Source organism: Pteropus medius, unplaced genomic scaffold (assembly GCF_902729225.1).
Source record: "Pteropus medius unplaced genomic scaffold, Ma_sr-lr_union100, whole genome shotgun sequence".
NCBI classification, from domain to species: domain Eukaryota; kingdom Metazoa; phylum Chordata; class Mammalia; order Chiroptera; family Pteropodidae; genus Pteropus; species Pteropus medius.
The window spans coordinates 4,409,264-4,477,741 of record NW_024353909.1 but is presented as its reverse complement, the minus strand read 5'-3'; the positions used below and the strand labels follow the sequence as shown (position 1 = coordinate 4,477,741).

Below are 68,478 nucleotides of genomic sequence, written 5' to 3'. Positions count from 1 at the left end.
GGAATGAGTTCCCTTTGTCCTTTTAATGTGCTGTGCCACCCACCCTACTGGAGAAGCTTCTCTGAACCAATAGCTGCGGTGGACTCCTCTGGAGAGGGTCTACGGGCATGTACAGAGTCTGTACATAAGAGCTGAGGTTTCCTTTCCTGACGTGAGGAACTGTTGGTTTGATTGTCTTCTGGGAAACTTAGCTCCAAAGTCCTTCCTGGTGTAATAGACAGTAGAAACCTGGGTTTGCCACTGAGTTAGAAAAAACTGTATGATTCTGGTTTCAGCCTTTTTCAGTTTAGCTCTCTTGTTTTTGTTAACTTTTCAATTCAGAACAAAACATACCCCCAAACCCAAAACAAAACCAAACAATCTTTATCCTGTGATCCTTGGTTTTGTTTATACAGTGCCTTGGAGGATGTCCCAATAGATTTTTAGAGACTCTGGGCTATTATTAAAACTAAACTTGAAATGCACTGCCCTAATGTTTCTCAATAAGGGGGAAAAAGAAAAGGGTCTGGATCTGTAACAAAGAAAACCCTTTGGTTCTTGGTCACAGGAGAACGCAGTGACCAATCCATAGAAGAGGCATGCACTTGGCAGTTCTGCCCAGTGGTTAAGGCAATAGCATCTGCTCTGGTTTGTCTGGGCTCAGACCTCTACTCTGTGGTTTACGGCTTTTGTGACCTCAGGTACGTTTCATCACCTCTCTGGCCCTCATTTTCCTCACCAGAAAGTGAAGATAGTCATAGTTCCTACCTCTCACCTCACTGTGAGGATTCGGTCAATTAATGGCAAGTTCCTTGGCATATTGAAGCACCCCATAAGTGTGGGGGACCCTAGTGGGGATAGGGCCAGTTGGTCTCTGCATTCAGTGACCTTCCTGACCTTCACTGACCCTAAACCTCATGCAGATAGCTGCAAGGTGTGCTTAGACAAGTGCTAGCAAGTTCCTGGGGTCAGGAGCTTCTAAAATGAAGCAAAATAATGAAATTAGAAAACTGATTTTTTGCAAGTGTCTAGGCTATGGAAAGCAAAGGAATGGAGCTGAAGATTCCTCATGGCTGACATGTCAGATAGTAAATTTGTGAGCAAGTCTGGTCCCTAACCAGACTTTTCTGTGGTCTGTAATTCTGAGGCTCGGAGCTCCCTCAGAAATGAGCCGGTTCGCTTTTGAATGGGGCATTGGCGAGGTGGCTTTCTCGGGTAGTTATGCCCATAGTCCTATAGTATTTGTGTTTCAGACAATGTAGGGGGCGTTTTTGCAGAGAGAACAACTTTGCATGGTGGATGAACATGAAGGAGAGCCACTGGGTAGGGTCCCCTGGGCAGTGCATGGGTCATCCCACTAAGTGTGAGTTCTGAACCGCATTGGGTTGGCTCTCCTTCAGACATTCTAATCTGGTGAAGCAGGAGCCAGGGTGGAGGCTCCGTCATTAGCTTGCTGTTTCGAATGAACTATTTTCAACATTTAAAATCAGAGTATAATTTACTTAACATGCACAGACCTTAAATGTTCCATTGGATGGTATATTCGTTTTCTAGGGTTACTGTAACAAAATACCACAAATTTGGGGGCTCAAAAGAACAGACGTAGTCTCTCCCAAGTCTGGAGCCTAGAAATCCAAAATGAAGGTGTCAGCAGGGCCATGACCTCGTGGACGTCTCTGGGGGAGGATCTTTCATTGCCTCTTCCTGGCTTCTGGTGGCCGCATGCATTTCCCGGCATTCCTTGCTCGTGGACATGTCATCCCATCACCACGTGGTGTTCTCCCTGTGTGTCTGTTTTCTCTTCTCATAAGGACACCAGTCATCTGCTATGACCTCACTCTAATTTAACTAATTACATCTGCAAAGACTCTATTTGCAAATAAGGTCACATTCTGAGATTCTGGGTGGACGTGAACTTTGGGGGGACACTATTCATCCCAATACCGACAGTTTTTGACAATCGTGTGTACCCACGTGAAAGCCGCCCGAATCAAAAGCGAGGACATTTCCATCATCCTGGAAAGTTCCCTCATGCCCTTCTACACTCAGTTCTTGTCACTGCCACCCACCTCAGACAACCACTGTTCTGATTTCTGTCACCATAGATTAATTTTTTACCTGTTCTTGCATTCAAATAAGTGGAATTATATAGCTCATGCTGTTTGTATCTGGCATCTTGCTTTTAATAATGTTTTTGAGATTCATCCATGTCATTGCATGGATTAGTGGTTTTTTTGTTGTTGTTGTTTGTCTTTTTTTGCTGGGTAATATTTCATTGTGCAATTATACCATAGTCTGTATATCCATTTTTCTATTGATGGACACTTGGATTGTTTTCAGTTTTTGGAACCGCATGTTATTCATAATGTGAATACAGCAGCAATACACATTCTTGTTCATTCTTTTTTTTGGATGTAAATATGTATTTACATTTTTTTAATTGAGGTATAATTGACATATATAATATGTTAGTTTCAAGTATAGTACATAATGATTCGATATTTGTATAGATTGCAAAATGATCACCACAGTAAGTTCAGTTAACATCCATCACCATACATCCTTACAACACTTTTTTTCTTGTGATAAGGACTTTTAAGATCTACTCTCTCAGCAACCTTCAGATATGAAATACAATATTATTAACTATAGTCACCAAGCTGTACATAGCATCCCCAGGATGTACTTATCTTATAACTGAAAGTTTGTGCCTTTTGACCCCCTTCACTCGTATGTGGATGTATATTTTGATTTTTCTAGATTAACTACTAGGAGTGGAATTGCCATGTCCCAGGTCAGATGTGTGTTTAACTTTATGAGAATTGCCAGACGGTTTTCCAGAATGATTGTGCCGATTTATGCTCCCGAGGACGGTGTGCGAGAATTCCGGCTGCTCTGTATCCTTGTGAACTTGGTTGTTTTCTTGGTGACAGTTGTTTTCTTTGATGCATAGAGAGGTTAACTGTCTGCAGAGGTTTCTGTCAGTGGAGCTGTCACGCTAAAGACCCTCCAGCTACTGACTTCTATCTCCTTCCTTTTTGCTTTGTTTTGTTTTCTTGTCATCCTGTCCTCCAACGCACCTTTCAGGAACAAAGGTCAGCTGGAGTCCTTTTGTCCACTGTCCCTTTTTCCCAAGAGTGGCACTAAGATGGACACTCTGTTCTTCCACTCTTGAGTCTCCTTGCTTATTGGAGGTCAGAGGTTGGAGGTCAGACTCCTCACAAGGACATCAGCCACTTTCTTGAAGCAGAAGCTGTTTAGAGCATTCAAGTGTCCCATGTGACTAATTGCACATTGGGTTTCTTTCTTTCTTTCTTTCTTTCTTTCACAATCAAGTAAGTCTTTTCCTCACAAATCTCTATTGACTGTGCAAAAAGCAACAGCAATAAAGGAAATCATTCAAAATTAAAAGTGAGTGTGGGTGTGTGTGTGAGTGTGCCCCTCATGTCCAGGGTAAGGTCCTGCCTTGTGCCCTGAGCTGCTGGGAGAGGCTCCGGCCACCCAAGACCCTGAGCCGGAATACGCAGGTTGGAAAACAATTATCTTACTTATTTTTATTCATCTTTCTTAAATGTATATATAGCTTATATTTATTTCAATGTTTAATATTAGAACTGTGTTGGGTCTTCATTTAGAAGTGTAGTGATTTTCTGTGACTAGAAATATGCCATAAGAACTTAACTGTTGTTTGTATCTATTAGTCTACAATAAAATTGGTTTAATTATACATCGTTTCGCTTAAAGTTGCAGTTTCTAAGAACCTATTAACCATATTAAATGAGAACTTTCTGTGCTAAGCTACTGGGCACCATATGCCCATTCATGTTCCAGGCTTTCCATATGCAGAAACTCGGTGGATCCTGACATAATCTTTTGGTGTCAGAATTTCACATGAAGCCATTTTACAGATGAGGAACCTGTGGCAAAAAGAGAATCCTCACCTCGCCTACGGCAAGGTGGAGCCAGAATTTGAACTAGACCATCTAGCTTCAGAGTCTGTATCCTATCAGCATGTTTTTTCCTTAGAGTCATTCACGTTTTAGAAACCTAACCATATTTATTTAAAAAGAAAACTTTATATTGCTACCATAAATAGGATTTCCATATCACTGGTCATAAGTAGATGATAACCATAAAAAGAAAAACTCTTATGACAACAATGCTATTCTAGCTTGTTCTTGTTGCTACTTTTCCAGACTTATTATTTTTTTTAATGGTTTGTGCTTTTGGTATCATAGCTAAGAACATTTTGCCTAACTCCAAGCCACAAAGATTTTCTCCAAGGTTTTCTTCTAGAATTTTTATAGTTTTAAGTTTTACAATTAAGTCGTAATCCATTTCAAGTTATTTATGGTGCGAGGTAAGGGTTACACTTAATTTTTTTTTAATAAGAATTTTCAATAGTTTCTTTAGCATTGGTTGAAAAGACTCCTTTCACCTGTCTTCTCTGAGTCGAGATTTTCTCAGAGAACGGGAGGGTTAATTCTCACAGTTGCTACAAGGAGAAAAGGTATAATCATTTTGTGACACTGATTTTAAACCCGTTGGCACGTGGTCAGCACTGGATAAATAGCAGTGAATTCTTGGGTTATACTAATTGCTTTCCTGCGGTTTCCCATTTATGTTGTTTCCAGTTTTCTTTCAAGTGTAAATAGCAATGCAATGGATATTTTAGGCATACAGCTTTTCCTTTCTTTTTTGAAAAATTATTTTTGGATATATTTATGGATCTTTATCCATGCTACAAATCAGTGTTAAAGGGGTTTAGATCCATGCACTCTGCCGGAAGCCAGGCATTGCTTTTGCCTTAGCCCTGCTTCCAACTAGACGGAGCTGCTCGGAAGGATTAAGAACTAGAATCATCGCCTTTCCTGGGAAACCTTTTCTGCCTTTTGACCCCCCAAGTCACCACCCCCTGGTCCCCTGGCCAGTGGTTTCTCATCTTCCTTTTAGTGACACTCGGTCTCCTATAATACTGTTTCTACTCATTTTTTTTACCTCTTTATCTCCCCGACTTGCCTGTGTGCCTGTCATTGGAATCACAACTTACTGGTTCCCAGCACAGTGCCTGCACACAGTAGGTGCTTAATAAATGTTAACTGTAAGCATGGCTAGTACTGGACTTCTCTGAGGTCAGCCTTCCGATAACAATGTTCTTTTAGTACCAGTGGCTCATGTCACTCTTGGTTCCATGATATCATGTTATTTAGACAGTTTTCTCAAAGTGTGAGTCATGTACCCCTGCCTGATGTTGGATGGTATTACATGGTACCTGGATCCTGCATTAAATAACATTAAATACCAGAGTGAGGAAATTACTTTTCGATTCTTTTTCAACCCTTCTTACTTCTCTAAAACATAGTGTCTCAGCACTATTGACATTTGGAGCCAGAAAATTCTTTGCTGTAGGGAGCTGTCCTGTGCATGGTAGAATCCCTGGCCTCTACCCACTAAATGCCAGTAGCACCTCCATCCCCAGTTGTGATAGACAAAAATATGTCTAGACATTGCCAGATGTCACCTGGGGAGCGAAATCTACCTCCCAGCTGAGAACTGCTCCAGGAGAGAGACGGTCTGGTGCTGATGTACTTTAATGCCTCTTTAACCCTTGCTAATCTTCCTTTTCGAAAAAGACAACAGGTCCCTAGCTCAGAGCCTTCAGCAGGCAAAGCTATCTCACTGGAATTTAATTACGTTATTTAGATTTCCTTGATGTTACCTTCTCATTTTGGCAAGTGAGAACTGTTTTTCTCTTAATGAAAGTGTAGTAAAGTTTTCTCTACAAATAAATTTAAGTAAAAAGGTGAGTAAATAGAGAGAAACGTATCTCAATATATGTAGATATGGCCCAAATAGTGTGCTAGACACCTGGCTCTAAATTAGGAAATGCAGAGTAAGCCAACTTTCTGTTTCGTGGTTCTGTCATCTGTAGCACTGGGCAGGTTTTCATGTTCTGTTTTACCTGAGACAATACTCCAGCTTGGGAAATGCCCTAGGCATCTGGTGTGGGTGCCAAGCCTCCCAGATGTGGTGACACTGATTACGGAGGTGTGGCACCCTGGCAGAAGCATACTGCTTGCTGAAAGCATTTGGTCTGTGGACCCAGGCGTTGGTCTTACCTGATAAAATTGTTCAGGTGGCTTTGAGTTTGGCTTTTCTTGGAGAATGGGAGGGTTAATTCTCACGGTGACTACAAGGAGAAGAAGCTATAAGGCGGTGCATGTCTGGAACCCAGCCAACCCTTTTCTGAGAAGCAGGCAATTAAAAACAAATCACACAGGCCTGGAGCATTTATCATTTCATAGAGAGGTCAGATGTGTGAGGAAAGCACAATATTCATTCATATCAGACATCTTGGCAAAACTGCTAGTCTGCTATGGCTTCTGCTTGCCTCATGGGAAAAGATGATCAGAAAGTAAGGTGAGTGGGACCAGCACACTTGATGAGTTCATGGATCCGGGCATTCACCATCAGTGGCTGCCAGTGTCAGAAAAGATAGCAGAACAGACATTACATGCTTCCTGTTGAAAGAACCCAGCTCCACCTATAGTTGGGGCATAGGATTTGACCTTGAGTCTGATCTAACTGCCAATGTGCAGAAGTAGAGAGGACAGAGGGACATGTCGAAGTACCATGAGTGTGCAACCAGCAAAGCCTAGACTGGGAACACTCTACGGGGCAAATACCCTGGGTTCTTCAACAGATGAATTGTAAGGGAAAGAATGGGATGGAGGGGAAAATGCCATCGATGAAAAGAGACTTAAAAGATATATGAAATTTTTTAAATGGACAAAGCTAAAAACTAAACTGCAGTGTCTAAGGATGCACACTTCATTGATAAAATGAGAAAGATACCCAACAGGGTGATTGCTGTAACCGTCAGGATGGTGCTTGCTTTTTTGCGGGAGCTGTGATTGGGATGGGGCTCGTGGAGGGTCTTCTGGAGTGGCTGGCCAGGTTCTTTTTCTTGATTGGGTGGTATTTTTAAGGTGTGATTGTCTTACAATAACTCATTAAACCATGTATTTGTGTTCTGTTATGTATCCATGTTTTATTTTTAAGAAATTTTTTAAAAGGCAAAGTACAAAATAATATGTATAATATGTTACTTTTTATAGGCAAAAAGAGAGGAAATATAAAAAATTTGCTTCTGTTTTAAAATATAAAATTGCAAGGATAACTAAAAAAGTAATAAAAATGTTTATCAGGTTGGGGAAATGAGACGAGGAAATGAAAGATAGGAACTGGAAACTAGACCTTTCTCAACATACCTTTTATAGTTTTTACTTTGGAATGATAAAAGTGCTTGATGTAATTAAAACACACAAAAATGAAAAATCCCTAAGAATAAGAAACCAATGGAAATACATGATCTTTTGATGTACATTCCCAGTGCGGATGTGACCTAAGAGAGAAAGAACCACGGAAAGTTTTAAACTGTACAGACTCGTCTTATTGTTTAGTTATCATATCGGTCTTACTATTTTGAAACTACATATGTAGAAGGATAAAGAAAATAATTATCTCGTGTCATTAGGAAACACAATTTTCAGCATAAGACAAAAGAGATGCAAATAACAATCTAAAGAAGTTAAAAACCTTCTCATTCTCATGATTTATCTTACAAACTAATGATTTATTTTTCTATTTCTAACAAATACGAATTTCCTAGATCTGTCCACCTGAAAAGGCCTGGGTAGTAATGAGAACCCTTCGTATTCAGGCTGTGGTTTCTAGGGACCATTTCCCACTCAAAGGGTTCCCTGGAGAAGTAGCTGATTTTGAGTCTGAGGCAAGATGAGTCTGGAACCTTCGATCAGGCCTGAAAGCAAGGAAGCTCCTGAAGACTACCGGAGTCCTGTCAATAGGGCAGGAACCTACTGGCAGGAGCTCCCACTAGCCAGATGATGCAGTAATTCGAATATCAAAAAGAATAACAAACAGCCACTTTGGAAAACAGCTTGGCAATTTCTTATTGTTAAATCACCAGCTATCGTATGAGCCACGGACTTACTCCTAGGTATTGACTAAGAGAAATAAAAACATACGTTCGCAGAAAGATCTGTATGCAAATGTATGTGGCAACTTTATTCATACTTCCAAAACCCCGATGCAATGGGATACGACTCAGCGATGAAAGGAACAGACCGCTGATACGTTTAGCAGCATAGATGGATCCCTACGCATTTGCTAAGTGAAAGAAGACAGGACAGAAATGGCAATATACTATATGATTCTGTTTATATAATATTCTGGGGGAAAAAAAATCTCTAGGAAAAGAAATTAGATAAGTGATCGCCAGAAGTGTGGGGCGTGGAAGAGGATTACTGTGAGGGGACACAAGGGAAGTTTTGGGGCTGATAGAAATGTTCTGTATCCTGAATAAGGTGTTAATGTATATATTTATTGAAACTCATCAAATTGGACACTTAAGGAGGGTGAACCTTAATGTACCTCAATTATACCTTAATAAACCTGACTTAAAAGTAACTGGATTACAATGGATCGAAATATAAAAATTTTAAAAATTAATGAATTCAAAGTGATACCAAAAATCATCATTAATTACTTTTAGAGGATGCTAAGGAACACCCTCTGAAAGCTGGTAAGTAAAGGGATAAAACTAAACTTTTATCCTGCTTTTTCTACACAGATCAGATTTTAAGATAAGAAAACAGAGGATGAAGGAAAGGTGTATGTTATAGAAGAATCACAGTAATAAATGTAGGAGGAAAGATTGAGTTAGAAAGTCACCACTTAATGAAATACTGGATCAAGGCTATAATCATCTGTGTCTGATGAAAGATAAAGTTTGGTGGAGAACTTTATAATGGATGATCAGAGAGAAAGAACGTGACATTAGCTTACTAAATTAAGACAGGTAGACATTCTGTGCCTCCTGATGTAACGCAGTCCCTCTGAGGAAAATTATAACTGAGCCCAGTGAAGCATTTCAATCTGAATATTAGAAATACAGAGATAAATATGTTAAATGACATTCCAGTGATGTTATTAGCCAAACCCAGAATGTGGGAGTCTCTAGGGCAAACAACCCAGCCTCTTCAACACACCAAAAAAAAGGAAAGTAAATTATTATATATTAAAAAGTCTTAAGAATTTAAAACTTACCACAAAGCTACAGAAATCAGGACAATATGGTGCTGGCATAAAGGTAGACATATAGATCAGTGGAATAGAATTGAATGGCCAGAAATAAATCCATATCTGTCCATGCCTCTATAGTCAACTGATTTTTAGTGAGGGCGCCAAGACCATTCAATGGGGGAAAGAATAGTCTTTTCAAAAAATGGTGCTGGGACAGCTGGACATCCACATGCAAAAGAATGAAGTTGGGCTCTTACTTCACACCATATATGAAAATTAACTCCACATGGATCAAAGACCTAAATATAAGAGCTAAAACTATGAAACTCTTAGAATAAAAAAGCGTAAATCTTTGCAACCTTGGGTTGAACAATGGTTTCTTAGATATGATACCAAAAGCACCAGTAACCAAAAAAGAAGAAAAAATAAATAAACTGGACTTCATGAAACTTAAAAACTTTTGTACAGCAAGGGATGCTATCAAAGCGAAAAGACAACCCACAAAATGGAAGAAAATATTTGCAAATCATATATCTGATAAGAGTCTAGAACCCAGCATCCATGAAGAACTCTTATAGCTCAAAAATAACAAGATAAACCAATTTAAAAAATGGGCAAAGGATTTGAATAGCTATTTCTCCAAAGAAGATATGCAAGTGGCTTATAAGCACATGAAAAGATGCACAACATCATTCATCAGCAGGAAAATGGAAATCGAAACTACAATCAGATGCCACTCACACCCACTAGGAGGAGTACGATAAAAGAGACAAGTAATAACAAGTGTTGGTGAGGTTGTGGAGAAATCAGAACATTGCTGATGAGAACATAAAATGGTGTAGATGCTTCAGAAAACAGACTGACAGTTCCTCACGAAATTAAACATAGATTTGCCATATGACCCAGCAACCTCATTCCTAGGCATATACCCAGAGAATCAAAAACTTATGTCCACACGAAGATACCGACAGCAGTATTATTGGTAATAGCTAAAAATGAAAACAACCCAAATATCCATCACCTGATGAATGGATAGAGAAAATGTGGTATATCTACACAATGAAATATTATTTGACAACATAAAGGAATGAGGTGCTGGTCCTGGCAGTTAAGATGGCAGCTGTCGTGGAGTGCAATGTGGTCATGGTGGTGACCGAGTCAGAGCTGCTGGGTGACAAAGAAGTGAAGAGGGAAGCAGAATCTTTCAAGGAACAAGAAAACGCATACTGTGCCAAGAAAGATGACAGTAGGATTTATGACTATTATACAAAAGCCATAGAGATACGTCCTAAAAATGCTAGCAAGTATGGGAATCGAGTGACCACTCTGATGATGCTCAGAGGTTCTGAGAAGCTCTTGAAGATGCACAGTGAGGTTGGATGGCAGTTTCCTCTGGGGACATCATGAGTGGGCTATCTTTAGGGCAGGCCGGTGTCAGCGTGCCCCAGTTTCCAGAGAACCCCAGAACTGGATCACAGAAATGCTCGGTCACGACAGGCGTGCAGGATGCTAATGCAGCCGTAGGATATGAGAAAATAGCAGAAATGGACTTTGCGAAGTAGGATTTTCGGAATGTGGTTTTCTGCATGGACCGTGCTCTAGAATTTGCCCCTGTCACGGCTTCGAAATTCTCAAAGAAGAATATTTACCAATGCTAGGTCATTATCCAGAAGTACAGTCTGTGGCCAGTCACATTTTACAAATGTCTTCTACCAACGTGGATGCTCTGGATGTCTGAGGTCTTTGCTTTTGTTATGAAGATTGTATAGAGAAGGCGGTTCATTTTTTTTTTTTTTTTTTGGTACAGGCTCTCACGATGGCTTCTGACCATGAGAAGACCTGTGTTGCTTGCAGAAATGCCAAAGCACTTAAAGCAAAGAAAGGAGATGGGAATAAAGCATTTAAAGAAGGAAATTACAAGCCAGCTTATGAACTGTACACAGAAGCCCTGGGGATAGACCCCACCAGTATGAAAACAGATGCTAAACTCTACTGCAATCAGGGCACAGTTAATTCCAAGCTTAGGAAACTAGATAATGCAGCAGGAGACTGCATCACCATAGTGACATGTGTAAAAGCCTTCTTGAGAAGAGCTCAGTGTTTTGGGGACAAAGAACAGCCTGAAGAAGCAGTGGAGGACTATGAAAACAAACACATTAGATGGATAAGAACATAAACAGCTCTTAAAAATGCACAGTTGGAACCGAAGAAGAGAAAGAGGGAAGATTACAACGAAATCCTGGGACTGAACATGAAAGCCTCAGAGGCCGAGATCGAGAAAGCTTATCAGAAACAGACTTTGATGCACCATCTGGGTGGGCACAGAGGAGCCAGTGAGAAGTGCAGGAGGAGGAGGAGAAAAAGTTCAAGGAAGTCGGAGAAGCTTTTACCATCCTCTCTGATCCATTGATGAGCCATTACGGCGGACAGGACCTGGATGAGGAGGGCGCAGATATGGGTGATTTTGATGCAGACAACATCTTCAAGGCATTTTTCGGTGGGCCTGGGGGCTTCAGCTTTGAAACGTCTGGCCTAGGGAGTTCTTTTTTCAGTTGGGGTAATGAAAGGAAACCCACCAGAACCCAGAAAATACAGACTTGCTCGATTTAACCTCGAACGGGGTTGCAGTTCACCGCCTCCCGTCATCATGTCTCCATGTATTGAGAGCCGCTTTGTTTTCTTAGTTGGACACTTTGTGTCTGTGAGTGGGGTGAAGGAAAGGGAGTCAGTGCTGAAGACTGGGGAGGGGAGAGGGTCGAGGGGATGGATAGGAAAGCGGCTTGTGAATTTTTGTTATAGCATTTAACTTTATTAAAAAAGAAAAAATATTAAGAGAACACAATGTTTGACCTTTAAAAAAGAAAAGAATGAAGTACCGATAGATGCTTTGTCTTGGTCTGCGTCAGCTGCCGTAACAGAGTACCATAGATTGGGTGGCTTAAACAATAGAAATTCATTTTCTTACAGTTTTGGAGGCTGGAAATCTGAGATGGGGGTGCCACTGTGGGTGGTTTGTAGTGTAGACTCTTCTTTTGGGTTGCAGATGGCTGCCTTCTCGCTGTGTGCTCACATGATCTCCTTGTGTGAGCAAGGAGAGAGGGCAAGCTCTCTGGTGTCTCATAAGGGCACTAATCCCATCATGAGGGCCCCACCCTCATGACCTCATTTAACACTGATTACCTCCCAAAGGTCCCATTTCCAAATGCCAAAACATTGGGAATTAGGGCTTTGACATAGGAATTCGGGGCGGCGGGCACAAACATTCAGTTTATAATGTGCTACAAAATGAATGAGCCCTGAAAACATTACGCTTAATGAAAGACATCAGTCATAAAAGATCACATATCATATGACCGCATTTATATGAAATGTCCAGAATAGGCAAATTTATAGAGATAGGAAGGAGACGAGTGGTTGCCAGGGGCTGGGGAGAGAAGAAATAAACAGCAACTGCTAATGAATACAGTTTATTTTTGGAGTGATGAAAATATTCTGGATTTAGATTGTGGTGATTGTTGCACAACTTTGTGAATATGCTAAAAAAAAAAAACAACCCACTAAATTGCATAATTTAAAATGGTGAATTTTATGGCTCTGAATTATATCTTAATTTTTTTAAAAAAGGAGAACAGACATAAAAGACACACCAATCAAAGGCTCTGCATGCACCCACTTTGTAGGACTCTTGATTCTGTCGACATAAGAAAGGTCCAAATCTGTAGAGAATATTTAATGAGTATTTGAGCCAAACCGATGACAATTTCTAGGAAGCAAAATGTCAGCAGATTGAGGAATTCCTCCAGAGAAGGGCAGCTCTGCCGTTTGTTTTGTACTTTTGAATAAAAGAAGGAGCTATAAGGGGGGTGACATGAAATCCGTTGGTGGGAAATTAAAGGGATGGGAGAAAGCCAAGTGCCAAAATCCCCGGGATTGGATAAAACGGCGAAATGGAGAAACACATAGTTCTTCTACGTTGGTGGCTACGGGATGGTTAATAACGTTCACGGCACACAGAAATGGTGTTGGGGAACAGGATAGCAGTGAGGGGTTCTGCCAGCCTCCTGCTGGAAATTATGCCCTGAGGGGTCCGGAACGAAAGATCACCCTGACATTTCAAAGGTTTGTTATCTTAGATGCAAAAAGACAATAGATGGGCTCATACTTAGTTAAAGATTGACCTTTGTGACTACCCGCCCCAATGAACCGGCTTTTTCGGCTTTTCATTAGGAATTTTTATGCTCAGACGATCCTCTGTGGTTACATTTGGTCTCTGAGTTTGTAAAGCCCACCATGCAGGCTTCCCTTGAGCTTGTCAGGTTTAGTATATTGGCCCCTTTTCATCCCTAATTCAAACAAAGCAACTTAAAAAAGGATATTTTACAAAAAAAAAAAAAAAAAACCTGAAAAACAAACAAACAAAAAAACCGGAAAATTGAACATGGATTCTATATTAGATGACATAAGGAATTATTGATTTGGGAATGTGCAACAACAGCAATCTAATTAAATACTTTTTAAAAAGTCCTCACCTACTGATAAAATGGCACGTCTGACATGCTCCAGGGAAAAGTTGGAGGATGGGCGAAGCAGAAAGGACAGACTCTTGATAATTTCTGAAGCTGAGTAATGGCCATGTGGGGGCCCATTACGCTCTTCTACTTTGTTTGGGTTTAACAATTATTATAATAAAAAGTTTTAAAAAAATAAGTCAAGCATGGCAGAGATACAAAGGTCTTGATTAGTACCGAATTCCATAAGTTCCTCTTGCAACAGAAGATTCTGAGCTGGGCCCTAGTGCCATGCAGCACACCTTTGTCCCCGAAGGCCCCCTGACCTGGAATCCAGCTTCATTCTGAGGAGAGAAGTCACTAAAACTGCCCCCAGAAGAGGCTTTGGGTTAGAATTCATCTGGCTCTTAAAAGAGTATTTGTAGAGATGCACTTCCGTGCTGTATCGATTAGCTTTTGCTATGCAACAGACTATCTCCAAACTTAGCGGTTTAAAGCGAACATTGCTATTTCTCACGATCTTGTGTGGTGGCCGGGATTCCGGGCTGACCTGACTGAGGCCACATGGTGTAGGATGGCCTCGCTCGAATGCCCGGGGCCTGGGCAGCACCTCCTATAGGAGGCTAGCTAGGAATTGTTTACGTGATGCCAAGAGAGGACAAGCCCTCAGGCGCAAGGGCATTCGGTCGGTTCACGGCAAGTCACATGACCATTCCCAGATTTAAGAGGTGGAGAAATAGAGACTCCTTTGCAGATTGGATTAGTACTGAATGGAAGCCAAGGGTGCTAGACAGTCTAACCCAGCCCACCTCTTGGATTGAGATTGACTTCACAGATGTGGCCAAGAGTGGGCCGGGTGCTATTCATGCGTCCCAGGTCTAGAATCCTCTTTCCACGGGTGGAACAGAGGTGGGTGAAATATTACTCAGAAATATAGATCCTGGGCTGACAAAATTAACCAGAATAAATTGCTCCCTTTTTTTTGTCTCCCTTTGTCTGTGGCCTAAACTCAGTCTTACTTTTCTTCCACCTCCCATTGAATAGAACATCTGTGACTCACTCTTTGTGGCTGCTCCTTGTCCCTCCCCATATTCTCAAAAGACAAAGTCCCTTGATTCTCAGGAGGAAGACGGAGTTGGGCGTGTGGCCTTGCGCCAGCTTTCTCCCCCGTGATCCCCTGTCTCCTCATCGGGAGGATGCGAGGGTTCCATGGAATGTCTCTGAGGCCCTTGGGATGCAGCCCTGCTTATAGGGAAGTGCTCGGAATGGTGCAGGTGGGCCAACGCTGTGTCCCCTGGGCTTCAGGTCAGGCCTGGTCACTTTGGGGAGAAGAATGCTCTGTGCGAGTGTAGTAGATGTTTTGCAAAAGTGGCCCCAGTTCTTCCCTTTGGCAATGATGTTTTGCAGTCCCTTCCGTCAAGAAGTGGAGTCTTTCCCTGCCCACCCACCCCCCATCCGCCTTGACATAGAGAAAATGGGGCAAGTGATGGTGTGATGGTTCTGTGCCTTGGCCTTAAGGGGTCGTGACTCATTTGCTCCCTTTCTTGGGATCCTGACTCTGTCATGAGAACGAAGCTAGACTAGCCTGCTGGAGGTGAGTCATCCCATCTGAGGCCAACTCAGACCAGCAGCATCCTGATGACCCACCAGCGGGAGCGAGCCTTGATTTGTGAAAAATAAGAAGTGACTGTTGTTTTTGGCGACAATAGATTGGGGTGGTTTGTTACTCAGCTGACAAAGTGGGCGCCTGGGCTGTGCGTATCCAGAGCGGAAACCCGCATCTCCTCTTCAGGCAGAGGCACAGGCTCCAGGGTTCAACTGCCGGAGTCCAGTTCAGGTTCCTGTCTCCATCCTCGCAGGTGGAATGTCTTGGTTCTCAGGCAGGTGGCTCTGGAAAGGAAGGAGCTGTGAAGGTCCCAGGGGGAGCAGGTCCTTGCTGCCCAACCTGGATAGACATGGCCACACAGTTTCAGCACAAAAATGCCTTTTTTTCTTTTTCTTTTTTTTCACAAGTTTAGATTTATTTTTTTAAATCAGAGTGACACCTCCGCCTGAAATAAAGAACCAAATTGTTCAACAGGACTCTGCTATGAATATCAGCAGGCTTCCATCTTCTCCCTTCTCCCCATTTCCTGCTCTGCAGACACAGGACTTTTAACTTTTTTTTCTTAAAGCAATGTACTTTTTTAATTCAACCAAATGGCACTCATACTGCTGCTGCTTCATTTGCGGCATTATCTGTTGACTTCCCACTATGGAAGATTTAGCTCCTTGTCACCTGCCTCCCCCCTGACATACCTGCACCCTCCCTAACTCCTTGTCCTCCCAGGATCCTTAAGTCATGAGTCTGTTAAATTAATGTTCATTTTTTGCTTGCTACGGTGACTTTGAGAATGCTATTCACACAGGAACTGTGCAGAATAATACTCCAACTTTTACTTTCTTGTGCAACTCTTCCCTGCGTGGGCTTCCTAATGATTGCTCCAAGCCCCGGGGTGGAGTGGGGGTGGGGTGGGAGAAGCATAGTCTCAAATTCTTCACCCTCCCTCATCAGAGTGGGGGTAGGCACGCCCTGGGCTCTCCAGTATGGGGCAAGGCAGGTCCCCCGCAGGCATGGAGGGGCCCTCTGGGGCATCTGTGAGCAGCCAGGGTTCCTCTCTGCTCTTTCCCACTGGCCTCTGGCTCCTGTGTCATCAGGTAGCTTCTACTTTGTGCCCTTTTTGGCTGTCACACGTTCCCACCCACCCCCACCCCCACCCCATTTCGGTGGGGCTCAAGGGATGGGTGTGACCACAGAGAAAGCCCAGGTTCAGGATGAGGTTCGATGGCATGAAAGCGACCGTGGGCCTATTTCTCACTTTCTTAGCTTCTCCATTGGGTCGGGTGGTCCGATGCGTGGTCCAGGGTGGAGCTCAGCACTGCGGCCTGTCTGGGAGATTCTGAGTGGGGAGGTTGCCAGGCGAGTTTTGCAGAGCACGGAGAGGGCGCAGAACCCGATTCTGGTGTGTGCATGTGGTTGGGAGGTCTGGGCTGAGGAACTCTTCAGTCGGTGGGAGAGAGGACAGGACAGGAGACCACTGCCTGGCCCCCTGTGGTCAGCACACAGAGCTCAGATGTTCCGAAGGGCTGCGGAGCATGCCGCCTGCAAGTCACAGACACTTCCATCCTCACCAAAACTTGCATGCAGAAGCCCGTAGTGGCTTCATTCATAATTGTCAAAAATCAGAAACGACCCAGATGCCTTTCAACTGGTAGATGGACAAAGAAACAGTGATTTGGATTTGACGATACAGTGGAATACTACTCAGCCAGGACAAGGAACAAATCACTAATACATGCAGGAGCCTGGCTGAATCCCAAATGCAGCATGCTAAGTAAAAGGAGCCTCACACAAAAGGCTACACGCTGTGATTGTGGTGGTTACATGGCATCTGGAAAAGGCAGAATTGCTGGACCGAACACAGATGAGTCGTTGCCCGGGGCTGGGGGTGGGAGGAGGGTGGCCAGAGGGAATTTTCTGGGTGGATGGAAATGTTTTATATTTTAATTACTGTAGTGGTTATACAACCCTATGAATTTGTCGAAACTCATAGAATTGTACACTAAAAAAGGTACATTTCATTGAATGTAAATTATAAACCAGAAAAAAGCTAACGACAAGTTTCAGTTAGGGTAGTGTCCGAGGTGACAGGGAATTGCCACAGGGTGGGTCAGAGGAAGAGCTGAGATCCAGGGTGACCTCACGCAGGGGGTGAATGGGGGCACCCTGTGTTCTTTGCGTTAAGTCCCTGCCTGCCTCCTGGGACCCTCAGAGGGCAAGGACCAGCACTTCTGGTGTGCTCTGGACAGATGGATGCCACAGTGGAGAAGACCCCCAAATCGTACCTACTTTCCCCTTATGCCATCAGCTTGTGGGCTTTTCCCGGACCGGAAGGGAAACAGAGAACAAGGGCATAGAACAGAACCAAGTCAGAGACTGGATCTCAGAGCTGGCTCTGTTGCTGGCCACCTCAGCCTCTCGAAGCCTTAGTTTCCTCATCTGCAAAATGGGGACCTCAGAGTCTAGAGAGGGATAGATGACATGACTATCTGAGAGCCCGTGGCTTCGTGCCCAGCTGGTGAGGGCTTCTTAGAACGTGTGGGTGTTGCCTTGCAGGAGTGGCCACCAGCAGGCTGGGTTTAAATTCATGTTGCATTTCTTACAAGCTGTGTGACCTTGGATAAGTGTCTTAACCTTTCTGGGCCATGATTTCTTCATTGATAAAATGAGACTTTTATGGCCCTATAAGATTGTTGTGAGGATTCAACGGATATAAAGGCCTTAACCCTGGGCCTAGCATGTAGTAAATACCCAAGAAGAGCTATCTCTTTATTATCAGAGGATTGCAAAATTTAGCAAATAAAAATACAGGACTCCCACTTAATTTGGAATTGCTGATAAACGAAGAATTTATTTTTTAGTATAAGAATGTCCCATGCAATATTTGAGATATACTAAAAAGTATTTATGACATAATCCTATTAAAAAGGTGTTGTTTATCTGAAATTCAGATTTAACTGGATACCTGGTATTTCATCTGGTCACCCTGTTAAGAGGGGATGCAGATTTGGGGTCATAGGGGGATGGGACTAAGCCCGAAGGTGAGTGGAGGGGTGAACGATGTGCCTTTGTAACTTCCCTGCAGCCCGAGTCATTCGGATCCTTTACCTGCAATCTTACCTCCTTCGGGATCTAGCTAACTAACCCACACGGCCCATGCATTCCTTGGTCCTGCTTTTGTTCAGGCTGCCAGCTGCTGTCACTGTAACTCACTTCTGGGCTGGTGTTGCCCTTTGGGTGTTCTGCAGTCATTTCTCATGTGTGAGCCCATATCGCCGAGGAGCCAGCCGCCAGGGCAGGGCCGTGTGCCTTCGGCCTTTCCCCGGGGGTGTCGGCCAGGCCATGGGTGCCGCGTGCACAGCAGGCTCTCCGCGCCTGTGGCTGATGGCTGAGTGGCAGCGCTGTTCTTACATAATTGGTTTCTCTCCTCCTCTCTTTCCAGAGCCAGATTTCACACTGAGCAGCTGCAGACGGAGAAATCAGAGAAAGCGCAACCCAGCCCCAGATTCCGAGGGGCCTGCTGGGGACGGTCCTCCTGCTCCAGAGGGAAGATCGTGAGGCTGCTGTCTCGGGCCAGGTCCTGGCTGCCATGGGGCTCGCAGCTGCTGCCTCCCGGATGCCCGCTGCGCTGCCGGGCAGATAAGGGTGGCGCTGCCCGGGACCACCTGCTGCCCCCTGCCAGGCCGACCTCCGTGGCCAGCCCTTCTCCTACTTTGGGCCACCTGTGCTGACCCGAAGCCATGTAGGCCCCGCTTGGGCCTCTGTGGACAGACACACCATCAGGGACGTTGCCTCTGCTCCCTGGGGGGCCCGGCGTACCATCATGCCCCAGGGATTCGCCTGGCTCCACTGTGAGTACTGGGGGGTCTTTGGGGGAGGTAGGAGCTCTGCCGTAACCATGACAACTGGTGAGAAGTTGAGATGCTTAGTGCAGGCGTCCTCAGGGACTCTGACGCCCGCCCTCCACCCTGTCTCCCGCTGACCCCAGCTCAGGCGGGCATGGCGGACGTGAGTCTTAGGTTGGGTGGGCACAGTCAGTGGGTCGTCATGGGGATGGGACAGGCACTGGGGGGTGGCACTACTTTCTCAGACCTATCAGTGCCAGGGAGTGGGTGGGGACAGAGGTGGCAGAGAGAGGATTTCCGGCCTCCCTGAGTGTGGCCAGCCAGCAGTAGGGGCTTGTGAAAATATCTGGACCCCAAAACACGTGGAGAAGTGCAGCCTGTTCCCTGTGCCCCTCCCTCTGTAAATAACAAAATTAAAAGGCAGAAAGAGAACAGTGTTATTGATAAAAAGAAAAATAAGTTGAAATGAGGACAGAAAAAAAAAATAAAGAACCTAGAAGCCTCACAAGCCTGCTGGTAGGAGGCCAGACCAAGATTCCTCAGACTCTGAGATTCAGTTTAATTGACTGAAATTCACCACGTTTCTGGTGCCTCTCACGTGCCCACTGAAGAGTCACTGCCCTGGCGACAAGGACCTGGGCTGTCTTGGGCCTTGCTCTTCAATGCCTGACATGGAGTTAAGCGCCAGGAACTCTGTGTGGGATGGATGAGGTCGGGGCTTGATCCTGAGAGGAATGCGAGGAGGCATTGGGTCCAGCCTCACCCCTGTGGAGGGATCCTGCAGAGGGTCAGGGTGTTCAGAACTAATGGAAGGACACAGACCCAGTGTTCTGGAAGCTTCCAAGTCATGACGAGCAGGAGGGACAGGAGGAGCAGCTTGGGTGAGGTGCCACTTGGAATGGTCTTGAAGGTGGGCGGTGTTCACACAGGCAGCTGTGGGGAGGTGAGGACCGTATTCCAGGTAAAGGCTCAGCGGTCGGACAGCGAGAGGCCAGGACGGAAAGCCGGTTGGGTGCAGATGGCTGAGGCCTTGGGAGCCAGGAAGAAGAGTCCCCAGTTCATGAGACAACATGGGGCCCTAGCGGGTTCGTGATCTGATGTGGGGGTGAGGCTGTGATCGGGAGTCACTCTGCTTTCAGAAGGGACCGCTACTGCAACCTTCTGGACAGGAAGTCACGAGGGCCAGCTCCGGAGGTGGATGTGAGGATGAGAAGCAGAGGGAACGAAGCCAGTGGAGGTGGATTGTAGGACGTGGCGAAGGTTGAGGGTTGGCCATGGAGTGAGAGACAGGAAGGGGATGCAGACCAGGGCATGGCAGAGAGGTGGGGGTGCTGGAGAAGCATCAGCTGCCGTGACAGATTGCCACAAGCCTGGTGGCTTAAAACAGCAGGAATTTATTCCGTCCCAGAGTTGGAGGCCAGAAGTCTGAAGTCAAGGTGTGAGTGAAGCCACCACGGTCCCTCCGAAGGCTCTGGGGGAGGATCCTTCCTGCGTCTTCCATCCTCCGGTGGCTCCTGGTGTCCTTGGCTCGTGACAGCGTCACCCCAACCTCTGCTTCCATCTTCATGTGGTTTTTCCCTCTGTGTGCCTCTGCACCCTCTTCTCTTCGATAAGGACATCGGTCATTGGAACTAGGGTGGGCCTCCGTTACATCTGCACAGACCCCGAGGTTACAGCTGAGGTTCTGGGTAAACAAGAAGATTTTTGGGGGTGCTATTCAACCCCCTACGCCAGCTGGGGTGGGGGTGGTGGACAAGGCCCATACGTTTCTGCACGAAGGCCGTCTCGGGGAACCAGTGGGGACCTCCTTCCTCACTCTGCTCTTTCTTCAGCCTCCTCTTCTGCCTCACAGGCCTCTCCTGCCTCTGGAGGATGGGGACAAGGTGGGCCTCCCGACCAGGGTCAGATTGGCACTGGCTGTGGGGTTCCTGGGGTACGAGTGGCCATGAGGCTCCAGCTGTGCTGTCCCTGCCTAGTCACCTGTTCGCTGGCTTGTTTCTTGGGGCGGAGGCAACAGAAAAGAAGCTCAGAATTGGAGATGGGCAGCAGACATGGAGGAAGGCAGGTCATCTGTGGGCGGGGTTTCGGCATAGACCACGCATCCCAGGCTGGGAGGCTCGGTGGCTCTGTAAGACCCAGTTCCCAGGCCCTGGAGCCTCTGGCCCAGGACACAGATAGGGGCAACTGGGGCAGGACCCGGGGTGGGTGGGGGTAGGCAGCCAGTGGGAAAGACCTAGTGTGGACAGAGATACTGATTTTTAAAGAAACGATGTTAATTAAGTTCAGATTTTTATGTGAAATCTTTGTGGCCCTTGGAACACCAGTTTGCAGCCATCACTCGGATCAGTGGGTCTCAAAGGATGGCCAGCTGCAGCATCACCTGGGTGCTTGTGAGAAATGCAGGTTCTCTTGCCCCACCCCAGCCCTACTGAATCAGACTGTCTGGGGTGGGGTCCTGCCAGCTCTCTAGGAGATTCAGATGCATGCTGCCATCCCCCTGCTTGCGGCGAACCCCAAAAGTGCTCAGTAAATAAGCCTGGGCTGTGAATACTGCATCGCGTATTCAGATACTAGGGGCGAAGTTGTCTAGTCAAGATGATGAGCGAATTGGACAGATGGTGCTAGGAACAGAGATTAGTGGGGACTGGTATAGGCAGGGGAGACCCTGGGGTGGAAAGGAATTTTGGTGAGACCTTGAGAGAGGTCTGCGGTGTGAGAAGATACCCAGGGCAAGGGTGAAGCCCAGCGGCTCGAATGACCTTGACCTGCAGGGGCGCCAAGCTGAGAGGGTTAATGAAGCTGAGAGGGTTAATGACGTAACAGCAAGACAGAAGTCAAGCCGATTCAGTTTGTTTATCTGTTCCTTTGTCCGAATATTGGGTCAAGCACACAAGAAGAGAGAGAGAGAAGTACAAGATGGGTTGCAACCTTTCAAAAAAAGAATTTTTTCCCCAGAGTTCTGTGAGAGGAAGGGCTGGTGGGGCACAGGGCTTGGATAGACCCGAGGATGCTCCTGGTGAGGGGTTCAGGGGAGCAAAGGCATGGCAGAGGCACCAAGAAGGATGTGGGCAAGTGAAGGTGAGCAGGCCGGGCTAGTGAGTCTGAGAACGGAGTCTTCCTGAGTCTGAGAACGGAAGTCTTCCTCAGAGCCAGGGAGGTGAGTAGGGAAGGTCCTGTCTATAATTCTTACTCAACCAGGGCTGGATCAAGGAGGTGACTCAGACTGCCTGGCTGATTTTGGGGGTGGAAAAAAAAAAAAAGAAAAAAAAAAAGATTGCTTTTTACTATAACAATACAGATATTGATTGCAGAATACAAACTATGTCCTGCAAAATAGAAAGATCAGAAAAATCTCTCACAGAGATTTGGTGCAGCCCTTTCTACCACATTCCCTGTGCACACACATAATTAACAGAATTCAAGGCATGCTGGATGCCCACAGACGGAGCGCTGAGTCATGCTTTTTTAGAACTTCCCTAAGCCTATCCTGAGTACTTTTCTTATCACATCAGCATAAAAGCATTCGTTCTTTCCCAGTGTGATTTTTATTGGCTGCATTGGTTGTTATTGAACATTTAGGCCATGCACAGATTTTCACTATGATGAAATCATGTTGCAGCGGACGTCTCTGTCCATAAATCTTTTGGTTTGTCTCTCTTTTTTTGGTTTTCATTCAGGTTTATTCCTAGAAATAAGTTTGATGAGTCAAAGGGTGTGGACATTTTAAAGGCTTAGTGGGTCAAAGGGCGTGGACATTATTAAGTCCATTAATAACAAAAATTGCCAAATTGCTTTCCAGGACGAGAGCACCTGCCTCACTACTTTGCCAGCATCGAGTGTTATTAAAATAAAATAAAACTAAAAAAACCAAAAACCCATAATTTGAGAGGTAAAACATGGCATCTGTTTTAATTAATTTCTTTACTTTTGCTAGTGAGGTTGGTTTTTTTGATACGTCTCTTGCCTATTTATATTTTGTTCTTTCTGCTCTGAGCGACTTAAGCCTCGTTCACATGTGTTGCAAAATTTCTCAGACTTTTGTAAATTTGTTCAGTTATGGGAAATCACACAGGCTATTTTTGGAGTCACAGCGACCTCCAGTGGTGAAGGCTGGTAACGTTTGGAAGGTGGCTGCTCATTTGTTAACAGGGAGGAGAAACAGTCTGAGATTCACTTAGCCTCCCACCCAGAATGAGCAAACTGGAAGGGCCTCTACAAACCCACAGGGTGCATCTAACTGCCAAGGTCAGATAGAACAGGGAAGAAAATGGCTTCAGTCACCCGAGAGTCATTTATAGACTTGGAATTAGAATCCACATCTCCTGAACCTCCAGATGGAAAATGCAGCAGCAGGCTTTGAAAAGACATTAGCCCTGGACGAAGGGCTGAGGTTGCCCTGGACGAGGGATGGTGCCTGCCTCACGGTGCGGGGAGGGGTCCCAGGCAGGAGTGGGGAGGAGATGAGACCAACCCCAGGGGGCGGCTTCTGGGGGACACTGCTGGCCAGGAGTGGCCAGGCTGGATGGCTCGTGCTTGCCTGGCCTTGCTCTCCTGGAGCCCAGACCTCAGGGAGAGCATTGCCCTGGGGCTCTGTGCCCCAACCTCCTCCCGCCTCTCCTGCAAGGACTTGTGGCCAGGAACAGGGAGGACAGCTGTTCACAGCTTTGCCCACTAGGTGGTGTGAAGCGGTGCAGGTTGCTCATGTGTTCCTGTTGGATACAGATCTCGGGATCCTCCTTGGCATGGCCTTGGGGAACCAGGGTTTGGAGGTGTGGCCCTTGACCCCGAGCGAGGAGTGCGCCATCACCGGGTTTCTGCGAGACAAGCTGCAGTACAGGAACCGCCTTCAGTACATGGTAACCATGTGGGCACCTGCTGTGTCCTTCTTCCCAAGCCCCTTGGCACGTGGGGCGTATGGTTCTGGACACGGAGGGTCCCCCCTTGGCCCTGTGTCAGCCCTGAGCCAGCATGACCCCTTTCTCTGCCTCTCCGCCGCCCCCACCCCGCCCCTGCCAATACCTGGTCTGCATGCAGTATCACTCCCCCCACCCCTCCCCCAACTAGGTCTGACCTTTGACCTCACCTCCACGTGGCATTCACCCTGGGACTCAGGAATGGACTCCAGGAAATCTTAGGGAACCTCAGATACTCCGTATTGGTCGAGGAGTTAAGGACCTAGAAATTGGAACACAGGTTCTTTTGGAAGGGTGGAGACACCCACGTGGCACATGACTCTATGTGTCTTTTTTTAAAAAACAGCTTTATTGAGATATGATTCATATACCACACAATTCAGTCATTTAACTGTACGCTCAATGGTTTTTAGTACACTTGCAGAATTCTGCAACCATCACCTAAGTTTTAGAGCAATCTTTTACTCTTCCTCACCCCCAAAGAATCTGTTTCTCTCGGGGTAGCATGTCCCTCGTACTGGTTCTTGGCTGGAACTTCTGCCTTAACAGCAACTAGGTGTTTTATTTTAGGCTTCCCTTTGTCCCAGAGGAAAGAGAGCTGTCTTATCCCAGTGCATATTCTCTGTAGACGCCACCTCTGCCAGCCACCTCTGCCATCGTAGGGCTAAGCCTGGGTCCCCTCCTTCTACAGCAGATCATCTGGGGGTTTGGGGGAGCCACCTGTCTGAGCCATTTCTGACTCTGATTTCACGGTTTGTTCTTTACCTCTCCAGAAACACTATTTCCCCATCAACTACAGGGTCAGCGTGCCTTATGAGGGGGTGCTCAGAGCGGCCAACATCACCAGGCTGGTGAGAATCCCCTCCTGGGCTAGGGGGACACCCTGCCTCCTGGGACATCCCGTGGGCCTCTCTTGAGAGCCACATTGATTTGGCAGGTCCTGTTGCCAGGGGCCTTTCCTGGCCCCTCAAGCAAGCCTGCCCTTGGCCTAGGTCCGAGGTTGCCTGCTGTTCACAGTGCTTGCCTGGGGTCAGCTCCCTCTGGGGCAAGTGGGTGTGGGAGTGGTCAGAGCAGTGGGAGGAGGCCCAGAGGCCCATGTGGCAGCTTTCAGCGATTTCTCCTGTCCCCACAGCAAAGGGCCCGGGTTAGCCAACAGGAGCTGCGGTATCTGTGGGTCTGGGTGAGTCTCAGTGCCACTGAGTTGGTGCAGGAGGTGCTGCTTGAGAGCCACCCGTCCTGGAAATACCTGGAGGATGTGCATACACTGCTGGTAGATGTCCAGCAAGGCCTCATGGTGAGTGGGGCAGAGGTGTGGATGGGCAGGGGGTGTGTGTGTGTGTGTGTGTGTGTGTGCAAGGGCTGTTGAGGGAGGTCGTGAACACCTGGAAAAGTCCGGCATAACCTGAGGGTGTGGAAGAAATGAGAGAGAGGAGGAGATGGACAGGGATGACCGGAAGGTGGGCTGGGTTGGGGGGCACGAGATGTGCCCGAGACCCTGCTCCAGACTCTGTCTCTGTCACTCTACGATCCTGGGCAAGTCATTGAACCCTGTGGCTTTATTTCTGCAGCTAAGGAAAGAGGTTCCTTTGGGAGAGAGGGAGGAGGGGTGAGTAGAGGAGCACAGGAGGTTTTAGGATGATGAAATCCTTCTGCATGATACCGTAACGGTGGATACATGACACTATGCCTATGTCAAAGCCCATAGAACTGGACAACACAAAGAGCGAACCTTAGTGTGAGCTATGGACTTCAATTAATAATAATAATAATAATAATAATAATAATAATAATAAAAAAAAGAGGTTTCTGATACTTGCCTGCTCGGGAGGGTTGGTCTGAGGCCTCAGGCTATGTCCTCCAAAAACCCTGAAGAGTAAGGTGACTGGCGAGTGTGTGCCTGTGCAGGCCATGCGTGTGCCGTGGGACCCCTCCCAATACCCGTGTTACTCTGCTCCCTGCCCTCCCCCAGCCCTCCTTAGGACCTGCCTGCCCCCACCTGCTTCCCAGCCAGAACACCTGAGAGCACCTGTGAGCTTCTGACGACATCCATCTTAGGGGCTAGCAACTGCTTTTGCAGCTGCCTCAAACTCTTGAAATTCTGGCAGAGGTCAGGAGCCCCAGTGTTTTCCTTGGTGGCTTATTTGTACCTCTGAGCAGGGCGGGTGATGGAGCAGTCTTGGGGAAGTGACAGTTTTCCATCCTCGATTTTCCTCGAGTGCGTCTCTGGCTCTGAGAACTCCCAGGGGCTGGTTTGAGGGCGGGGAAGGACGTTGTGGGGCGGGCTAAGGCTCTACCCACCTGGGCTGTTCAGATTTAACTAGCTTTTAAATCTGTTCTAACGATGTTAGTGGCCTGTGACCTGCCCTGAATATGCCCAGCATCTGTCGGGCAGTGGGCCATGGGGATGGGCCCCCTTTCTCCTCCTCTCTCTGAGCCTTTGTGTATTAGTTTTATTTTTTAGGGCTGCTATAACGAATCACCACTAACTGGTGGCTTAAAACAACAGAAATGATTCTATCACCGTTCTGGAGACCAGAAGTTCATAGTCAAGGGCCACGCTTCCTCCACGGGCCCTAGGGGAGGCTCCTTCCTGCCTCCTGCAGCTTCTCGTGGCCGCTAGTGTTCCTTGGCTTATGGCAGCATCACTCCAGCCTCTGCCTCTGTCTTCACATGGCCTTTCCCTCTGTGACTCATGTCCATCTCTTAGATGGACACTAGTCATTGCATTAGGGGCCCACCCTACATCCAGGATGATGTCATCCTGAGATTCTTAATTAGTTTTACAGAGACCCCATTTCCCAAAAGGTCACTTTCTCAGGTACCAGAAGTTAGGAGGGAGACTGGGAGGGACACACAATTTAACCCAGTACACTTTATTTTTTAGGAAGGTCCTTCCCCAGATTCGTCCCCATATTTCTGGCTAGAGCAGCAGGGCTTCCCCCATGGCCTCCTCCCTGGCCTGCCCCCTGCAGTCATTTTTCAAATGGTGGGAAGAGAAGTCTCTGTGTAGTGCTTGGGCGAGGAACATCGAGCCACCCACCCCGCAGGAAACTTGGTACCTGCAGGAAGAAGGAGAGAAATTGGTCACAGGCCTCCCAGTCACAGGAAGCCTTGTCCTTCTTCTTGGTTTGCACAGCTCCAGGTGGGACGGCCCCCACGGCTCTCGGGACGTGGCCCTGTCTCTTCAGTGGCCCGCGCTTCTAACAGTTTGCTCCCTTCCAGGGTGTGGAGGTGAGCCCCAAGGTGGAAGCGGTGTTGTCTCTCCTGAGTGCCCCGGGGCTGAGCCTGAAGCTGGTGCGGCCCAAAGCCCTGCTGGACAACTGCTTCCGGGTCATGGAGCTGCTATACTGCTCTTGCTGTAAGGAGCTCTGAGGAGATGGGGCTGGGGGCAGGGGGCAGGTGGTTGGGTGTCTGGACCCAGGTCAGTGTCAGAGCCAGCTCCCTCCCGAGCATGCCCTCTGCTCCCCAGGGTGGCATTTCTGGAAGCTGAGGTGGGCCCTGGGTATGGGGACGAGAACAATGTGGCTTGGTCTAGGGACAAGGGGGCTGTTGACCACTCCTGCAGTCTTTTCTTTATCTCTTCCCTGCAGGTAAGGAAAGCTCTGTCCTAAACTGGCAGGACTGTGAAGTGCGAAGCCCTCAGCCCCACAGCCCGGAGCCCTCGTCGCAGTGTGCGAGCACCCAGCTGTACCCGCGGCCCCAGCAGCTCCCCACCTCCCTGCCCCACTCCCTGGGACCCAAGGCTGGCCCCCTTGGGCAGTGAAGCTGCTGCGAGCATAGGAGGCCGCCTGCCTGGAGTGGCCTTTATGGCGACAAGAGGGGCTCCCAGAGTTCACCTGGGCCTGAGATGGCGCTGGGCGGCGGCGATGAGCCTCCCTTGGGTGTTTTTCCTTTCAGAGGGATCCTGTGCCCAAGGAGGGCTCAGCCTCCTCCCACTCTCCAGACCCCACATGGTCTCACCTGGAAGGGCAGGGCCCGAGGGGCACCTGCCCTGGACAGGACAGGGCGCTGGGCCTTTTCTGGCAGTGTGAACTGTCTCCTGGGTGCAGAGGGAGAGCTGTGCTGGGCGGGCTGGTGGGCCTGGAGGGGACAGGACTCACTGAGGTGGGGGATGGGGCAGAGCCAAACGCCGCATCTTGCCACAGTGGGTGCTCTTCCAGTTCCTTTTATTTTTTTTTCTATTAAACACCCGCTTTCTTTTGGTTCGGTTTGGTTTGCATCTGAGAGGGTGAACCCGGAGGGGTGGGAGCCCCACCTCCCCTCCCCCTGGCCCTAGTGCAATGTGCAGGAGGAGGGGCGGGCGGGTCACCCTGGGCCTGGGTCTGAGGGTTCAGACTTGCAGTGGATGGAGCCTGGCCGGGGGCCGAAATGCTGGACATTTGAGGGACTGAGCTCCTCAGCCCTGGCTTAGCACGCAGGGCCTCGGTGTGCCCGGTGGGGCAGAGTGTCGTTGGGCTGATCCCCAGCAGTGTCCTCGCCACCCTCCCGCCCTCCATCTGGCCGCCCTGACAGCCCCCGGCATGGACAGAGCTGAGGCCATCAAAAGCCTAGGTCCCGGCACAAGACCCAGTGCTGCCAGGAGGAGGCCGGGGCCCCCAGGGAGCCCCCACCCCAGTCTAGGATCTGGATGAGAAACGGGGTGCTGCAGGCGGCAGGTGAGCAGCAGCAGAGGAGGCCAGGCGGAGGCACGGGTGTTAATTACAGTACAACTTTATTAATACTGGGATCTTCACAGTGCATTTGTTACTTGTAGCAGTGACTATTTAAATCGAGGGCAGGGTGGGGTGGATGGGGGTGGGGACCAAAGAGGATAATTTATCCAAAAACTGACAGAAAGAAAAAAAACCCAAATGGTTCCGATGGGATGGGGGAGGACGGAGGGGGATGAAGGGAAAAGAGAGAACCAGGAGGGGAGGCCTGGGGCGGGGAAATAAATTAAAAGAAGGAACAAGTTAACAACAGCACCAGAAAAGTTACTTCAGTCAAAAGACTTTGAAAAGAATAATCCTCTGTACAAAATGAAAAATAAAATGAACGTAAAGAAGTCCCCCAAACCAAAGTCCGTGATGCGGGATGGCTGGCTCGGATCCCGGGGCGGGGGCGCGGGCCTACGAGGTGGTCGCTAAAGGGATGGGAGGTGGTCGAGGCGGGTGGAGGAGTTATGTACAGCCCTGGGGGGGCTCGGAGGGGGAGGGGGACGAGCAGGGGGATATGCCCCACCCCTCCCTGGGCCTCCGAAGCCACCCCCTCCCCAGGAGGCAAGCTCTTCCTCTCCAGGACTCAAGGACCTAGCCGCACCCAGTCCCCTCCGCTCCTTACCCTGCTCACGCCGCACTTCCCGCACCCTACTCCATCGGCCCACCTGGGCCAAGCTGATGCAGCCCTGGGGGAGGGGCAGTGTGAGCCCCACCCGAGGGCTGCCCACACTGGCTACGTGCTCTTGGCCCCTTCGGGCCCTCCCTCGCCCAGACCCGCCCCCCCACCCCCAGGTGCCCAAACCTGGGCTCTGGGGTTGGCCGCAGCACTCTGCAAGGTCGTTCTCAGACCTAGTGACTTACAGGTACCATTCTCCATTGCTATAGGGGAGCCGGGAGCTCCATCCACTAGGGGGCATCCTTGGTTCCCCAGCCTTGCCTGGCTGCATTGCCAGGGTTCCAGCTTCTGGCACAAGAATTACCAGGATCTCCAGCTGGTGCTGGGAGATTCAGACCAAGCCTGTCAAGTCCAGACCAGGCAAAGCTTGTTCTCCTGACCCCAGGAAGCTCCTGCCCTTGGCCCTGCCACCCGTCGAGCCCAGCTCTCTGCTGCCTGCAGGACCTCAGGAGGCCCTTTGCTTGCTGGAGGTGCACCTACTTTTACCTGCTTAAAATTGGCACAACTCGGTGCATGGAGGGAGAGGTGCCCCTAGCCTGCCCGCCCCTGCCTCCGCCACCAGATGGGGGCGGAACTGCGGGTGGGGGTGAGGGGCGAGTCTTGGGACAGCATCTCCTCTGACAACAGAGAGTCAAAGCCCATCTCCCTGGACTTGCCCCTGGCCTGGCTGGGGTCCCTCTCCCCTCAGATGGGCTGAAAGCCCTGCCCCCCGGCTATCTTCAACCTTAATTTGGCTTCGCTCCAGACGCTGGATAAAACAGCTGCCCCTGGATTTTGGGGGGCCAATTCGGCCCTCCTCCTCCTGCCACAGGCCCACCCGACCACTGTGGGGCCCCCTGTCCCTCAGGCACTCTCGGACACACCCTGTATCGTCCACCCTGTCCCCCCACATAGTCCTTGTCCAGTCAGCTCCATTTTATTATTATATTCATAAAATAACCCTCCACGCCCTCTGCAGCTCCAGCCCCCACCCTCAAAGGTGGCTGAAACCGTGAGCAAAGTGCCACCAGAATTAGTTTTGATCCGCCTAGGTGAGGACCACATCTGAAAGCAGCTCCTGGAGGGCTGCTCCGTGACCCCTGAGGCCTCTGGACTCCTTCCTTGCTGGCCCACTGTGCCCCCCAACCTCAGCCATGTCTCACGGGGGTGGGGAAGCCAGGACATGGAGGCTACCTCAGGGCCCCTTGGCCTCCTTCAGGCAGGCCCCCTGTATTTACTCCCCGAGACTCGACTTGGGCCCTAGGTCCCCGTCCCCTACGGTGGACAGACCTCCCAACCTGCCCCCACAACTGCCAGCCACTCCGCAAACCTTTTCAGTCAAATCCGTGACCTTAGCTGACTGGGCACCTGGCCCCTCCACGGCCACCCTGCCTCTCTGATGGACTGGGAGAGGCGGAGAAGGGAGAGCGGAGAGGGAGCTCAGTGAGGGGCGGAGGGGCCAGCATTCCGGAAAGGCCCGAGGCACTGCTGGCCCTGCCGGGTTGGCTAAGCTGTGGCACTGTGGGCCCAGGCGAGGTGGGTGGGATGGCCCTCCGCTGCGGGCGGAGGAGCAGGCTCTGGGGCTCACTGTGGGAAAGGCAGGGCCTGCAGGAAGAAAGAGGAGGGGTAGAGTAGGCAAGGAGAGTATAAAACGGGCTCCAAATCCAGTTCGAGGCCTGCAGGCTCTGTCGCAGCGAGGTTTGATAGAGAAGTCATTTCCTGTTTAAACGTCGAAATCCAAGCTGGGTATGTCTTTTCATAAAGTGGCTTTGCCTTGTGCGGCTTTTTAAAAAAAAAAAAAAAAGCTTGCCTGGCTCCGCTTTCTCCTGGCTGCGCCTCTGCTAGGAGCGGCCGCTGCTCAACAGCCAGGCCACCTGCTTCACACTTGGCCAGAGGGTGGCGCCATCACAAGATGCGGGGCGCCGACCTGTCGTTGGTGACGGTCCTGCGGAGCCGCACCCCGCGCCGGATGGCCACCAGCATATCTTCGGCTGGGGGGTCGCTGGTGGCGGCCGGGGGCGGGGTGGGCGTCTCCTGGGCGGGGGTGGCCGCCAGGGCGCTGGGGAAGGGGAACTGGCCCTCGCCCAGGGCGTGGGCGCCCGCCACCAGCTCGCCGAGCTTCTCCACCAGGCTGTGCCGGTTGGCTGCCAGCTGCTGCTGCTGCTCGTCGTCGTCCTCGGGCCCCGGCCCGGGGTAGCCGGCGGGCTCGGGGGCCGCGCTGGCCCAGGCCGTGTTGGGCAGGCTCAGCCTCTTCGGGGAGGCCTTCGCCAGGTCCGGCGCCAGCGGCGAGGCGGTCTCGTCGCTGTAGAAGACACACTCCTCGCTGCCCGCCCGCGTGGGCCCCACGTAGCCGGGGGAGTCGGGCACTGTGGGCGTCTTCACGGGGACGATGGGCGGCCGGATGGGGATGGGGCCGGCGCTGGAGAGCGCGCGGCGCACGGTGGGCTTGGTGGACGGCGTGCGGCGGATGGTGGCCACGCCCGGCGGCGCGCCGGAGGCGCTGGGCAGCCCGGCGGTGGGCAGCCCCGCAGTGGAGGCCGGGCGCTTGGTCTGGATCAGGCGGCGGTAGTTCTGGGCGATGTTGCTGTTGCGAGGGATGGTGGACGACTTGTCGAACTCGGGCGGGCCCTCGCCGTCTGCGTCCCCGTTCACGGAGTAGCAGTCGTAGTCGGAGCCTGGGGGCACGGGATGCAGTGGGCCAGGGCCTCGGGGCCGCAGGCCCGGGAACCCTACCCAGCCCCGGGGCCTACCTTGGGAGGGGATGGTGTCCTCGGAGCATGAGGGCGTGGTGGTCTGTGTGCTGTAGCCGCTCGAGTACTGGAGCGAGTCCCGACTGCTCTTCTGATGCTCCAGGCTCAGGCCGCGGGTCAGAACCATGGCCAGGTCGCTGGCCGCAGGGGACACCTCCTCACCATGCTGGGGGCGGTAAGACTGTAGGCTGAAGCCTCCTCCCCAGCTTTCCCCCTCAGCCCCGACTCTGGGGAGCTCCCACCAGGGGCCAGAGCTGGCCCTGAGACCACCAGCCTAGCCTCCCTGCACTGACCTAGGAGTGACCGTGGGGCACTGGCCGGGCTGCCAGGGGAGCTGCCGCCTACCTTCGCTGCGATCGTGGCAGGGGACATGCGTGGCCGCGGAGCCTCATCTCCACTGGGGCCCAGAGTGCCCCCGCCAGCCAGGCCGGGCTCCGGGTCTCGCAGGAGCTCCACACGGTCCTTCCTCCGCTGCAGGGTTGTGCCAGAGGGCTGCTCGTGGGGGCCGGCTTTGGCCCAATCCTGCAGGACATGGCAGGCAGGTCAGGGGGAACCCTTGGCCCTGCTGTGCATGGCCAAGGGGCCCCTCACTGTAGTTGAAGGCCTATGTAGGGCCTCAGGCTCTCGATCATGGCCAAGGACAGAGTATGGAGGGCGCTGTGACGCCTCAGTCCTGCCAGGTGCAGGGGCAGGGCAGGATGATGCATACCAGGAGGGAAAGATGTGAGTATGTGGGGAGTGGCTGCAGTGGTGCCCAGGGCTTTTCTTGTGGGGACCAGGTGCTGTGTGTACACCCTCTGGCTGGGCCTGGCCCCTCCCTGCGACCCTCAGCAGGTGGGGAACACTGACCGAGGTGGGGGAGCTGCACTCGCTAACGGACTGGCAGGTTTCCGAGGCCTCAGAGGATGCAGAGCTGGAGGACTTCTGCCATGCAGAGGCGGGCAGGCAGGGTGGCCGGAGGAGAGGAGAGAACAGATCTGGTCACAGGGCTGGCATGCAGTGGGCGGTCCGATTCAGCATCCCCGCCGTGCCCCCAGCGCCATGGCTGTGAGCGTGGGTAGCAGAACGCAACACCCAGAGCACACACCACCGGCTCTGAGCTACCCTATGGCCCAGCCCAGGAGCCACACATTTTGAGAATGAATGACACAACTTGCTGCCTGGATGTGGCGGGCAAGGGAAAAAGTGACACTAAGGATGGCAGTGCGGGTATCTGGCTTGAGCAGCTGGGTTGATGATGTCACTGTTTCTTCAGAGGGACAGGCCTGGGGGAGGTGCGGAGCCCAGAGTTCCATCCTGCACATGTTAAGCTGAGCTGCCTTTTGGGTATCTGCACGTGAATGCACTATAGGCAACTGTATTTACAAGTCTGGAGTTTAGGGAGAGGTCAGGATTGGAGCCGCAAACCCAGCAGCTGTGAGACAGAATAAGATCATCTTGGCGCTGAGGGTACTTGGAGAAAAGGTTTGAGGACCTCGGGTGTGCCGGCATTCACTGTTCGAGAAGAAGAGGAGGGTCCGGCAAAGGAGAGTGACAGGGAGCTGCTGGTCAAGTGGGAGGAAGCCACGAGCAGGAAGCATCACGGAAATCAGTGGAAGAACCTAACGTGGGAAAGGAGGATGGAACTCCCTTAATTCGATAAATAGTATCTATAAAAATATCAACAGTTTTCTCTCTGAGGTTGGGAAGAAGATAAGGATGCCTGCTAGCACCACCTCTATTCGGCATCGGGAGTCCTAGCGGGGCAAGAAAGCGAGAAAAAGAGGTCAAAAGCAAAAAGGTGGGAAAAGAAGAAATAAAGCGGTCATTATTTGTAAAAGGTATGATTGTATACATAGAATATTCAAAAGAACCTATAATTATTAGAATTAATAAGTAATTTTAACAAGGTTATTGGATACAAGATCAATGTACAAAAAAAAAATCAAATTTCTAAATATCATCTGCTGACAAACAAAAATACCTCCCAGAAGCCAATATAATTTAAAATAACATCAATAAACATCAAATACCCTGGAAAAAAATCCAACACAGAGGTGCAAAATCTTGACATGAAAACTACGACACACTGAGCGAAGGTAAAACCAAAATAAATGGAGAGACATGTACAAGCCCAGTCAAATTTTGTTTTGGTGGAAACTGAGAAGCTGATGTTAAAGTTTATAAGAAAATGCAGAAGGCCCAAATTAGACAAGGTGCTACTGAAGAATAACAAAAGCTGGAGGACTTTCATTACCAGATACCAAGATTTTTTCATAAAGTTACAGTAATTAGGATGGTGTCGTATTGGTACAAGAACAGACAAATAGACCAGCGAAACGAAAAACAAACTCCAGAAACAGCCACACATATACAGACACTTGATTTATGACAAAAGCAAGGCTGTAGTGCAGTGATGGTCTTTTCAATAAACTGTCAATTAGAATGTCGATTAGTATGGAAAAAAATGACCCCTCCACACACACACACATAATATCAATTCCAGAAACGCTGCAGATCCAAGTGAAAAAGGTTTTTAGAGGAAAACACTGTTGTGATCTTGGAGTACACAAAAATATCTCAGGATACAAAAAGCACTAACAATTAAGAAAATCAGATAAATTGGACATATATTAAAATGAAGAACTTTAGGTTATGAAAAGACTTCATTAAGAGAGTAAAAAGAGAATTCAGAGAATCAGAGACGATATCAGATGAGAGACTTATATCCATAATATATAAGTTCTATGAATCAATAAGACAAAGACAATGTAGCAAAAAAAAAAAAAAAGTCTGAACAGATCTTTCACAAAAAAAGATAACCAAAGTAGGGAAAGCTTGTTCAACCTCATTAGTCATTAGGGAAATGCAAATTAAAAACACAGGGCACTACCACTAGACACCCAGCAGAATGTCTAAAATGAACAAAATGTGAAAATGCCAAGGGGCTGGTGAGGATGAGGAATAGCAATAAGCCACTGCTATGCTATTCTTGACAGAAGTGTATGACCTCGATCTAATTATGGGAAGACATCAGACAAATCCAAATTGAGAGAGATTCTACAAAATACCTGACTAGTATTCTGCAGAAGTATCAATGTCATAAAAGAGGAAGATGGACTGAAGAAGTCACAGGCTGGAGAAGCCTAAAGAATCACGACAAAGTGCAATGCACAACCCTGCATGGATCTCACACTCCTGGGCCAGAAAAAAAGATATTAGTGAGAAAACTGGCAAAATCTGGAAAAAGACTGTAGATTAGTTCGCGGTATTGTGTCAGTGTTAAATTTACTGGTTTTGAAAACTGGTAGTTACATAAGATGTTAACATTAAGAAAAAATGTGAAGGGTAGGTGGGGATTTAGTACTCTTTTTACAACTTTTCTACAAGACTGAAATTACTTAAAAAAGAATGTTAATGGGATGTTAACTCGATCTACTGTAGTGATAAAAAAAAAAGTTAAAAGAAAAACCTCAATGGATAGGTTAAATAGCTATAGAGAAAAACAAACAAACAAACAAATTGGAAGATAGACCTAAGGACAGTATTCATGATGGCAGTGCAGAGAAAAAAGGAGATGGAAGTAGAGAGACACAGTATGGGGACACAGAAAGATAGAATGAGAAGTTCTGACACAGAGAGAAGTCAGATCACTTGCAAAGGAGCAACAATGTGGCGGACAGCAGACCTCTCGACCAACGATGGGAGCCAGACCACAGCGGAAAACTATCTTCAAGGTATGATGAGAGTAACGGTCGCCTCGAAATTGTGTCCCTGGGAAAACTTTCAAGAAAGAGGACAAAACAAAGCCTATTTACAGATAAGCAAAAACTGAGTTTACTACTACAGACCGATTGTAAAAGAACTTCTAAGGGACGTACTCTACTTCAGAAAGAAGGAAGTGAGGGAGATACGAGATTCAAGAAAAAACGAAGAACAAAAAAATGTGTAAACGTGTGTATAAAATGATGATGAGATTAAGAAGAAAAATGTCATCTGTGGGTGTTGCAGAAAAGGAGAGAATAACATATAATAGCTTCTGTTGGGAGGGCGTGCATGACTGAAGTTAAATATATGTATTGAAGTCCCTGCATTATTCACGCGGTGGGTTTGTGACTTTGCTAAGGGTGCATGGTAAAATGCCAAGTTAACCAGCAAAAGAAAAAGAATAGAGCATCTTTACAATCCAGTAGAGGAGAAATAATGGGGAAAGGAAAAACAAACAAAAGGCAAGGGAAGAGACAAAAGCAGCACAGAAAAAAATGGAACGAAGAAAAACAAAAGTAAGACAGAGTCCAAACATGTCAATAATCATAAACATCAGTGGTCTAAAAACGCCAGTGAAAAGAGAGACATTGTTGGATTGGATATAAAAAGAAAATCTAGGCATATATAGTTTACAAGAGACTCATCTAAAACATAAAGATATAGTGAGTTTAAAAGCAAAGAGATGGAAAATGATAATTGAAAGCCGAAGTAGCTGTAGTAACATCAAACAAAAGGGACTTTGATACAGAAAGCAATGCAAGGAGCAGAGGGGTCGACCGCAACACGTTACAAGATTCGATGCACCATGAAGTTTGCATTTTAAACTTGTATGCACCCAATAACAGTCTCAAAATACGGAAAGCAAACAGAAATGGAACTATACGGAAGAGCATCGCAAATCTATATTTTTTCAATTATTGATAGGTGAGGCAGACAGAAATGAGTGGGAAATGAGGCAGAGACGGTCCGTGCAGACAGCTTGTGAGAAGTTCTGCTGTGAAGGAGACGGGGTGGCTGGGGCAGAATGTGGCGTGACGGGGAGCGGGGGCTTTTAAGATGAACGACACTGGGGCTGTCTGTGTGCGACAGGAACGAGGCCGCACAGGGAGAGTCAGTGCGGTGGGGACATCCCGGGGCGAGAGAGCTGGACGACACAGAATGCTGATCCAGCTGGAAGCACGAGCCGTGATGGGGAGACGCCGGACTTAAGTGCGGGTAGGGTCACCCCCATGACCCGAAGAGAGCTCCCTGGGCATGCGGCCTGACCCCCCTCTGTCTTCTGCTGTGGTTCCCCTTTGTCCTCCTCACTGAGGCTGCAGGGACTGAGAGAGAGTCTGTCTCCGAGGAGATTCTCAGGCTACTCTCCAGGTTTAGAGTGAGGGGGCCCAAGTGTGGAGAGGGGGGAAGGTATCAAGAGGCTGGAGCTGGCAAGCTGCCTGCTCCCAGCTCCCATGACGAAGAAGGGAGTAGGCAAGGAACTGAGGTATGAGGAGGAAGGGGAGTGTAAAAAGCCCCCCGCCGACACTGCTGTGGCAGATGCTGGCTGCTCCAGGACCTTCCCCGCTCCCCCTTAGCCTTGAGGCAATAAACTAAGGTGGTCCCCAACGTGGTGGTCCTGGGGACCTCCAGGCCAGTGTCTACAGCTGTAGGTGGCCCCACATGTGGACAGTCCGAGGCCACTGTGCCCCACCCCCTCACCTGGCTGGTGATGTCTGAAGGCATGGGCGAGGGAGGCTTGGAGTAGGTGGCATCCTGGGAGACGAAGCCGGAATCGTGGGAGGAGACGCTGGAGAGGCGGGTGGTGGCGGTGGCTGGCTGCGCCAGGCTGCGGTAGCGACAGGTGGAACCGGGTGAGTATGTTTGGGCGCCCCCAGGCCACGGGGCTCCGCCACCCTTGGCACTGCTACTGCTGCTAGGGGCGCTGGGGGAGCGGAGGAAGGGGGCACAGCAGCCAGACAGGGAGGCACAGGTGCGTGGGGAGGGGAGGGTGACAGAGGAGGGTGGGGAGACAGCGAGGGGCAAAGGAAGGAAAAGACAACGTCAGACTACAAGGTCCTGACCCCGGTGCCACAGAGGAGCTGGGTTCTGGGGCCCTGGGACAGGGTGGGGCTTAGGCGGGGCACGGCACCATCATCAAGCTGGCGCAGCCCCTGCCCTGGAGTGCTCCAGGGCGCTGGGCGCCCGTGTCAGGGCACGCCCAGGCGAGGCAGTCTCTCTGCCTCTTCTGCCATTGGGAACAGGTCGAACACACGAAAACTGAGTCACCAAGTGTCAGTTCCCCAGCGGCACCAGAACCCGACCGAAGTCTGATTATTTCTAGACTGCCTTCTCGATGTCTGAGATTTGCCATCAGGTCCTGACTGGATGTCTGGAGTGCGGTGATGGTCCGTGTGGGTCCTGGATCCACCACGGTCCTCGTCCCTCCCGTGCCCTCATGGGGTCCGGCCCCCGCAGCTCACATCCTCTACAGGGCCATTTCACTCTTGGGCAATGTTCCCGGCAATGAGGGCTGCCTTCCTCCTGAGCGTGACGCTGAAGTCCCTCAGCCCCCAGCCCCAGTCATGGGTGTCCCCGGCAAGCAGACCTGACCCCTCCTCTCTCTGCAGGAGTAGTTGTATCCAGCTTACACCCCACGCCCCAGGTGCCCAGTCAGAGGTGGCTCTGGGGAAGGGGTGCCTGGCACAGAGGGGAATCCCTCGTGAGTAACTCATTCTGTGCTCACTGCCCTCCCACCCAAGGAGCCTTGAATCTTAAGTGTCTTCCCCACATCTTGCCCTGGTACCAGCTCGGGAAGCACCCTGGACCCCGAGCCTGGGCTGGGGTTCGGGCCTGTGGCGGCTGCCCAGGCACCAGCTCTCAGGCACCAGCCAGGCTGCAGTGTCTGTAAGGTAAGTCTGTGGCTTCAACACATATTCTCAGAAGCCTCCACACCCTCCCCGACCTTAGATTCTTACTATTCCTTTAGACTGCACTGGGACTGGCAGAGCCCAGCGGTTAAATGCTGGGACTGTGTCTCAGTTTCCCCTTCTGTGAAATGGAGACACCACCATATGGTGGTGTTAGAATTCACTGAAGAAAATGCCTGAAGTATTGAGTATGGCACCGGGGGCGTGTCTACAGCTCCGTAAACGAAGCTGCTCCTGCTCCCCGCCAGCCCTTGCTAACACGTGCCTGCGCCAGCAGCAGGCATGAGAGCAGTGTGTTTTCCCTCTGCACCTGCAGAGTCCTTGATGATGTAGAAGTTGTGTGAATTCTGGGGCCCCGAAGCAATTCTCAATGTAGTCTTCGTGGGAGTGTCCCCATTCCTTCCCGGGTAACCCTGCACCTTCCCCATCCTCCATCAACGCCCACTGACCTGCACATGCTGGACTTTCGGGAGCTGGAGCTGCTGGGTGACGAGGGTGGCGTCTGGTAGGACCAGCTGTAGTCTGAGCCCTTCAGATCTTTGATCACCTACAGAGGGTCATGGGTGGGGGTCACTGGGGGCAGCCTCGGTCTGCTGAGAGTCTTATCACTGTCCTGGGCCCCCCTCAGAGGGCTGGTAGGGCCAGAGCCCCCACTGTCTTCTCAGCTGAGAGCGAAGCCCCAGCAGGAGACCCCCAAGGGTCTGAAGCCCCCTCCTAGCCTTTTCCTGATGCGAGCTCCTTACTCGGGGGTGGGAGGCAGGGCTGCCAGGGGCTGGGGGAGATGCCTGGGGACGCTCCACCCCGTCTGATTCTCAGGGACACTGTCCGCCTGGGCCAGGCCCGGGACACGGGAGAAGCAGGTGCTCCTGAGGACTCACTATTGCTGGCCGACAAACCAGACATGAGTGACCATGAAGGACACATGGGGTTCAAATTGTGGCTCCGCTGTGCCCCTCGGGCAAGTTCCTAGACCTCTCTGAGCCTCGGTTTTCTCCTGTGAAATGCAGCTAGTCATTCCTGGCTTGGAGGGCCATTGGGGTGATTCGGTGAGATGACCGGTGGGACGTGCTCAGCGGAGTGCTGGGCGCATGGTAAGTGCCCAGTGAGAGCAAAGCCACAGGGCTGCCCGGCGGGACTCAGCCTGATGCCGTGGAGCACAGTGGCGGGGCCAGGCGGGCAGGCGTCTGGCTTGGGCAGGCAGACTCAGGGCCAAGCCCCACGCACCTGGGACTTCTGCCCATGTGCCCTCAGACTGAGGCCCCGCCTTGGGTCCTGGGCACACCATCCCTCACCTGGACAAGTGCTCCTGGATGTCCCACAGTGAGTATCAGAATATGTCGGGTCCTCTGTCCCCAGCTGTCTCCCCAAAGTGCTGTCCCTTTTTCTCCTCTACTGTTCTCAACCAAGGCCAGGCCATCCCCTCCCTTCCCGTCCCCAGGGGTGGCTGTACCTGCTCGCTGGCGGGGGGCAGCTTGTGGGGCTCCGCGGTCAGCACCACCAGGTCGTCGATGATGCCCTGCAGGTGAGTGATCTCCCCCAGCATGGTCAGCTCGCCGTTCTGAGGAAGCGGTGAGTCAGAGCCACCGGCCCTGGCCCTGCCCGCCCACCTCGCAGGAACAGGCCTCACCTGGCTCCTCTCTCTCACCCTGTCCCACCAGAAAATGCTGCTGGGATTGATTGACATGTGCCCTGCACAGCCTGGAGCTGGCACGACACCTGACCAGACCATACTGGTGATGATGAGCTGAGACTTGCCGTTAGGCCTGGAGCATGTGGCCCCAGATGCACCCAGCCGGGGATCACTGAGAAGTGGCCTTTCTCCAAGGTCAGAGGTCAACCCTGGGCCTAGCCCAATCTGCTGGGACCACCCAGTCACCAAAAAGAACTCACGCCCCGCAGTTCCCAACCGTGATTCTCGGGATGTGGTGATGGGAGCACCCCGGGGAGACCGCTCAGCTAGCCCCGCCGCGGGGACGCGCGGCCGCGGCTCCGCCCGCGAGGACCCACCACCACGGGCTGCAGGAAGGCGATGAAAGTGCAGAAGCGGCCGCGCTCCTCGATCAGGGCTCGGCGCACCGCCTGCTTCTCCGTCTCCTCCAGCAGCAGGTACATGTCATTGACGTCCTGCAGGGCGCTGTCCAGCTGGGGCTGCAGGTCTCCTTTCCCTGGGGGGGTTGGGAGGAGAGGCCGCGCTGGGGACGCCGGCCTGGCTCGCTGCATCCGTGGCTCAGGCCCTGTGGTGGTGTCCCTGGCCAAGGGGCTGGGCACTGTCATGGGGGTCAGGGGACCGGGGAGGGCAGTCAGGACTCCGGGACTCGTGGAGGGGCTGGTCCCCAGAGCAGGCAAAGAGGACAGATGAACATGCACACAGGAAAGACACCAAAGCTGCAAAGCCACCCTGAACCTGGGACGGGCAGAGTCCTGGGCAGTCCCAGGGCCGCCCTTGGCAACAGCCATGCTCAGGAGAGCCCAGCGGAGACCTTTGCAGCGGCTGGGACCCCCTCCCCCGGCCCCAGGACAGCCTCACTGCCCACGGGATGGTGCCCTCTGGCCTCCCGGCAAACGGAGGCAACGTGGAAGCAGGACAAAGTAGAGCGTGGGCTCAGCTGTCAGGACAGCTGGGGCTGGGCCCTGGGGGCAGAGGAGGGCGTGTCCCAGTGTGGGCCCCACTCGGTTCGGGGAGCGAGGCACAAGGACAGCAACAGCGACACCGAGAAGCAGTGAGAGAGACAGAGTAAGGCAAGAGGATGGTGGAGAGCAGCGAAGAGACAGGAAGTGGGGAGGGAACAGGTCAGGACCCTGGACAGCTGGGTGGGGGCAGGGCAGCCAAGGCCTATGCCTCCCACCCAGCCCAGTCCAACCCCTCCTGGCCTGGCAGACTGACCCAGCGGTGGCCCCAGGGAGACTACGCCCCAGGCCCCTCCCTCGATGGACCAACTGCCTTCCTCACTCCTCGGCCTGGAGAGACTCCTTCCAATGGCCCTGAGCCGGGGCAGACAGACAAATGTGACAAGGACGGGAGGAGCGGCTGGAGGGAAGGACATTTGACTTACCAAGTAGCTCTACAGGAAGGATGTGGGAGGAGAGGAGGAGAGACAGAGAAAGAAAGAATGTGTGAAAGACAGCCGGATGGACAGAGCCACTCCTGGGGTTCGGGTGGGGGGCCTGGGTCTGTGGGGCCTTTCTGCCGCCTCCCTGAGGGGCCAGGTCTGGGGTGCAGGGAAGCCCCCTCTGTCCCGCCCAACAGGTTCTTGTGTCCAGGATAGGGCCCTCTGTCCAGGACGATTCCCTGGGGTGCCTCAGAGGGCTGTGGGGGATATGGAGTGGGGTGTCGTGGGGCTGTGCCTCGATGGGCCCATCTGGGCTCTACCTTTGCGTGCTTTCTTCTGCAGCTTCAGCGTGTCCGAAGACTTCTTCTTGATCTCGTGTCGGGCTCGTTTGTACTCTGTGTAGGGGATGACACAGGAGGGTTATGACAGGTGTCTGCGCAGTAAGGGTGGGAAACCCGGGCCCAAGCCCCGGCCCCACCTTTCGCGTGGTCCTTGTCCAGCTGGTTGACCGACTTCTTCCAGTCCTCGATGCGCTCCTGCAGCGGGTTGATGAGGCTCTCCAGCAGGGCACTGTGGACAGGGATTGTGCAGGTCAGCCACCAATGGGGTTCTCCCTGTGATGACCGTGCCCGCCCGCGACGCCCACTCACTTGGTGAACTGCCGCAGCTTGGTCTCGATGCTGCGGTGTCGCATGCACATGCGCGTGAGCGCCGAGCCGATGTCCCGCGTGGCCCCTGGCGAGGCAAAAGCGCGGCGTGGGAACCGGCCCGCCGGGGCCTCTGCAGTCCCGGCCTCGGCCACGAGGGGGCGCGCTGGCCCGCAAAGGCCGGGCCGCTGCCCGCGCTCAGCCCCCAACATCCCGCAATCTTTTCGGACCCTGCGGGGGATTTCATCATTCTCCAAGAGATATCGAGCCCCTCCTCCGTGCGGGACCAAGACCCTGCCCGTGCCGGCCATGCCAGCCTCCTGAAGCTTGCTGCGGGTGCTCTGGTGGTGAGGCCAGGGTCCTCCCTACATCCAGCTGGGAGAGGCCAGAACCAAAGAATGTCCAAAGAGCCTGCCAAAATCTCCTCTGCCCTCCAGCAACCCCTTCCAGGTGTGCCCAGATGCAGGTGTGAGAGTGCCAGCACGTGCCCATTGTCTTGGTTCTCACCACCCGAAGGAAGAGGGGCCCCAGGTCCCTGCTACTCAGACTAGAAAGCAGAGACGCCAAGGCCAGCCTGGAAGGCCCACCTGTCCCCGTGTGCTCTCAGAAAGGCAGATGGGGTGGGCGAGAAGAAGCCATAATCAGATGCACTGTACAGAAGGGTGAATAACTGTGGCTGAGGGGTCAAACAAGCCACCCACAGCAAGAACAGAAATCTCCTGTGACACCCGTGTCGCGGTTGACCCACTCCCGCTTGCAAGCCCCTAGTGACCAGAGGCTCCCTCTCTCTACGACCAGTCCCTTTCATAAAGGAGCAGAACTCAAGGTCCTGACTCTGGGCCTGGTGTCCTCTCCCTGGATCATACTCCACTGGGCCTTTCCAGCCTCCAAACCTAACCTGGGGCCTCCCCAACCTCCAGCCACGCCCCCTCCCCACCTCGGGTGTTGGTGGCCATGTCGGCCACTTTCTGGAAGGCATCCAAGAAGGCCACAGCAGCCAGCACAGTGGTCCTGGGGAGATGGACAGTGGGATGGTCTGTGGTGAGGTGCTCTCCCCTCCGCCCATCCCCTCCCCAGCTGGGGTGCCCTCAGCAGCCTCACCTCAGCTGGGAATGCAGCTTTGTGGCCTTGGAGTTGAAGTCCTCCCAGATGGGGTAGGAGCTCTGCCGAGGAGATGGGAGAGGAAGTGAGACTCCAGAGGGCTGCAGGGTTCCACTGGGCTGGGCTCCCCGCACGCCTCCGTCCAGACTCCGGGCAGTTTCTGAGACAGCCACCCTGCCCTTGTGTAGAGGGAGGCTCCTGGGCCCTCTGGGAGGACCGAGGACCAAGGACAGAGCCATGGGGCATGAGGAACTCCTGGCCTTGGGAACAGGTGCCTTTGCTCATCTCTCCTCTCTGACTGTCAGGAAGTCCACAGTGGGGACTGTTTCGGCTCACATCCTCCCTCGAGGGAAGGGTGTCCTCGGGGCTCCCTGGGGCCTGGCAGGGAATCTGGGCTGAGCCGCATGACGGGCACCATGTTTCCCAAGACACAGCCCGAGATGCTTCCCATAGCATGGGGGCAGAGGCTCTGTGAGCAGTGGCAGGGCTCACGGCATGCCAGGTCTAAACTGGGGCCCCTGGGGGCCCCTGTTCTGTGCCCCGGAAGCTGCTGCCAGCACAGCCATCCATCCATCCCAGGCCAGCAGCAGTGGCTCCCAGGCCCGGGGAGGATGTGGCTGCTACAGGGCCCAGCCAGTCTGCCCAGGACAGCCAGGCCTCGGCTGAATGGGGCCTTGTGCAGTCAACAGAGCCACCTTTCTCCACCCCCAGCTCCCCTCCCCTCCTGGGGACACAGTGTGGCCTTTATCCCAGCCTGGCCCAAAGCTCTGAGTTGGGAGGGGGTTTCTCGGTAGGGAGGCCAGGCTCCTGGCGACCGAGTTGTCCAGTCTGATCAAGGGGCTTTTCTGGCTAATGTGCCCTCCCATGGCTGCTGGGTCCTGGAGAAACCTCAGCCCTGGACCAAGGGCCCTGTGGAGCCCTTGATCCTTGAAGCGGAGCCCTGGGCCAGCAAAGCCCCAGGTGGGAGGGGGTGCTGGGAGCTGGGGCTGTTCCTGAGGAAAGGCGGAAGGTAGAGACCCCAACCCTGAGGCTGCAGAGGGAGGCTCTGCTGGGTTGGAACCCCAGAGGCAGGTTCGAGATGGCCTCTCCAACTAAAGACAACCTATAGGAGTGGAAAGGGGACAGGGCAGCTTCTGGGAGCCTCAAAAACACCCTCCCCATTCTGGCCGAGCCCAACCAGTGCCCAGGGAAAGCAAATATTTGAGAAGTTCGCACAGGCTGAAGCTGGAGGGGGAGGCTGTGGGTGGGCTTGTCTCTATGCAGGCACAGCTCAGGGGATGGGGGTCTGTCAGGTCATCTCTGGCAGGCCTGAGGAGCTGACCCCTCACCTTGGTGCCACCAGAGGTCTGCTCAAAGGTGGCACCTTCCCACTACCTCAACCCCTCCTGCCCTGAAGTCTTGCTGAGACCTCTAGGAAGGAGTGCAGGGGTCCAGAGGCAGCTGACCTGGCCCCCGGGAAAGCTTCTCAGCCTCCTGCAGCAGCCTCTGGGCAGTCTGAGAGAGAGCAAGGGACTGGGATGAGCTGGACAGAGATAGCTCCCTACTCTCTACTGGGTTTGGGGCCCATCCCGACAGCTTCGACCCATCAGGCTCACTCTGTCTCAGACCTTCACATACTCGCTCTCTCATGGGGAAGGAATAAGATGGGGTATGGGGAGGCCAGGACCAGTTCCTCCTCAGCAGAGGGACCAAGAACCTCGGTCTCTAAGGACTGGGGACTCTGCCCCCACTGGTAATTCATGAAGGACCGCAGAGACAAGGATTCGAGGGGCCAGAGCAGCCAGTGCCCCAGGGAAGTGTCCTTAGTCTTTGTCTGGACCTGTGCCCTCACCTTGGCCATGGCCTGGCTGTCAGGCTCTAAGACCCTGGGTGTCCTCACTAGTGACAGTGATTGCTACTGTTGATCAAGTGCTTTTGGTGGGCCGGGCACCGTGCTGAGCCTTGTCACTGTGTGACTGCATCGAATCCTTCCAACAGCTCTGTGAAATGAATACTGTTATCATCCCCAATCTACAGACGAGGAAACTGAAGCTAAGAGCTTAAAGTTAGACTTGCCCAAGGCCACTGAGTGGCAGAGTCTGGATCTGACCCCCTGTCTGACTGGTTGCTACGTGCTGGAGTAGAGAGACCCCCTCCTTCTGGGGCTACAGGGAGATGAGCATCTGGGCAACAAGGGTGGGAGGGTGGCAGAGACACCCAGCTCTTCCCCCCGCGCAGCGGGCTGCTCCAGAGAGGGGAGGCGACATGCTCAGGGTATCTAAGTGAACGGGATGAGACCGAAGAGGAGGCTGCCAAGGGCCTCTGGCCCTCAGGGACTCTGTCCAGGTGGTTGCTGTGGTCCAGATGTGGGCTGTGCAGGTGAGCGACCCAGGCTACAAGCCCAGAGAGAGGGCTTTCCGGGTGACCCTGGGCCCCTCGTCTGTAAGATCAGGAAGGCACCTGCAGCTCCGTGACAGGGTCAGTGTAGAGATTCGAGGAGGCACTGCCCGGAATGCGCTGAGCACTGTGCCAGCACCTGGTAAGTGTGCGGTTAATGCTGGCTAACAAAGAGGACACAGGACCCCGGCCTCCCTGCCAGAAGCCTGGCCCGGGCTTCTGTGACTGGGCGGTATTCCCTACTCTTGAGGGTGGGCAAAAATTATGACCTCATTTTCTGGATGGGTCAGTGCTGGGTGGAGGTCCCATTCACTTTGCTGAAGGTGCTGCGTGGGCAAGTGGGGGCCGAAGCAGAGCACAGGTGCTGAGCCCAGCTGTGTCATTTTGGGCAAGTCTCCGCCCCGTTCTGGGCTTCAGTGGGCAGCCTGGCACCCAGTAGCCATCTGAGCTGAGTTAAATGAAGCGCAGTAGGCAGGGGGAGCTCCTGAGAGCCCCTTCTCCATCCCTGAGTGGGTGTCCTCCAGGCTCCAGGTGCAGCTCGCGGACCCCTCCCCCCAGCGCCCAGGCCACGGTCCAGGCCTCCAGAAGGGCCGCGGCAGGCCGTTGTGGGGTCTGTGGACGCGCTGTGGAGAGGCCTCCTGGGGCAAGCTCAGTCTCCTCAACCTGGCCACCTTCCTCTATGGAAGCCCTGCTGCTTCTGTGGCTCAGGACGTGGAGGAAATGAGCCAGAAGGTGCTCCCTAAATCCAGGTGACGGGCCTCCAGGTGGCCCCGTCCCTTGCTCTGTCTCTGGCCAGAACACAGGCATGTGTCCTAGGTCGGCGAATATTGGTACTTGGCATCACCCCAGGTGAAACCTCTCCTATTTTGCCTCCACATGTCAGAAAATCCTGCCTGAATCTCTTGCTACAATCCGGGCCTGTTTCCTTCCGTCTCATCCTAAAGTTCTTTGCAAATTGGCTGGAGAGGGAGGGGAGCTGTCCTGCCCTCTCTGAGCAAAAGCTGCTGCTCTCCGCAGTGTTTTTGGAGAGGCTGCCACTGGGAGATGGGTGCGGGAAGGTCCCACGCTCAGCCTGCCCTGGCAGTGACTGGAGGAGGGTGGTCTGGGCTGCTTGGTCCCCAGAGGGGATCCTGGTGCCAAGGCTACGGTGTCCTCAGGGCAGGAGGGGTTGCTGAGGGCAGAGGGAGGCCAGGATTTCTGAAGTCTGGCAGAAGGGCTGGAGGTGGAGTCTGGGATGGAAGTCTCGGGGGAGGCACCCCATACAGGGGCTGCCAGCCCTGCAGTCCCAGGCCAGGGTAGCTTCAGGCCCCTTTGGTGGGGGGAGGGGGGCGAGGATTTGGCAGCCGCCCCTGGGGCTGTTTCCCTGGCAGCACAGGGAGCCCTTGGCCTTCCGGCAAGCCCCGGCCCTCTGAAGGGCCTGCCTGGGCACTGTGGGGCAGGTTGTACCTTGGTGAGTGGTGTTTCCTCCTGGGCCTGTGATGTCACCCGCGATGTCACCATGGGATTGTGTGTTGTGTACTTGGAAGTGTGTGATATAGGCTGGGAGGGTGGGAGCTCTCAGGATTTCCCTTGGGGAACCCAGTTCTCTCCCTTGCTCTTTCCCACCCCAAAAGAGAAGGGTAGGAACGCGGGTTCCTGACCCCCATGCTGTCACTGGAGCGGGACCCCCTCTCTGCCTAGGCAGCCGGAGCCGGCCCTGCCAAGCCCTGGCCTCTTTGGGGGAGAGGATGCCCCTCGTCTCCTAGAGCAACAATGAGAGGTGAGGTCAGGGACAGTGTCCAACAGTCTCCTAAATGACCTTGAGCCATTTCCAGGCCTCAGTTTCCCCACCCAGTGAGCCAGTGGCGGATCAGGAATTAATGGCCTGCTCCAGCCTAACCTTGGGTAACCATGGGGAGGGGGCTGGGGCTGGGGGGCTGGGGTGGAAGTACGGTAGGGAAGGCCTTCCCCTGGGGCTGTTCCACCAACCCCAGCCTTCTCCCCTCCTCCTCCCAAGGTGAGAGCAGAGGCCTTGGGATGCAGGGACACTCGGCCCTGAGACCTTGGAGCCCTGGAGCTTCCTGAGGCTTTTGTGGGGAGGGCAGCCGCAGGGTCCAGAGCAGTGGCCAAAGCGGGTGGGGGAAGGAGTTAACGGTTCTCAGCTTTATTATTTTCCCCTGCTCTGGCGGTGACAGCATTGTCTGGGCTCCAAGGCCAGCCTTAAGGTGGGGGGCATGGTGGTGGTAGGGGGCGGTGGCCGGAGAGACCTGGGACCTGTTAAAGGTCTGTAGAGTCATCCCCTAGAACCGACCCCCATTCATGGTTTGGGGTCTGGGGCGCGGGGAGCCCAGGTGTGTGCAAGCTCGGCTCGGGACCCCACGGGGGAGCTGCAACCGGACGACCCTGGGCATAGACCCCGTGGACCGCCCGGACACCATGACACACAAGCACTCACACTCCCCAGACCCGGCAGCCCAGAGATCCGGGAACAGCAGACGCAGGCCGGACACGCTTGGGCAAGGACATGCAGACCCCGCGGCGCACGGCTGCCCGCCGCCACGCATCGCCCGAGGGGACCCGCACCCGCCTCCTCGCGCCCCGTTACCTTCATGTCGTTGACGATGGCCTGGAAGAGCCCGCCCAGGGCGCCGCACTCCTTCTCCGCCGTCTCCATGCTCGGGCCGGGCGGCGGCGGGGCGCAGGCGGGGCGCGGGGAGCCGGCCCAGGGGAGCCGGGCCGCAGCGGGCGCTCGCTCCGGGGCCGGGCCCGGCCTGCCGCCTCGGGGCCGAGCTCAGCGGCCGGCCGCGCCACGCTCCGGGGTCGCGGGCCGCCGCGGGGCGGCGCGGGCCATGTCACAGCGGGGCTAGCGGCGGCGCGGGGGGCGCGGCGCGGGCAGCTGGCGGCGCAGCCTCGGCGCGGGGACTGAGGCGGCGGTAACCGGAGCCGCCGCGGCGCGGGCGTCACGTGGGCGCGGCGAGGGGGGACGCGAGGGGGGGCGGCGGGAGGGGCTGTGGGAACGGCCGGGAGGGCGCAGGCCCATTCGCCGCCGGGCCCCGCGGCTTTGAAATCCGAACCCGGCGCTGCCAGACTGGTCCTGCGAGCGGGTCCGGCGGCGCGGGCGCCACGGCGGGTCGGGGGCGGCGCTGGGGCGGGGCGCGTCGGCTCCCCGGCCGGAGTGAGACCCGCCCCCCGGTAGGGGCTCGCCGCCCTCTTCTAGCCTTTGGTGTCCGGGCCGGGGCTTCCCGCGCTTTCGGACCGACGGGCGGCGGGCTGGGGTGGTCCGGGGGCATCCCGCGGGACACATATACCATACACAGCAGGGGCACAAGGTGTCCCGGGGGCCTCCTGCCTTGGGAGGTTTCGGCCCCGGCACAGAGGAGTTCGGACTCTCCTCCCTAAGTTCTTTGGCTCCTTTTACAGGTGGCGCGACGCCATCCAGATGGAGTGCCCGAGGGAGGCCAGGCTTTTGGGGGTGGTAGTGTCCTGGTCCTCAGGCAACCTCTTTCTTTGGGGGTGGAAACCGTGTCGGGCCAGCAGGGTAGAAGTGCGCCGCGTCCCCGTCTCTGATGCCTGGGTGCGCGTGTGCGCGTGTGCGCGATGCACTGTGCACGTGGGCCAGAGGGCAAGTGCAGCCTGACGTCCTGGAGACTCCAGCAGGGAAACCCGCCCTCCTGGGGACGCTGGGGCTCTGGGGAAAAACTCTCCGACCCCAGGAGCTGTGAGAGCAATTTAGGAGTTCCTTAAGTCACTCTAAGGCTTCCCAAAACTTGGGGTCTGGGAACCCAGGCAGAAGGCTGTGGTGAGGTGAAGTTCATTTAGCCAAATCATGGGATGGGCACCTGGGAAGCCCCTTCCTCCTTGCACTGGCCCGGGCCTTCCCTTCCATCCCTAGAGATCTGCAGTGTGCAATGCCCTTTCATTCAGAAATTCCTGAGGCCTAGCTTGTCTGTCAGAAAGGACATGTCCCCCTGTGCCCAGGGGAATCAGGATGGAAGTCAGATTAGGTGCCTGGGAAGAGTTCAGGATTCCCGGCTGGCCAGTGCTTGGTGCTTTCCAGGAAAGAGGGGCAGGTCCTAGAGGTGAGAGCTGGGCCTGTGTGCAGTGACCAGCCTCTCTGAGCGCAGCAGGCATTCTTTGGAGCCGCCATGAGAATAGGTCTCCAAAACAGGTGGCAAGGTCCTAGGGCAGATGCAGTATCAGGCTGGGGACAGGCGCCAGTCGGAAGGTACAGGTGGGAGCAGGATGAGGGTTTTCTGTCATTTCTTTATTGGGGCAGGAGATGCATCATTCATACGAACCTCTATGCTGGTCCCTATGTACACACAGTTATGTATACAAAACACTGCATGAGGTCGGAGCTCTGTTGGGCTGGGGAGGTAAGCTCTTGTACAAGGTATTAGAGAGACTGATTCCAGAGGGCAGGTGGTGTCTGAGGCTGTGGCCCTACCCTGGTGGGAAGCCAGCTCTGCCTGAATTCCGGGGTGCAGCTGACAGGTGGGCTGGACAGAGCAGCCTCTGTCCCCCTATCCTACCCTGGGCTGTTGGCCAGGGCCAGCCCTGCCCCTGAGACAGGTCCTTAGGCTCTGGTGAGAAGAGGCCTGAAGACCTCCAGTGCTCCCTGGGACCACTCCTTGGACCCTTCTCCATGCCAGGCCTGTCAGAGGACAACCCTTCGGTCCAGGTGATCGCCGCGCCCACTCCGCTGGTGCCTCACTTCCAGGTGCTTCTTCTGGACCTTCTCAAAGTGCTGTAGCAGCTCTGTGTAGTCGATGCTGGGGGCGTCTGCTTTCTGTGACTTGAGGACTGCCTTTAGACTGTCTCTGGGGAGAGGGAGAAGGGACCAGCATCAGTGTCTCAGCATACATGGGGGCTGCTTGGGTGGGGGGCAGCACTAGGCACAGGAGGGCAGGGACACGGGCTGCTGAAACTCCGCCTCAGGGAGTCTGTCTGCCTCGGGCCCAGCAACCCTTCCCAAACAGCCACAAAGAACTGTGAAGCCCCATGAGCATCCCTCCCCCCACAGCTGGTGAGCCCAGTCAACACTGCTGCTTGGTTATGGCCTTCAGCCTGTGGGCTGGCAACTGCGCCCAGAGCAGGCATTGCATCGGGAAGCATTTCCTGTTTACGAGTGGCTCCCTTTGGGGTGAAAGCCAGGGCTAACAGCCAGCCAGGAAGCCAGCTGGGGCCTGGAACAGGGTCCAAGGGTAAGTGGGAGGAGGCAGCCTGGCCCTTTCTCTGGGCAGGGCTAGGGCCAGGGACAACAGGGATGGCTATAGTCTCTACTGTACCCTCAACTTGGCAGGTCATCTGTTTTTGAGTGTTGGGGCCCAGAGGCTTGCAGTCATTCCCTTGTCCACGGAGGAAACCTCGTCTCAGCACTGGGCATGCCGGCGGCTCACACTCCTGTTGCTACCACCCTCCCCAGCTGCTCTGCACAGCAGCACAGGTTGTGCACTGCACAACTGTAACGTGCCTGACACTCCCTACAGTTGTGCGATACAGCTCCGCTCCCCTCTTTTAAGCCTGGTGTTTAACTTCCCCTGGGGCTGGATGCCCCTAGGCCCCTACCCCATTCCTAATTGTCCCTCCAGCACAAAGTCTCATGGCAGTCTGTTCCTCCCTCATTTAACCTCACTGGCTTGGGGAAGCAGATCTGTGTAAGCTGGCCCTGAGGCCTGGTGGCCCCTGGAGCGCTAGGAAAGGGGTCTCAGGAAAGGGGCTGTGGGCTATTGGTCAGAATCCTTGGGCCCTCTGAGTTCATGAACAGACCTGGCCCAACAGTAACATTCCACATCTTAGCCATTTGACTTTAGACATGTGATTCAGTTTCCTCATCTGTAAAGGGGGTGGCGACAGGAGCCACTCCATGGGGTGGTTGTGGGGATCCCTCCAGACTTTAGCCTGGTGCCCAGGCCCCGCCTAGGTACCAGTGTAGCTATAACTCTTCCTCTGAGGCGAGGCCAGCCAGGGCCAGCAGCTTGCGGCCTGGGGAACACCAGCTGCTCAGTCTATTTTGGTTGAAACACGATGGTGCTTCATTCAAATGGAACCCTCGCCAGTGAGCTTGGCCCCACTACGGTAAAGGCACCAGCGGTCAGAGCTGACAGACATCGCTGACCGCGTACTGGACTGCTGAGGCAGTGGGGACCCTTTCCATGGCTGGGTGGCCCCCTGCTTAGCCTGTTCCCTTCCTGCCTTCCTGTTGAAGAGGCACCATCTGAAAACAACTCAGCTGGTGGCTGTGACGGCTCCTCTCCTGGGCCTCAGGCCTTAGCCTACCGAGCTGGGGCTCAGGCAACATTTGTCCAACAAAGATCAAAAGGAGATGGGTAGGGCCGGCTCTGGGGGCGGGGGTGAAGGGGTGGGCAGGCTTCCGGCAGCATTCTGGACTCTGGCTGTTGCTTTCAACTCCCCTGGAAACAGGGAAGGGACCTCCCCATCACAGTAACTCTGCGGCCCAGGTGCCACTGCCCCAAGGGAGCAACCTGGGCTTCTGAGGAGGCTGAGGGACACCCTGGAGCTTGGAGCTCTAACTCCAGAGTACGGCCAGATGCTACCCTAACCCAGGCCTGGAAACAGAAGACCATAGAGATAATACTGAACTATGTCACCTGACGCTAGGCAGCCATGGGTCTGTATACTGCTCCCTCAACATTCCTGGCACGCCAAGGCAATAGGTCCAGAGGAGGGACTGGGATGAGCGGTTTCCATGGAGATGCCAACAGATGGCAAACCGAAGGTGATGTGCACAGATGTGGCCAGTGTAAGGGTGGGGGAGGGGAGGAATGAGCTGAACCTTGCTCTCTGGGTCCTTGTCATGGAAAGTCCTGTCTCCAGTGACTGACTCTCCTTTCAGGCAGAGCTTTCCTGGCCTGAGGTCTTGGGAGCAGGGTGGGTCCCATAGGAGTAGGGGGGGTGGTCTGAGTGTGGAGGCCCGGGCTCCTCTCCCTGCCTGTTATAGTGGGCATGGCTGCTGCTCAGGCCTTTCGAGTTCTCTCCATGTTTACAATCCTCCTCAGGCAGTGAGTGACTGGGAGACAACCAGCCAGCAGCGCAGAGCTGGGATTTCAGAACCCCAAAGCTGGCCCTCTCTCCTGCCACCCACCCACACACCTGTCACTAGGATAATGCTGATGAGTCACCAGCTTTTTCTTTGGTGGGTCCCTCCTGCTTCATTAAAGAAATGGTCTTTGGGGAGTGGCCTGGGAGCCTGAGGGGGGCCACGGTCCCCTAGTCCTGTCGGCGCCTTGAGTATACAGAGGGAGGGAGGGGCAAGGACGGCAGAACCTCCCTCAGCTGTTCCCTGCTTGTAGGCCTGTCAGGCAACTTGATGCTGTCTTCCAGCTGCCTGCCCTGCCCAAGGCTGGGACTGTCCTTAGCTCCTCTCCAGGGTGTGAGCTGTCCCTCTGTGCCCAACCCTGCAATCTGACCCCTCCCCCAGCTGTTCTTGAGGCCCCTTCCTCACCCACTGCTCCCTGCCTGTATCTATGACAGCTCTGCCTAGGTCCTTGCTAAGAAAGGCTGGGAATCCGGGGCCCTGAAGACTGGGCAGAGCCTTGAGCACCCATTTAGTCTATTTGCTCATTTACTGATTAAAAAAAAAATCAAAAGAACCACCAAGAGCCCAGAGAGAGTGTGGGGCTTGCTTGATGCCACATAGCAAATCTCAGGAGAGCTCAGACCAGATCTTAACCCAGGCCTATGAACTGTCCACTGACCTACAGGCTCCTCTATCCAGTGGCATCAACCCCTTGTCCCGAGACTTCCCTGACTGACAACGGCAGATTCTGAGGGAGTTCTCATTTTCCTAGCTTCCCTCTGCAAACTTGCTCTTCCCTGATTGGGGTGTACAGGGAGCGTCCAACTACTCTGAGATAAGGAGATGTAGTGGGCAAAGCCTGGAGAGGGGACTTGCCCCTATCAGTATAAGGTCCCTGGCTTGGCCCAGAGGCCTCCCCTAGGGAAGCAGGCTGGTTCTTGCGGGGGAACCAGAGGTCACAGGGAAGCGGCTTTTCCTGCCTCCTCTCCTCCAAGCACACCTTCCTCCCTAAGTGCCAGCCAGGGCGATCTTCACACCCACTGCGTGTTGGAAAGGTCAGTGCAGAGGCGAGACCACTGAAGCATGGTGTGGCTTCAAATGCAAATCTAACTCCATGGCTGCTCCCCGCTCCCCTGGGGATTACCCAGGTGGCACCATGAGCACCTGGGCCAGTGCCTCACACTGCCGCCCTGAAGACCTGTGGTTTAGAGAGAGGGTCAAGGTGGGCAGGAGCTGGGCCTTGGCCCGGGGACCGCGCCTGCTGTGGGCTCAAGCCTCTCCAGCCGGCCTGGGGCAGCCAGCCAGTGAGGTGCCCACACCCAGCCTCTGGAGACAGCAGGCTGGGTGGGAGGAGTGGTGGGAGCCTGAGTCCAGTGGTCTGGAGGGCACAGGGGCTCGGATCAGGGGCCCTGAGGGCTGGGTAAGGCCCCTCTCAAGGCTGCCTGTGTCCATTCCAAGGGCAAAGGCCCAAGGCCCTTCGAGGGAGTGAGGCGCCAGGCCCACTGAGTGGCCTGAACAGCCTAGGAGGGAATTTTGGACACACAGGGCATCTGATGCAAGCTGGGTGCGCTCCATTCAGCGTAAATCTTCTCAGGGGCTCTGCTTGTTTCCATGGCGACCTGACAAGTGAAATTTTCCATCTCGGATGCCAAATGCCTGCGGATGAGGCAAAGCCTCCAAGGGTTACCAAATATAGACACGGCCCAACAGGCTCTGGGGGCTGGGCCAGCATTGGGTTTGGGTGGGAGCCTGGACCCCTCCAGGGCCTGCAGCCCTCCTGCCAGAGCTGCCATGTTGGGCCTCTCGGTGGAGGTGTCTAGGGCCTGTTCTTCCCGTGGGCAGAACCCGAGCAGTGCAGCCAGGGGTGCCCCTACCTCCCATCAATGCAGGAGGGGTGGGAAGGTCCCAGCAATGCCAGAGTCTACAGCGGCCCAGATCTGAGCCTCTGCCACGTACGGAGGGGAGGGCTGTCTGAGGCCGAGGACTAGGCCCTATCCAGCTTTCTGGGGGCACAGTCTTTGAGTTGGGGCATGAACGCCTCCCCCTCCTGGAGTTTCTCTCGGGGGCATCTGAGTGACTGGCATGCCCTCTGATCTTTTATATTAACTCGACCCTGGTTGCTTGGAGAGGTATCACTCCCACCTACCAGCTTCTCCCAGAATCTCCCAGCCTGGTGTTCTGCTGTGGAAATGAGGCCCAAGGGCAAATGGCCGTGGGGTAGACAGGGTCCACAGTGACAGAGAGTGTGATGCCGAGACCAGGCAGACCCTTGATAGCCCCCTTGCTACCCTTGGGCAACCCCTTCCTCGCCAGACCCTTGTGGCTTTAACCTCGCCTGGTGGCAGAGCCTATGCCCCAAGGAGGCAGAAGGCAGAGTCCGCAGCCCAGCACTCACTCGGTCTGCAGCAGCTCAGGGTTGGGCACGCACTGCAGCCGGTGCGAGAGCAGCTGGAAGGCGCTGCTCTGGGGTAGCAGCATGAGCAGGCCATAGAGGGCCTTGATCAGGTACGGGTTGTTCTTCACGTCCAGCAGCTGTAGGCGCAGATCTGCAGGAGGGCAGAGGGCAGGGGTCAGGGATCAGGGGCCTGGTACTGCCCTATACTCTACCTTAGCCTGGCCAGGAGAGGGCCAGCCAGGTGGCTGTGGCTTAGAATAAGGCGGGGACTCCTTGACAGTCAGACGCCTGGCCCTCCTCCAGCAGGGCTTAGCTGTCCCCGTGATCACATCGTTCTTCCTTCCTACCTGCCCACCCGCCCACCTAACAGTCTCCTCAGCCTGGTGACTCCCAACCTGCTGCTGTGCCCGGTGCCCTGCCCCCACTTTCACAGCCTCCCCGGTAACGAGGAGGCTTGGAGCCTGTACTGTACCAGATTCCCCAGTCTGTTCCACACGTGCCAGCACAAGAGAGTTATAAATAGGGTGAGCTGGAAAGAAAGACTGGAGTAGGACAGAGCTGAGGGAGGGCGGGATGGAAAAATGCTTTCGTGTGTGGCTTAAACACAAACCAAGCCCGGGAGTGTCTGATAGGGGCTCTGGGAAGTCCACCTCAGATGCCAGGCCTGCCGCCACCCCGCCAGACTGGAGGAGATGCATCCCGTGGTCCTGCCCAGCACACGTCCCAACAAAACAGTCCCACGCTTCTCTCCTGAGCCCTCCAGGAGAGTCACTGGCTTCTACTTTCACGTGTCTCTCGCCCAGTCTGGGGTACCCTTTGTGACATGCACTTCTGGAGAGGCCATGCCAGCCAGCGGCAGTAGCTGCGCAGGGTCTGTGCTGATGCTGGGGGATGGAGCAGCTAGGCCTTGTGGCCAGGGTAAGCCAGGAAGCAGGGGGTCTCCCGCAGGCCCTCTGCTTGCCCTAGGTAGTGGAAGCCACCAGTGGAAACCTGACCAGTCGACCCTAGGCCTAGCAACTCCAGCAGAAGCGTGGGCCTATTTCAAGTCCAGTTCCCCCTCTGGGTTCTGAGGAAACTGGGCCTCTGGGGCCATGCCAGCCATCAGTGGCGTCTAGAGGTAAACCAGGTTTGGATGGGTGCTGGACAGGACCAGGGTGCTGCCGTTGTCACCCCAACAAAGCCCTGGGCCTGGAGAGAAGATGCTCATGGCTTTTGTCGGGTCAGGACGGACCTGATCTCAGGGGAGCTTGTGCCTGGATGCTCTGGGAGGACCTTGGGGAAGGGAGATGTCAAGTCAGGGGACTAGTTTGGGGCACTTTGCTGGGAAAAGGGGCTCCCTCCACCCTTGTGTCTCCTGGGCATCTATCGGAGTGGTGCCTGGCTGTTTGGATGGGCACAAGGGAAGGGTCCTCGGCCCCTGCATCTGCTTTTTGGCTTCGGGGTGAAAACCAACGGGCTCAGCCTGGACAGGTCAGAGGTGCTGGCAGAGTGGGAGTGCTGGGCAGCTCGCCTGGCAGGAAGGGGACCACCAGGAAGGGCTGCCTCCCGGCCTCCCCACCGCACCGTAAGCACACAAGTTTCATTCAGTTGCCTGCTCCGGGCGAAGGCGTTGTATGTTGAGGCGCCAAGAGCCGTGCCCGCCCCAGCCAGCTGTCACTTTTGCACATTTAGCCTGGGTGTTACAATCAGGCAGCTCTCACCCACCAGCTCCCAGAAAACGCCAACTCTGTTTTGCAGAGAGATGAGTGTGTGGCTCCTGGGCACACAGGAGCACCTATGGGGGAGGGGGGGGGGCAAAGGGTCCCAGCAGCTTCCGAGAGCCCGGGCGGAGGGTGGCAAGCTTGGAGAAGCTGGGACAGCTCTGAGATAGCTGCCCCCCTGGTCCCCTGACAGCACTGTTCCCGTTCTCCCCGGGGAGGGATGGCTTTAACCTTCAGGTGGGTTTTGCTGTCACTGCTGGAGTGTCTGAGACCCACCTTGAGGAACACAGACAGGAGCCGCGTTCTGAATCCGTACGTCCCAGCCTTGCTTCGGCTGGTCTCCTTGGCCCTGTCGTCCCCGCTCCTACATTCTTGACATTCTGGCGCATCCCCGGGGTGACTGATTTCTCCCTCCGTCCCTCCCTCCCTCCTCTGAGTGTGGCTTCACTTCTGCCTCACTCCAGGCTGGCCGAAGGCCAGAGGCAGGGCCCTTACATGTGAAGATGGGGCACTCGATCAGCTGTACCAGCTTGTCCACTTCTGTCAGGAAATCCACAGTGACCTCCAGGTCCCCGCTGGGTGGGCAGTCAAGGAAAGTCTGCCCACTGGGCCATGACAGCCTGTCTTTGTGACGCTCCTCAGCTGGAGGTGGGGGCACCTGGAGAGCTGGGACCAGGGGACTGACCCGGCGGCTCAGAACCCTCCTCCCATTGGGCCCGGCTTCCGGGGCACAGAGCCTGCTTCTGGCTGAGCAGGATTCGTCCTATGAAGGACATTAGTCTATTCTGCTCTGTGCCTTTGTGTCCCTCTAAATGAAAAGTGGCACAGCTGTCCCCACTCCTGTTCTGCTCTGGGAGCTCTGTCCTCTGTCTTTTGGGCTCTGAAAGGCTCTCATCACAGCCCTGCAGCCTGCGGGGGAGGGCTGGGCAGGAAAGGTCCCTGCTCCTGCCTGAGTGGACAGCCGTCAGCAGGGCCATGGTCCGAACTGTGGCCAGTATGTGGCCTGTGGACCCTGGGTCACACTAGTGGCCGAGAGGAGCAAATCTAGGTTGTGGAAGGAGAGCAGGCAGCGTGAAGGAGCCAAGCGAGGCCACGGCTGACTCGTCGGGGAGACCCCGCAGGGCCCCTGCAGCTCCTGGCCCATCAGAGAAAGAGGTCAGTTTTGCACCCTAAGTAGCGCTCCAATCCAGGGCCACATGCCAGGCATTCACGTAAGAGGCTGGTTTGCTTTATAGTGTTTTAAACAAAATCTGATCATGGAGGCACCTGCTGGGCCCTGGCTCTGTGGCCCCTGAAGATCTCTGATACCCTCACCAGCAATACCGACGACCCTCTGCTCCGGCCCGCAGGCCTCACTTAAACCTGCCTGCGACAGTCCAACGGCCTTCCCTGCTCCTAGACCACCTCTCCCGCTCACCTAGCACAGGGTCCAGCTAAATGTGCAGTGAGCGGAGTGCACCCTGCCTGTTCCCCTGGGTGCCCGCACCTCGAGGGCCCTCTCAGCCCTTCTCCAACTCATGAGGTTTCTCCAGGAGGGGTTTCCCTCAGCGAGGACCCAGATAACCCTGTCCGCTACCTGACAGCAAATCCACCCCTCCCCCTGCCCATATGGGTCCTGGTCTCATCAGACCTGGAGGTAGAGTGTAGAGATGGGACAAGAGCGTGGGAGTCGGCCCACCACATGGGTGGGAAGGGAGCGCCGGGTCCCCGTCTGGCCCTAGCGCCAGGGCAGAATGAGAGTGAGCAGTGAGAGCGAAGGATACAACTTCTGGATGAGGTCGTAGGCGTGCCGATAGTTCTGGGTGAGGAAGCAGAGGGACACCGTGGTGACTGGGTTGTGGCACCAAGAACGGTACAGGCAGCAGAACAGGTTCTGGCTCTCCTAAGAGAGAGAGGTACGAGCAGTTAACAGACCCATCCCGTCCTCCCTACCGGCTCTTCCCCGCCAGGGGTCCATGTGGGGACCTGAGAGGGAAGAGCCACATCCCAAGACCCAGGGCCCTTCCAAAGTGCCAGGAGCTAGCTCAGCACCCGAGCTGTTTGGCAGCCCAGTTGGGAACAAGCTGTCACAAAGGAAACGCTGACAGCTCCTCCTCAGACCCTGTCATTACTCCCGGTCCCACAGAGCCACGTGGTGGTGGCGGCAGGGCCTGGTCGTGAACGAGCCTGTCCTGTGTGCTGGCACTTCTGCCCTCGGCAAATAACGGTAATTGTACCCCGCAAGACCCTGCGGGGTTGGGAGGGGTGCGACGGCGGGGTGAGGGGAGGGCACAGTACGGGTGGGGAGGGTGTTTCCTCAGGGCCCAGGCTCTCCCTGCAGCGCCCCGCCCTCCTCTGTGGCCCACCTTGCACTTGGGAACCAGCCTGGGAGCTGAGCCCACATTCGGGGGAGCCCCTGCCCTGAGGAAAATTCTTAAGGCCTCTGCGAATGTCTGAAAGGAACCACAGGAAGGAGGCAGGGGTGTGGCCTAGATCATTCCGGGATGCTTGGCCCTAGATGCCCTCAGCCCAGGCTTGGATGCCCTTGAGACTCTCTGTAAGGGGGCGGAGGCAGGGTCTGAGCCGGGAAGGGGAGTGTGGGGGTGGTGGCCACAGCCCAGGCTGGAGAACAAAACCCCTGGATCCGCTGGCACATCCAGGATGGTGCCACTCTTGGAGGCCCTCCGCAGCTCAGCCCCCTTTCCCAGGTTGAGTGAGACTTTAAGCATGTCCCTCAGAGCAGGACGGAAGGATGGTAAGCACCTCCCTGTCCTCTGGCCAGCCTTGGTCGGTCCTCACCCAAAGCCTGGGCCACGCAGTACTGTGACACCCTGGCTTCCAACAGGGCGCGTGAGACAGATGTGTCTAGCTGTGGGAGAGGGGCCAAGGAAGAGGGTGGGGAGAGCCGTGACCCTTGACCTCCTGGAGGCCTGACCCTGACGGGGTGGCATCGCCTAGAGGGCACAACCCTGTTGGGGCCCATCACTGAACCCACTCTGCGTGCGAGGGGTCGGCGAGTGGAGGAGCCACAGCCTGTAATGGGTCGGGGAGGGCGCGGGCACCCTAGAGCACAGAGCCTCTGTGGGCAGAGCCCTGCACGCTGGCTCCAAGGAAACCAGCCGCAACTCACTCCCACGGCTGGCGCTTACACGCAGCTCCTCAGGGCATCTGTAGTTTACACCGGACCGGGGATATCTCCAATTTCATCCCACCTCCTCCAGGGGCTGAGGGTGAACAGCCGGGTGCCCATGTGCCTGTGGGACTAAACCCGGGCCAGAGCCCGTGGGCACAAGTACCAGAGTCTTCAGGTCCTTGAGCTGGTTTCTCAGCTGGAAGAGCTCTGTGGAGGTGAGCAGGATGGTGTTGAGGGTGTGGACCATGGTCGACGCGAACTTGAGGTCCTCCTCTCGGAGCAGGATGTCTGCCATCGAGTGAAAGATGTTCTCTGCGTTCAGCAGTAGGCAGAGCTGCCTGGAAAGCAGGCAAAGCAAAAGTTACAGAAGCCTCTGGGCCTCACCTCACTCTTCTCCCTGACCTTTCAGCATCCCGAGCATCCCTGCTTTTTCCTGGGCCTGGTGTGGGATTCTCAGCTCTGAGGCCTGTCGGGGGACATTGGGGTGCTGCCCATGGTGGGCCTGGCTTCATGCCTCCCCAAACAACTGTCTGTGGCCCAACAACTGCAGAGCCCTGTAGACTTTATTTATCCCCCAACTCTTCCCCGGGCCAAGAAGCAGAGTTCTGAGAGAAGCAGCCGGGCCTCTGGCTGCGGACAGTCACCGGTCACAAGACCCTGAGCTACCTTCCCAATCTCTCATACACCATGGCACTCCTCGCCCCCTCCCTGGCTTTACTTTTCCAGAGAGACCTCATCTTCATTTGACAAATTCTACACAGCTGGTCACAAGAGCCCTCTGGAGTCAGGAACTTGTTTGGCTGTTCATGGCCGCACCCCCATCCCAGTCTGGAGTGGTGCCGGCAGGTAGCGGGGGCTCAGGAGGCGTTTGTGGGATGAATGAACCTTCAGATAACCCTGAGCCTTAGCTTTGCTGTTCAGATGAAGTGCTGGCGCTGGGAGGCAAAGTGACTTGACCAAGGCCACAGATTAGTCAGGGCCACTTCTCCTTTCCACTGTCTCTGCTCTACTGAGAGTCTTGCAGGGGGTGGGGGCGGGGGTTAGTAGGGCTTGGTGGAAAGGAGTCCCTATTTTATAAAAATGAAAATAGAGAACACAAGGAATGAAGAAAAACAGTTTTTCCAGGGTCTCTGGGGCAAGGTGACGTAAACAGTTAACAGGTGGGTCTCAAGGACAGGCTAGAGGAAGCCCATTGACCTGAGTTTGCCTCTGGTCCCCCAAAGGCCTGGCCTTGAGGGGATGAGCAGGATCCCCTGTTGGGAGTCCGGGCTCCCCAAGGTTCCTGCCAACGGAGAAAGATGCAGGGAGGAGCTGCACTTGAGTGGGCAAGTGGCTAGCGAGGAGGATGGGGTGGCCCAAGAGCTCTCCTGACTGTGGGTGCTGGTGCCAGCACAGTGCCCCGTCTCCCATTCGTCTGCCTGAATTCCTACTCTCTGCTCAGAGGAAGCACCACAGACTTGGCCTGGGGCTGGTGGGGACAAGGGTCTGAGGTCTAAGGTCTTGTGTGCTGAGTAACGACATGAGCCATATTTGGAGCCAAGATGCCTGAAACACGTCCATTCCAGGTCACTGAACTCAGTAAACTCAGCATTACCAGGGACTGGTTTCCTGCTTCCCTCTGATTATCCACCGTGCCTTGGGGCCAGGCTGGAGAAGATCCTTCACCACCCCAGGCCCGGATAAACCCCAGAGCATCTGGTAGCAGGGAGGCCAAACCACGAAGCACAAACAGAGGGCAGGCCGGCTCCAGCCTAGGCCCAGCCAGAACCAGCAGACTCAGGCAAGAGACGGCTGGAGAAATCGAAACAAGGCAGTTGAAGGGATGAGGTGTGCGGGGAGAGGTGGCCGCCAGGGCTCTGCTATCGCCTGGTTTGGGTAGGTGGCGGGGAGGGGGTGGCAGACAAAGGCTCTAGAGCCTGGTGACCCAAAATCTATGCAACAATGTCTTCACCTCTCAAATGGGGGCAATCGCTACCTGTATGACTAGGGCTGCTCAGAGGGCTGCGGCCCAGACTAGCAACAACTTGTGTGGGGTGCACAGTATATGGCAAATGGGACCCCTGGTCGGGCACCCCGTTGATACCACGGGTGGGGATGATAGCCAGCTCACAAGAGGAAGCCTGGTCCTTTGGCGGAGTGCAGATAGCACTTCCTGTCCCCTCCCGGTCCTCCCGCCCCTAGATGAGCCCCGTCTCCAGGGCTGTGGGAGAGAAATGTTCCAGAAGAGCGGGCTGGGGAGGAAGGAAAGCATGCTAACAAATGGTCACAAGTGCCCGTCGCCTGCAGCTGCTGCCGTCTCCATGACAGAGGCTAACAGCTGAGGCTGCTGCCAGGCAGCACCTCCAGGGACCACAGGCAGGTGGGGACCTGCAGCGGCGGAGGCAGGGGCGGCGCTGTCACGTGGGGAAGGCTGGGAGGGTGTGGAGGGACAGGCGAGGTGGGGGCCCGTGCGGAGGAGGGCTCCAAGGCCTCTGGGAGTCCCTAAGAACCCGGGAGCACCGACTGTCGCAGGTGGTCACGGACGGCGGTTTTCTGCAAATGCTCCTCTTGCCACTAGTGACACCACGCTCCCCTCGCCAACTGCTCCTGCTCCAGTGCTGTGGCCGCTCCTGCTCGCTCTCTAGTCTGCGTCTCTTTGTGGTCGCATCTGGTCCCACGAGTATTTTCAAAACTGTCTGTAAATCAGTGGCTCCCATGTGCGCCTTTGGGGCCCGCACTGAGCTCTGGATGGGACAGCTGCACGGCCGCCTGACAGGCATTTCAGACGTGGCAGGGCGCACCTCACAACTTTGCTTTCACCCTAGACTTGGGCCCCCGGCTTTCTCCGTCTCGGGAACTGGCATCACTGCCCACCTGGCTGTTCCAGCCTAAACCAGGGGGTCGTCCTTGATCCCCTGTGTCCGGTCCACTGCAAGTCGGGGGGTCTCTGCCTTCGGGCACATCCTGCTTCCTCCTGGCCCTGTCTCAGGGCCCCCCGTCCTGGGCCCTCTGCCATCTCTTGCCTCGTCAACTCCAGGTCAGCTTCTCATCAGTCTCCCTGCCTCTTCTCTCACCCCAGAATCCACCTTCCACGCACCAACTGGGACACTCCTCAAGTGCTAATCAGAGCGTGGCACTCCCCAGTGGCTTTCCACTGGATCTGAATAAAACCCAGCTCCTCATCATGGCTCCAGGATCCTACACTCTCTGGTCAATTCCTCTCCGACCTCAGCTCTTCCAACTCCCCGTTTACTCGTGATGTGCTGGCCTCTTGTCCTTTTCTTGTTCCTGACTCTGCTTTCTGCTTAGGGACTGGCACGTGGTGGGCTCCTTCCAGCCACAGAGGTCTCAGCTGCTACCTCGAGTCCTGGGAGAGGCCTCCGTCCAATGCACACTCTCCTCCCCAAGGAAAGTCATGGTTCTTTCTGGGCGGTCCTCACTACCCCAGGTATCAGGCTGATGGACTCGTTTACTAGGTCCACGGTTGTCTCTCCCACTAGAACGTGAGCTGCAAAGGGCAAGGCCTTGTCTGTGACCCTTGTGTCCCTCATACCAAGGAGCGGGCTTGGCGTGCAGCAGCTGCTCAGTAACTACTGTCGAGTGTTACTGAGTGGCAGAGCTATGTGCCTGTCCATCAAAGGTTTCATGGACAGGCCCGGAGACATTCTTAGGCCCCGCTCCAGCATACCCCTCTGTAGCCCGGGCGAGTCCCTGCATGCTACGCACGCCCCGGTCTGCAGAGAACAGCTGCAGTGAGGTTTCATCTTCATCCTTATCACTCAGGGCCTGGCTGCCCTGCCCAGGGAGGCCTGGGAGACCCTCTGCCAGGTCCTCACACAACCCTGGTCAGGGGGTACTATTACCCCCACGCAGGGGACTCTGCCACCAGTCACACCACCAACCAGGGCACAAGGAAGGGAAGATCCAGACCCAGAAGAGTTGACTTCCAGAACCTGAGCCCTCTGCACTGCTCTGCCTCCTCAGTGCCCACCATAAGCGGGCACTGGGGGCTGTCCCCGCCTGGTGGGGCTGGCAGATGGCTGCTGCCAAGCAGGGTTGCTGCGTCATCACTTCTCTGTCGAGGCTCAGCCTGGCTTGAGCTGCCTGCCTGGCTCTCAAGTAGAGCATCCACAATGGAACACAGCTTGCAAGCATTAAACATTTGTCCGTATTTTTAATACCCATATTAAAGCACTATTCATCATGAGACAATGGCTTGGAAGATGCTTAGGGACAGAGCAGAGAGGTGGGGCAGGAGGGAATCTGGATGGCGTCTGGCAGGGCACATCCACCTTCGGGCAGGAGCTGGGCAGGAGTCCGTGCGTGTGCCCCGAGCCCTCCACGTTCAGGCCGGAGACCCCGGGGATGGGGCTCTGCCTTCCTCTCGAGCCTCCTGCTGCTGGCCGGGACAGCTGTTCCCTTACTACAGGCCCGGGTTCATGCGGGGGAGGGGGTGGGGTGGGGAAGGAGCGGGTAGGGGAGACCGTTCTCTTTGGTCTGTCACACACAAGAGGCTCTCAGAGGAGTAAGCAGTCTTCAGCCTGCTCTGAAGCCCCCAGGACCCAAGAGAAGGACTGCTACTTTCCCTACTGGACTGCGATGACGCTGCCTTCTTTGGAGTGGCCTCAAAAGGCCAAGGCCACACCGGGGCCAGGGGAGGCACTCTGCAGCAGAGCCTGCCTTGAAGAAGCCATGCCACACTTGCCAAGCCGATGTGAGCTTCGTGTCACTGCCCCCTTCAAACGATAACTCTGGCCAAGCAGCCACTGTGCCCCAGACTCCAGCTTCGAATGGCCACCAGCCTCAGTGCTGCGCCATGGTGGAAAGTGCTCTCCTGAGTCCCCACCCACAGCCCCTGCTTTAGGTGATATGTGGGCCAGAGTGGGTGGAAGGAAGAAGGTGTGGACTGGCTCCAGACTGGCCAGTCACGCCCTGAGGCCAGACTGGGCAGGAGAAGGCCTGCCCATGAGGCAACGGCTGCTGCCCATCTCCTGGTAGAAAGGCCTGGGCAGAGGCTGGTCTCCGCCAGGTTCTCACCCTGTCCTGGGTGTGGGAGAGGGGCCACATGCTGCTTCTCTTCCAGGGACCTGGACAGGCCACTAACTCAGGCAGAGCCAAGCTTGGAGGACAACACGTGCCCAGTGGCTTTGGGCCCCCATGCAGGCTGTGGGCAGACAGGAGAGGTGCTGCTGGACACTGCTGTCCGATGGTATAAGGTGGGGGCTGCCTCTCCCTCCCTGGCCAGCCCCTGCTCCTGCAGGAGTCCACCCTGGGGGCCCGGGCAGGGCGGGGAGGCCAAGGCTCAGCATTGAGAACACAGTCTTGGTAGTGGGTGGCGAAAAGGGAGTGTGAGCAGTTCCTTTTGGGATCGATACAACCCAAGGGCCTGGGGGAAGGGCATGGCCTGGCACAGAGGTGGGGGCAAAGGATGGGGGACAGCTGGGAGCCCCCAGCAGAAGGAGCCAGTCCCAGCTGCAAGAGCAGGGGCCCCACCGAGGGGTGGGCTCCAGAGCCTGAGCGTGGGTGCCCTTCTTGGGGAAGAAGTATTCTGGTTCCCTGGGTGTGTGCTCTGGGGATTCCGGACTTTGCCACGAGGCTCTGGGGAAGACTTAAAATTTCTTTCTAGGACCCCACTTCCCTGCACCCTCCCAAAACAGGACCAGCAAAGTTACCATGGACAGAAACAGCCTCCCTGCCTTCACTGTCAGCCGACCCTTCCCAGGTCCCTGGGCCACTTGCAAGATGCTTGCGCTGGCCTTCTGGGGCTCTCCTCTGGCTCCATTACCAAGTAAGGGCATGCTGACACCCCTGCCTGTTCTGACACTGAGCCCAGAGCTGAGGGTGGGCTGGGGAAGCGAGCTGCTGCCCTCCTCTCTCCTCCCCACTCCTTCCTTGGGCCTGGCCTTTTTAAGAGACAAAAGGCAGCAGCAGATGATACTCTGACTCAGGACAGGGATGCCTGAGGTGAGAGCTGCTCAGCTCGGAGGGCCCAGGAATGCGACCCATCCGGCCCTCAGAGCCCCACTGGCGAGTCGGCCCACAGTCACTGAACAGGGACGTGGAAAGGGGACATGGTGCCTACAGAGAAGTTAAGGGAAGGGGAGGCTGGCATGATCATTTCCTCCCAGGTCTGTCCCCTTCCTGACTGTCCCAAGCATTAATCTGACCACACCAAGAGGCAGCCCCCAGCACGGGGCACAGAAACAGCTGGCCTGGTGGGGAGAGACTCGACCTCAACCTACTTGAGTGGCAAGAGATGCCAATGTTGAGAGAAGAGCGTAGAGGCGGGGGGAGCCCATTCCCACCCCAATCTGACGCGGGCCAGTCCTGCTTCGACGCGCGCCCTCCTCTCGGCACTGACTGTCCTGTGAGGAGCAGAGAATTCAGGATGTCTCGGCTGTCAAACTCCAGGGTGAGGGGGTGCACCCAGCTCTTTATTTAATGCCGCCCCCCGTGTGATCAAGGGGCCCGTCCGGATCCCCGGGAATCGCACCACGTTAGCGCCGCTTGAGAGGCAGGCATGTGGGTGATTTCGCGTGGCGCCTCCTGTTGCGCTGGGCCTGACGAATGGCTTCCCCGACACAGGAAGGTCTGTGTCATCTCCTAGAACTGCCCTAGACAGTTACAGACGCCCCCACCTGGCCCTTCATGCCTTTCCTCCTACGCCCCCAGAGTCAGGACACCTGGCACCTCCCAGCTCCCACCAGGCAGGTCCAGCTCTCCGGCCTCACGGGGCCTGCGAGCTCAGCTCTTCGGTGGGTGGTGTGGACTGGGGTGAAGGATGAGGTGGGCGGTCTGCTGTGCTCTCCAGCTGGCCACGGCCAGCTCTGCTGCAGAGAACGTTGCTAAGCGGGGGCTCTGAGGGATGACAGGACACGGAGTCCTGGTTCGAGCTCCTCCTCAGAGGCTGCGCCTGGATGCTGTCCGTGAGAGCTCAGGGCGAGGCACGGTCCATGACCCTCTACAAGCTGGGCTCAGGGCTGGGCTGACCGGAAGGTGGGCGACGAGCTTCAGGCACCTCTCGTCCAGGCATTCCTGAGGGCAGGGCCGAATCGCCTGCTGCCTCTCCTGAGCTGTTCCCGCTCGGAGCCCTCCTCCTCTCCCTCTAGCCTGGCTGCCTTCCCCATCCATCCCCAGCTGCCTGCTGCTTGTGTCCTGACCAGGCCGACACTATGCATGGACAGCCAGGCCCCACTCGTCTCTCCTTTGGCTACTAGCTGATGCCCAGGTCCTCTCAGTGGCCAACGGGACACAGGCCTCCCTGAGAGATGCATATAGTCTCATAGCTCATGGCTCTAAGTGCGGCCTGATGTCAAGTACAAAAAATACAAGGGCCCAGAGCCATTCCCACGGGAAAAGGACCCTCCTGGCCTTGTCCCTGCCTGACAGCTGGGATCCTTTAGGAATTTAAAGAGAAGGCAGCTTTCGGGTCAGTGTAACATTAGGGTGGGGGAGGAGGGAGTGGCCTCCCATCTGAAGTTCAGAAAGCTCTGGGTTTCGCTGGATCCTCCTCCCACCCTCCCCCTCGCTCCTCTTCCCTTCCAGCTCTCTGCTTCCCAAGTATGAAAACTGTAAATCTGTTTTATTTATTTCAATCAATCCTCGGCAGTGTGCCCCTCAGGGCAGAGGCAGCCATGGTAACCCTGCCAACTCATGCCTTAAAAATTCATCATGTTTAATGCAGTTGATGTGTCTGATAGACTTAAAAGTTTCTTGGGTGGGGGCATTGGGTGGGAGGATCTAGTACCTAAGACTTGTTCTGCTGGGTCTTGCTTGGAGGGAGGGGCACAGCATAATGGGGATGAGACAGAAGAAGAAAGGGGTCTTTTGTCCACGTAGCTCTCTGTCCCTCTGTTCAAGAGTGGCATGGCCAGACTTTGGCAGCCACAGATACCTGTGCTGGGCTCATTTGGAGACCTCCAGGGAAGGCCTTACTTGGGCGGGAGTGGCCAAGAAAACCAAAGGGTCTCATGGAGGTAGCTGGGGCTGCGGTCCCCTGGGCCAAGCCGGGCCCTCTCTCCGGGTTCGGGGTTTGCTCTGGGGACCAAGGTGAGAGTGGGGCAGAGCCATGAGAGGTGACCCACTTCCTCCACTGCCCAGGTGGTCAGGTGGCCCTTCCTGCCACATAAGGGGCTCTGCCTGTTCCCCGGGACAGAAGCCATCTTCTGTGCATGGCCCAGCTGACCTAGTTGGCCTCGAATTCCATGTGCTCTTAGCAACCTGGCTAAGCTCATCCCCCATTGTCCATTCAAAGGCACCTTTCTAGTCCCCTGCCGGCTTTTGCTCAAGCTGTCCCTGTCCTGACCCCTGGGAGGGCCCTTCACCCCGGCTGCTAAGTTCCCCATGACCTGCATCCCCAAGCTCCGCACGGCCCTCCCCACTCCTGAGCTCCAGC

General features: G+C 54.3%; 3 protein-coding genes and 1 pseudogene across 15 annotated transcripts in view; 2 read left to right on the top strand and 2 right to left on the bottom strand.

The window, feature by feature from the left end:
* The first annotated feature begins 9,333 nt into the window (after positions 1–9,333).
* On the top strand, positions 9,334–14,618 carry LOC120593966 (dnaJ homolog subfamily C member 7-like; annotated as a pseudogene).
* A 4,291-nt stretch (positions 14,619–18,909) lies between these two features.
* Positions 18,910–28,152, top strand: IL34 (interleukin 34). 6 transcript variants are annotated; one of them, XM_039852057.1, is made up of 6 exons: positions 18,910–19,043; positions 23,760–23,893; positions 24,724–24,801; positions 25,083–25,244; positions 27,173–27,308; positions 27,541–28,152. In XM_039852057.1, the coding sequence occupies exons 1-6, from the start codon at positions 19,016–19,018 to the stop codon at positions 27,711–27,713; spliced, it is 711 nt and encodes a 236-aa protein (XP_039707991.1). In that variant the 5' UTR covers positions 18,910–19,015; the 3' UTR covers positions 27,714–28,152. The 6 variants fall into 6 exon arrangements, with proteins under 6 accessions (XP_039707991.1, XP_039707995.1, XP_039707990.1 ...); XM_039852056.1 differs by lacking the exon at positions 18,910–19,043 and adding an exon at positions 19,654–19,918; XM_039852059.1 differs by lacking the exon at positions 18,910–19,043 and adding an exon at positions 20,540–20,673.
* A 490-nt stretch (positions 28,153–28,642) lies between these two features.
* MTSS2 (MTSS I-BAR domain containing 2) lies at positions 28,643–48,777 on the bottom strand. Of its 8 annotated transcripts, none has more exons than XM_039852048.1 (15): positions 48,464–48,777; positions 43,504–43,565; positions 43,340–43,413; positions 42,406–42,490; positions 42,234–42,325; positions 42,076–42,150; positions 41,759–41,767; positions 40,713–40,870; positions 40,156–40,263; positions 39,155–39,252; positions 37,498–37,720; positions 32,902–32,976; positions 32,398–32,574; positions 32,053–32,218; positions 28,643–31,977 (listed from the first exon to the last, which is right to left on the bottom strand). In XM_039852048.1, the coding sequence occupies exons 1-15, from the start codon at positions 48,530–48,532 to the stop codon at positions 31,208–31,210; spliced, it is 2,241 nt and encodes a 746-aa protein (XP_039707982.1). In that variant the 5' UTR covers positions 48,533–48,777; the 3' UTR covers positions 28,643–31,207. The 8 variants fall into 8 exon arrangements, with proteins under 8 accessions (XP_039707982.1, XP_039707979.1, XP_039707981.1 ...); XM_039852045.1 differs by having other exon boundaries at positions 40,713–40,972; positions 48,464–48,628; XM_039852047.1 differs by having other exon boundaries at positions 37,498–37,624; positions 40,713–40,972; positions 48,464–48,628.
* A 1,324-nt stretch (positions 48,778–50,101) lies between these two features.
* Positions 50,102–68,478, bottom strand: part of VAC14 (VAC14 component of PIKFYVE complex) — a 98,989-nt gene continuing 80,612 nt past the window's right edge. Inside the window, exons 15-19 of the mRNA XM_039852044.1 lie at positions 60,268–60,442; positions 58,756–58,874; positions 57,488–57,567; positions 55,293–55,443; positions 50,102–50,678 (exon numbers count right to left, since the gene is read on the bottom strand). Of these exons, the coding sequence (XP_039707978.1) occupies positions 50,516–50,678; positions 55,293–55,443; positions 57,488–57,567; positions 58,756–58,874; positions 60,268–60,442 (688 nt within the window). The 3' untranslated portion in view covers positions 50,102–50,515. The remainder of the gene's footprint in view (positions 50,679–55,292; positions 55,444–57,487; positions 57,568–58,755; positions 58,875–60,267; positions 60,443–68,478) is intronic.

Coding starts and splice junctions, on each gene's coding strand:
- MTSS2 (XM_039852045.1), bottom strand. CDS start 48,532: ATGGAGACGGCGGAGAAGGAGTGCGGCGCCCTGGGCGGGCTCTTCCAG. Junction 40,264..40,712: donor CCTTCCTGCAGCCCGTGGTG/GTGGGTCCTCGC, acceptor CCGCTTCCTCAG/AACGGCGAGCTGACCATGCT. Junction 32,977..37,497: donor CTTCAGACATCACCAGCCAG/GTGAGGGGGTGG, acceptor TCTGCATGGCAG/AAGTCCTCCAGCTCTGCATC.
- IL34 (XM_039852056.1), top strand. CDS start 19,744: ATGAGGTCGGGGCTTGATCCTGAGAGGAATGCGAGGAGGCATTGGGTC. Junction 19,919..23,759: donor GGACAGGAGGAGCAGCTTGG/GTGAGGTGCCAC, acceptor TGTTGGATACAG/ATCTCGGGATCCTCCTTGGC. Junction 25,245..27,172: donor ATGTCCAGCAAGGCCTCATG/GTGAGTGGGGCA, acceptor GCTCCCTTCCAG/GGTGTGGAGGTGAGCCCCAA.